The 67,730-nt window shown below is 54.1% G+C and overlaps 16 protein-coding genes across 16 annotated transcripts; 9 read left to right on the plus strand and 7 right to left on the minus strand.

Annotated features, from left to right (window-relative positions):
• Positions 1-588: 588 nt before the first annotated feature.
• On the minus strand, positions 589-1,005 carry BU26DRAFT_582791 (uncharacterized protein; the record flags this gene model as incomplete). The annotated part of the gene is made up of 1 exon (XM_033834542.1): positions 589-1,005. The coding sequence occupies one exon, from the start codon at positions 1,003-1,005 to the stop codon at positions 688-690; it is 318 nt and encodes a 105-aa protein (XP_033689313.1). The 3' UTR covers positions 589-687.
• A 3,515-nt stretch (positions 1,006-4,520) lies between these two features.
• Positions 4,521-8,671, minus strand: BU26DRAFT_559006 (uncharacterized protein; the record flags this gene model as incomplete). Its single annotated transcript, XM_033832647.1, has 3 exons — positions 4,521-4,667; positions 7,347-8,026; positions 8,086-8,671. The coding sequence occupies 3 exons, from the start codon at positions 8,669-8,671 to the stop codon at positions 4,521-4,523; spliced, it is 1,413 nt and encodes a 470-aa protein (XP_033689314.1).
• Positions 8,672-14,771: 6,100 nt separating this feature from the next.
• Positions 14,772-15,722, plus strand: BU26DRAFT_559007 (uncharacterized protein; the record flags this gene model as incomplete). Its single annotated transcript, XM_033832648.1, has 1 exon — positions 14,772-15,722. One exon carries the CDS (start codon positions 14,772-14,774, stop codon positions 15,720-15,722), a length of 951 nt encoding a protein of 316 aa, XP_033689315.1.
• Positions 15,723-16,866: 1,144 nt separating this feature from the next.
• On the minus strand, positions 16,867-18,677 carry BU26DRAFT_500089 (uncharacterized protein; the record flags this gene model as incomplete). Its single annotated transcript, XM_033826473.1, has 4 exons — positions 16,867-17,135; positions 17,330-17,809; positions 18,065-18,332; positions 18,516-18,677. The coding sequence occupies 4 exons, from the start codon at positions 18,675-18,677 to the stop codon at positions 16,867-16,869; spliced, it is 1,179 nt and encodes a 392-aa protein (XP_033689316.1).
• Positions 18,678-22,376: 3,699 nt separating this feature from the next.
• Positions 22,377-22,798, minus strand: BU26DRAFT_559009 (uncharacterized protein; the record flags this gene model as incomplete). Its single annotated transcript, XM_033832649.1, has 2 exons — positions 22,377-22,475; positions 22,523-22,798. The coding sequence occupies 2 exons, from the start codon at positions 22,796-22,798 to the stop codon at positions 22,377-22,379; spliced, it is 375 nt and encodes a 124-aa protein (XP_033689317.1).
• A 2,665-nt stretch (positions 22,799-25,463) lies between these two features.
• On the plus strand, positions 25,464-26,416 carry BU26DRAFT_500091 (uncharacterized protein; the record flags this gene model as incomplete). Its single annotated transcript, XM_033826474.1, has 2 exons — positions 25,464-25,816; positions 25,939-26,416. The coding sequence occupies 2 exons, from the start codon at positions 25,464-25,466 to the stop codon at positions 26,414-26,416; spliced, it is 831 nt and encodes a 276-aa protein (XP_033689318.1).
• Positions 26,417-28,162: 1,746 nt separating this feature from the next.
• Positions 28,163-29,654, plus strand: BU26DRAFT_546594 (uncharacterized protein; the record flags this gene model as incomplete). Its single annotated transcript, XM_033831849.1, has 4 exons — positions 28,163-28,203; positions 28,445-28,513; positions 28,635-29,306; positions 29,453-29,654. The coding sequence occupies 4 exons, from the start codon at positions 28,163-28,165 to the stop codon at positions 29,652-29,654; spliced, it is 984 nt and encodes a 327-aa protein (XP_033689319.1).
• A 3,810-nt stretch (positions 29,655-33,464) lies between these two features.
• Positions 33,465-34,312, plus strand: BU26DRAFT_136201 (uncharacterized protein). Its single transcript, XM_033819750.1, has one exon. The coding sequence runs from the start codon at positions 33,608-33,610 to the stop codon at positions 34,055-34,057; it is 450 nt and encodes a 149-aa protein (XP_033689320.1). The 5' UTR covers positions 33,465-33,607; the 3' UTR covers positions 34,058-34,312.
• Positions 34,313-36,006: 1,694 nt separating this feature from the next.
• Positions 36,007-37,012, plus strand: BU26DRAFT_136259 (uncharacterized protein). The gene is made up of 2 exons (XM_033819751.1): positions 36,007-36,848; positions 36,900-37,012. The coding sequence occupies exon 1, from the start codon at positions 36,098-36,100 to the stop codon at positions 36,623-36,625; it is 528 nt and encodes a 175-aa protein (XP_033689321.1). The 5' UTR covers positions 36,007-36,097; the 3' UTR covers positions 36,626-36,848; positions 36,900-37,012.
• Positions 37,013-38,586: 1,574 nt separating this feature from the next.
• Positions 38,587-39,172, plus strand: BU26DRAFT_559015 (uncharacterized protein; the record flags this gene model as incomplete). Its single annotated transcript, XM_033832650.1, has 3 exons — positions 38,587-38,656; positions 38,779-38,993; positions 39,047-39,172. 3 exons carry the CDS (start codon positions 38,587-38,589, stop codon positions 39,170-39,172), a joined length of 411 nt encoding a protein of 136 aa, XP_033689322.1.
• Positions 39,173-40,831: 1,659 nt separating this feature from the next.
• On the plus strand, positions 40,832-41,664 carry BU26DRAFT_559016 (uncharacterized protein; the record flags this gene model as incomplete). The annotated part of the gene is made up of 2 exons (XM_033832651.1): positions 40,832-41,008; positions 41,182-41,664. 2 exons carry the CDS (start codon positions 40,832-40,834, stop codon positions 41,662-41,664), a joined length of 660 nt encoding a protein of 219 aa, XP_033689323.1.
• Positions 41,665-52,074: 10,410 nt separating this feature from the next.
• Positions 52,075-53,233, minus strand: BU26DRAFT_600057 (uncharacterized protein). The gene is made up of 2 exons (XM_033835145.1): positions 52,423-53,233; positions 52,075-52,378 (listed from the first exon to the last, which is right to left on the minus strand). Exons 1-2 carry the CDS (start codon positions 53,211-53,213, stop codon positions 52,366-52,368), a joined length of 804 nt encoding a protein of 267 aa, XP_033689324.1. The 5' UTR covers positions 53,214-53,233; the 3' UTR covers positions 52,075-52,365.
• Positions 53,234-53,936: 703 nt separating this feature from the next.
• BU26DRAFT_546600 (uncharacterized protein) lies at positions 53,937-54,801 on the minus strand (the record flags this gene model as incomplete). Its single annotated transcript, XM_033831850.1, has 3 exons — positions 54,603-54,801; positions 54,131-54,553; positions 53,937-54,078 (listed from the first exon to the last, which is right to left on the minus strand). Exons 2-3 carry the CDS (start codon positions 54,421-54,423, stop codon positions 53,937-53,939), a joined length of 435 nt encoding a protein of 144 aa, XP_033689325.1. The 5' UTR covers positions 54,424-54,553; positions 54,603-54,801.
• A 1,106-nt stretch (positions 54,802-55,907) lies between these two features.
• Positions 55,908-56,347, plus strand: BU26DRAFT_500099 (uncharacterized protein; the record flags this gene model as incomplete). The annotated part of the gene is made up of 2 exons (XM_033826475.1): positions 55,908-56,139; positions 56,190-56,347. 2 exons carry the CDS (start codon positions 55,908-55,910, stop codon positions 56,345-56,347), a joined length of 390 nt encoding a protein of 129 aa, XP_033689326.1.
• Positions 56,348-56,406: 59 nt separating this feature from the next.
• Positions 56,407-58,687, minus strand: BU26DRAFT_136518 (alkaline phosphatase-like protein). Its single transcript, XM_033819754.1, has 3 exons — positions 58,637-58,687; positions 58,297-58,579; positions 56,407-58,245 (listed from the first exon to the last, which is right to left on the minus strand). The coding sequence occupies exons 2-3, from the start codon at positions 58,508-58,510 to the stop codon at positions 56,600-56,602; spliced, it is 1,860 nt and encodes a 619-aa protein (XP_033689327.1). The 5' UTR covers positions 58,511-58,579; positions 58,637-58,687; the 3' UTR covers positions 56,407-56,599.
• Positions 58,688-61,427: 2,740 nt separating this feature from the next.
• BU26DRAFT_527489 (glycoside hydrolase family 35 protein) lies at positions 61,428-65,254 on the plus strand (the record flags this gene model as incomplete). The annotated part of the gene is made up of 2 exons (XM_033830780.1): positions 61,428-61,497; positions 63,345-65,254. The coding sequence occupies 2 exons, from the start codon at positions 61,428-61,430 to the stop codon at positions 65,252-65,254; spliced, it is 1,980 nt and encodes a 659-aa protein (XP_033689328.1).
• Positions 65,255-67,730: the final 2,476 nt, after the last annotated feature.

A 67,730-nucleotide genomic window follows, 5' to 3' on the forward strand; every position in this document is an offset into this window, starting at 1 on the left:
GTACAGTAAGGCGCTTGAGGACGAGCGCATCCGCGCACAGACGTTCGGCGACGTAGGCGATGGCACGGTCGCTCACCTCGAGACGGCGACAGTCACGTACTGCGTCTTGCCTCACGACATTCTTCGCATCGTAGCCTTTGGGCAACTGCGGGCCTGGATCTGGCAGTCTCCCCAGATGATTACACGGCCTCAGCGATCACTGCAGAAACCAGTACACGTCCGTCAACCTGGCTCTCACCACAAGCCGCAACAACCGTCCCGTACCCGAAACGGAGACGCTACCGAGAGGACAGAACAGGTTCGCGCAGTCGAACAGCTCGCGTTACCAGGAAGGCGGCGCATCACAAAAGCGCATTCTCCTATAGAGACTAGAGACCCGGCTGAACAGGTAGTGGTGGCAGCTTTTTGAACGGGCTCCACCATCCTCAAAGGTAACATCCCCGCATCACGCAGACAGCGGCAAAAGCCGCGGCGAGCGTCCAACGCCCAGTGCAGCAGGATCAGGAGTCAAGTAGTGCTCGGCGCTGGACCACTAGGACCTCGGTGACCAGTCTTCACGACTTCTTCCTAGCCTGTAATATTTTCATCTCTTCACAAGTTCGTTGGCAAAAGTTTCGATGCCGACCTTATATTTCAGCTTATGGGCGACTTCACACGACGTTACTACTCGGCTTCTTCTACTGCTGTCTACATCCCCTTCTTACCGTCTTCTTGGCATCCGTATCTTTGAACTGTCTCCTTGGTAGAAGGTTTGGTACGAATCTCCCTCACGTCGAACTCTTTTGGCGGTCTCGCGCCCGTCTTGCGTTCGCTTCTCGCCCCGCTGTCTCGCTTCGAAAATTTGTGTCGTTCCTCATTCGTATTTTCCTCTGAGTTCGCCTTTTCGTGAATTGTCTGGCTCCCCTTTCTCGTGCCCTCCGTCGGCTTTGTCCGCTTGCGGCTCTCCTGCGTTCCGACTGCTGGCCCTGCCTTGCTCCTTTTCCTGGTAGCATCCCACGAGCGCATCGCTGCATCGCTCCTCCGCCATCTGGGCTCGAATGAGGCGGGATGTGGACGAGGACGGAGATGCGCCTTGTCGTAAACGAATCAAGCGTGGGTGACGCTGCAGAGAGCGGTTGTGGTGCAGCAGGGGTGCGGGTCCTGAAGTCCTGTCAGGCGCAGAGACTGTTTTGTGAAGGGCGTCGCGGGCTCGATCGTCCGTGTTTCCGTAACATCGTCGCTCCCTCCCGGCTCCCGTTCTCCATGTTTTCGACGTAATCGTTTCGGGCCTCGGGAGCGCGACGCGAGCGTGCTCCTCGACCGAATCAATCAATGCAAAGTAGGTGGGTATTGATCCTTCGGCGGAATGACCTTCTATCACGACATGTCTTTTCTACGGTTGACTCCCTTCCACGTTTCTTGATGACGGCACGTTGTCTAGGCTTCCCCTTCCTCCCCTGCTCGATAATGGCTTCGCACTCCTGACTCATCCTTGAAGACGTGCTCCCGGGCCAGGAGCTAGGTTGAAACGCGGAAGAGAATGAAGACTGCGAACTGAGCGACTCTATGATCCACCATCAGTAATATACTTGCAGATGTCAGCGTTCTCTATGTAAAGACGATTACCGGCGGCCGATCGTCTCGTTCGGATCGCCTAGGTTCCTCCTGAAATCCTAACAGGATATAAACAACTCCTCGTCCCCCGTAAAATTTAGACATCGAGCTGCAATAGTTCGTGTTGAATAAGCTGAGCGACTGGCTGGTTACAGACATTTCAGTCACGTCCAGCCGCCGAACCAGACCCAACGCCGAGACAGTAGCCAGTCCGGCGATGACGTTGAGCAGCTCAGGAACTAGATCCGTCAGCGCACCTTTGGCTGGGGAGGTATTGTGATAAACGGATGACGAAGCATTTCCCGAGTCCCCAACGCAGCGCACTGATCCCCTGGGTAGTAAAGGTACTACGGAGGTTCATGGTATAACAGTTTGACAAGACAGTCGCGGGCCCTAGCCTGCAGCGGCTCTCAGGAAGGCGCTACGACGAATAGGGACGGTTGATACTCGGAGCCAACCTTGGAGTCTCCCTAATTCCGAAGGCAGATCACGGTCGCCAACGACCTCACCCTTCTCCACAGACATCACCCACCCTTCCTCCCTTCCTCCACTCGGTTTCCTCCCCATTAAATACCGGCCCGTTGCCCTTCTTCGCCACCCCTCCACCTCACCCGTAGAACCGAACCAGGGAGCCCGATAACGACCATGCGTCCTCAAGACGCTATCGCTCCGCCTATTCGGCCACACCGCAGAACGGCGCGGAATTCACCGACATGGTCAGATACTTTCTCTGGCGCATATAAAGGAAGTCATGATGGCATTTCCATGCCGGCATCGAGACGGACGCGTGCCACGTCGTTGCGAAGAAGGATGACCACTTCACTGGCCATCTTGGGCGTTATCTACTGTCTTTGAACGAGCTCGGCGACAGAGACAATGCGGTGCTGCTCTGCCCTAGTTAATACTGAGCCTTCGACGACACCTGGAAGTCCCAGCTCATCATCGTCACTGCGCACCTGACTGCTTCTTCGAGCACGAGGCTTATCAACACACCACCTGTCTTTTCCGGAGCCGGGCTCCTGCGCATTGCCACTCTTCGCTCATCACCGGACGAAAAGACACCCGCATATTCTGTCGTGAGAAGGCGGGGAAGGATGATACCAAATCCTCGTCTGTCTACAAGTGACGACTCCTTCGAGCGCAACCATCGGCGGCAACTGTCGTGGCCCAGATCGAACCGGAATGAGTGCGATTATCCTACATGGGGTTCGAGAGCTTCGGAGAACAGTATTCACGTACAAGGAGACCCCGTATCTTGTTCTGTCCCCTCTCCGAAGATCCAAGGACTCCCAGTAGCCGAAGTTCAGGAACGCCATGCAACACCCGTTGCGTTCAACCACGTGCTCGCCGGGTCTTGGTCAGATGATTCAGGATACATCAACCAGGAGCCAAAAGACAAGGCCCTGAGGTGACAGCTTCCTCTCAGCAATAGATCTATATTTGGTTGTCTAATATATCCTCACCAGAAGATGAGGCCTGGCCAAAACGCCAGGATGACGACACCTGAGCCAGACTTCCTTTATGACATCTTCGGTCCGTCCCGGTGAACTAGCGGCAGAACGAGGATGGAGTTGGCATCGTATGGACCTACTCCAAGACTTCGATTGCACTTGCAATGGCTAGGGAAGGCATGAGGAGAGGTTTGCATATAGGCAGAAGGGCAGAGTACGTTCCTCCACACCACAAGATTCTCCTACACTAGAAGAAGCATGGGCGTACATATCAACGGAAGAGGCACTGATAGAGATGGTGCAACCCGACCGACTATAATTCTCCCCTTATCCTCCAATCCCTTCCACCGATCCCATGAATCACCGTACATAGATCCAAGGACCTCATGCAGCAGCCACGGGCAAATTTCAAGCTTGAAACTTCTCTATAGCAAACGGTATGGAGGACGTGTTAGCTTAACGGTTGAAGAGATGGATGTCTTTGGAGGAGAAGAAGCGGCATGGAGCAGAGCATGCACGACGTCTGGATACCCAAAGAATAAGAGGGACGTGGAGCGCATGGAAGACCAAGTTGTGGATTATGGCAGGAAGCGCGAAACGAGTGTGTCGAAGCTTATAATGGATGCGAGTATTACGCAGAAGACGTCAGGGATTTGGAAGAGAAGGAAAGGAAGAAACAGGGGGGCGCTGTGCGATCTGTGGATTGGAGCAAGCTTACTAAGCGAGAGGAGAGTGGAGTTGCGGCGTAAGAAAATAATGGTATAGAGAGGGAAAGAATTGCGCGGAGTAGGTGGGGTTGTTGGCACGAGCTTTTTCTTCGGCAAGCAACATCTCCAACCTGTCCACTTGTCCTCGACGTCGCATGCAGCGTGCGCTCAGCTACGACGGTAGGCGAGGGATATAGTAGGGACGACTCGTTTGCTGCCATTGATGCGTAATGTGAGCGACTGCTTCTCTTGTGCGGGCTGCTGAACACTACCTTGAAGGCGGCTGTGGGTCAAAAGCTGGTGAGGTGTGCCGAAGCCAACCAAAGAGGACGCATGCTCATCCGTTTGCGCACTAGAGCTCTTGAACCAAAGGCACCACTGGTTGCCTCCAGCTGGGCCACGTAGTAGGCATTCGGTGAGGTTAGAGAGAAAATAGAGAAAGATCAACGGTGGTCGATGGGTGGCGGGGGCGCGGAAGGGTGATAATTACGGAGGGCTGGTTACCAAATTGCGACTCCGCGGATGAACCCGCTGGCCCAGACTCAACTTGGATTCGAACCAGGAGTCACTCTCAGCGCTCTTGGGCATCCTCCTCTAGATTGACCCGCGCAACCGACGAGCTAAAATCCGGGCTCTACTAGTGACAACGGTAGCTACTCTGAACTGTGAAGAACACGGCAGGAATTCAGTAATTGTCTGCGGAGGGCGGACAGCGCGCGAGCACAGACCGGGGATACCGCTGGGCGGCGGGAAAGTTCGGATTTCTCCTTCAACGGCCTGCGGCAATGAGGAAGTCGACTGCGGACTGTATTGCTGTCCGCGCCACAGCCATAAGCAGTCCAAACGTGCCGCCTCCATCTCCCTCGCCGAATGAATCCACCAAGACGCCCTTCTCAATCACGTATGACACAATCTCCTACCTGGAAAACGGCAGCAGCATTTAGGTCAGCTTCAATAGAGTCCCCTCTCAGCAGCCCTCTTCTTCACCTACCTCAATCACTGAGCCTCCCTCCCTCCCTACTCTACAAGCACACCCTCTTGGCTGACCTCTCCCTGCTGTTTCCCGTAAACCCCTCTGGCAAACCCTCCGCTTCTTTGTGCGCCGATTTGTGCAGACCGCATAGGGTTTACAGGGACGGCTGATAGTAGAGTACTAGTTAGAATTCCTACATCGAGGAGGCCTTTGTGAAGTGCATTGAGGACTGCGGGTTCGGTCTCGGACCCCTAACGTAAAACACCACACAGACCGACCATAGACGAAACTTATTCGGATCAAGCGGCCCCAACATTTCCGCGATCCCAACGATCCAAAACGAGCAGTACCGGGAACGCCGCCCTTATCGACGCCATTTGAAGGTCTTCGTTTGTCGTGCGGTGGAGTGACGAAGAACGCCACCGCAATCCGCACAAGATAGGCAAGAGCAGTGAAAGGACAGGTCACGTGCGTAGTTTTCATCTATTCTCCAGCTCCAGGCCTTTAAGACCCCCACGCTTCAAACTTCAAGATGGTCACTCCCTTAAAAGCTTTGCAGTTTTTCGATTTCTCAAGCCTACTTATTGATCTTCTAAGCACGTATATGCTGCTACCGGATCTGGTTACAGCCCACGTGACTTTATGAGATAGGTAGAGTTTTCCTATCCGTAGCTTCCTACAACTAGCTCTATGCTCATCTCTCCAGCTTATCCCTATGTGCGCGCAATAAACTCAATCGCAGCATACTCTATCTCCCCCAACCTCGTCGCACTGAGAACCTTCCTCCGCGAAACGAACGAGCTCCACTTTCACATCTTTTCTCGTCACCTCGCCAGCAAAGCCTTAAGCTTGCTCACCATCCTCATCCTCAGCGTCTCCGTCCCAGGTAAATAGCCTGCAAACACCTCTATCATCTTCAGCAAATAGACCGGTGATATGACATTCGGAGCTCGTACCACTTCCTTCACTTCCTCTTCTCCTCTCGAGATTGGGGACATGGTACAACACTCCGTCAAATAAAAGAGAACGGAAAGCTCCTGCATTTTATTCGACCGTATGGTATCTGATTAAGTAAGGCGAAAAGAGAATCCTATTGGCCTATCACCACGATCTCGTGGACGAACAGAGAGGAGGGGATGGGTATGCTCCAATTACTGGAAGATGTGAAGCAAGGCACTCCCATAAACCGATCGTTCGATCTTGTGGGTGAACCGACGGAAGGACGGATCTGCATGCGATGCGATAGACTTTCGTGTGAACCCCTTTGCCTTCGCCGGCTCTCTCTTGTATACTCTTCCGTTCCGCCTCTTCTGTACCGGCCCCCTTACCTGCCCGCCGGCCTTCTCGCCCGATTTCCCCCGTTCGTCTTAGAACCGAAACCACGCTCGCTCTGTTCGCGCCTCACGGCTTTGCTCTCTATCCTCTGGGTGCTTCCTTGATATCACCATCGGCGACCGACAGCCGTTGTTTAGAGGCGTGTATCGCTTAAAGACAGCGCGATCCGTGGTCAGTCGCCTTTCTGGAGCAGTAGCTTTTCTATCGTTTTATGCGTGCGACCTTCCCTCTTTCCCTTCATCTATGTTACTTGCTTTCTTCTTCTTCCTGTGTCCCTTTCTCTCCGCATTCAACTATTTCCGTTGCTCGACCACGACACGGGGGCCTATTCGTAGCAATGCCTTCCGCGGGCGGAGGCGCCGTGGATACTAGCATCTTGCTACGCCGCATTTGTAAGTCCGTTTTACATGGTGCTAAGGAGGAGATCAAGCTATACCTTCATCCACAGGCGAGGCGAGGCGCTCTCCCTCCGCCATGACGCATTTAAGTTCATTCCATTTCGGTCGCTGCAAACCAACCCCGTGTCTCCGTGGGGCCAAGGCATGCAATGCAATAAGTTGGGCATCCTGTCGGCCTCCGGAGGCGCCTCCGAAGGCGCCTAAGGTGGAGTCCATGGAATCTTGGTTGACCTTGAGTAGTGACCAGATAACGGAACCGCAGTGCCCGGCATAAGTTCCCGCCACCTAGATTATGCCTCGCAATATCTCCGGAGAGGGCGCTAGTGATCAGCTGACGCCAGGTGGACGGAGAGCTGATATGGTGGCACGATATCGAGCAGTCCTTCGCAAACGAGGAGCTCTAAGCAATACGCGATGTTGTTTGGACGGGGTTAGTTCCAGAGCAACCAACTGCAGAAGCGTCTATATTACTTCGCAGACACGAGACGAGAAATTGATCCGAGGATTTTATAAACCACGTTACTGCCTGTGCCGCTCCTGTTGTAATGGCGGAAATACCTCCATCGCTGCACGTAAACGAACAGGTCTGTAGGGGTAGGTATAAGTAACTAGTAAGAGGGAGAGCGAGGTACGTACATGAGATAGGCAAATCGGCATAGTCATTATCAGGATTGCGTATAAGGCCATTTTTTCGGCAAGGTTGATGGCTAGCTATTCATGGTAATGATATTTCTCCATTGCCCTCCTACCAGAGCGTGAAAGTAGGTCGACGAGATCGGCTATGACCCTCCAGTACAACCTGCGTCAGTTTCCCCCAACAGAAGCCCGACATGTACTGGAGAAACCAACCAAACAGCCCTTACCCACCTCTACAAAGTTTACTAGATACCCACCGGCGAGCCCAGTACCAAATGTCCAAGATCCTCTCCGAAAGGGTTCCAGCGTTTGCCTCCTGAAACTTCTTCCACATCTCTCCACTGAGGAACATACCAGTGGTAGCAAGCGCTGCCTCAGCACAGGAATAGGCTCTCCTCTTCGCTCCCCAACACGGCAGCCATTCCGAATTACTGTCGCGCTCATGGTCCTCAGCAAACTCGTATAGGTTAGAGCAGAACTGGCACGGCAGTTTGTGCTCAAAGTTGCCCGTCCATGCTATACCAATCCCGTCAATCCCGCCAAAGATAGGCACCGCTCGGTATCCAGGTACTTGTTGAAGTGCGTCTGAAGGAATAGCCTTGGGTTGTTCCTGCCTGATGCGCTTCGCATCATTGAGAAACGACTGGGAGCTCTCAATGAATGGGCCAGATTTAATGAAGGAATCCCGTCGCTCCATGAGGTGTTTAGCTTGACGGCTGGATATTTTGTGCAAGTTCGTTTTATCCTCCGTCGAGTAGTTCGAGGTAATCTTTTCGAAATCGACGGGCAGCCAGTATAGAGATGTTGCGCGAACAAACCACATGGCTTTGCAGTAAGAGGTAGGCTTCGGTTTGTACGCAAAGAATACGGTGTGTTCTAGGCGAAGTTCCCGAGATAGGCCGTTGAATATATCCAGGTTTTGTAGTTCTTCAACTGCGGCAGGAGAATTAGAAAGTGAACCAAAGAAGTCAAATTAACGAGGGTGTACTGACGCATTGCCTTCATTTGCTGCGCATTCTCGGGCGCTTTTGCGCAAATTTTGTTGCTTTCCAGGAGGTACTGCATTATGAGCTCAAGCGGCATTAACACTGAGACTTCTTCTGTACGAGTGAACTCCCAACCCGGAGGGAGCTTCTTTGCAAGCGTGTTGTGTTCCTGCTTGAACTCGTTCGTCTTATCAATCTGCTCATTGTGGGCGAATGGTGGATTGAGAAGGCATTCCCTCAACTGGTCCGTCACCTCCAACACGTCGAGCAAGTAGGGGCCGGCGCCGGTCAAGAGCTCTCCTTCGTCATTGAGGAAGACCCGTTTTGCCAGTTCCAACACGGCCATCAACGCGCGGATCTGAGCGAGTAGAAGATCGACTTTCGGCCGGGTCTCATCGCCCCAATTCTTCTCCTGAGAGATGATTGCGGAAAACTTAAGAGGCCGAAAGTCCGCTGGTCGATGGAATCGCCTGCCACACTTGCGACACTGCGAGCGCGTATTGATTTGATGCAAGTGCTCTCGATGGAGCTCCCCGCATCGGCCGCAGAATGGGCGCCCGGTCGGATGCAAGTAGCTCAATGTCGCTCCCATTTTTCCTGGTGCGGGTTGGGTAGAGGGAGGTTGAGTCTTCGTTGTGCGTCAAAGACTGGAGGGGCGATGTGTGACCGGTCAAGAACTGCGCACGTACGCTAAGGGTTATAACTCTGCGCAGGTGAGGAGTGACTGGAAGCGGAGGTGAAAGATATTCTTGATTTCCCTAATCCCATGCCATGTCAGATGGAAACCTCAGATGGAAACTCAATCAAACTTGCCCTTCCATACGGTACATCTGTTGGAGTCCGGGTAAAACTGGTCGGCATTGTACACATCGTGAGAGCAAACATAATATACCAGGTCCGTATGCTGCGCTGTTTGAAGGCAAATAGAGCAGTCTACGTACCTTTGAAGTTGTCTTAGACAAGCTCCGCAAAGTCAGCAATGCGGTCAAAGCCCAGGTCCCTAGAGGTGTTTTCTTCTTCATTTTTTATTTATCCACATACTATACACTTCCCTAACTCTTTTTTGGCAAATCACGGTAACGCGTACTAGCAAACCAAACGTGCAACAACAAAGGCCTAGAAGAAGCTACAGCGGCGTTTAACTCAGCGCGGAGAAAGGACGTAGTGAAGAACATGGGTCTGAGTGTTAAGGCGACGGATGTGGAGGAGCGTGCAAGGAGTAGAGCACGCATTGGCAAGGAGGAAATGGTGAAGATGATAGAAAAGGGGATAAGTGTGGAGAGAGGCACGATAGTGGGGAGAGGAAGAGAAACAAGCGAGAGTTGAGCAACAATCTCTGGTAACGATGTGATGGCAAGGGCTGGGGGATATGCAGGGAATACACACGGTGTTGGAAACCATGAGCGCCAATTGTCACGGGCCTGGGAACGAGGAATAGCACTATGGAAGATCGCGTTTTGGCATGCGCCTCTGACCAGAACTCCATCCTAAGAGCGAAAAAGATGAATCGCCACAGGTATATCGGAAGCACAAGTTACCTCGTCCACATTGTATGGGAAAGGATAGTATATCCAATTGCGTTAAGCCTCAACACATGCGCCGTAACAGATGTGCCTGACAAGCCTATCGACGACGTCTGGTGATACACATCATGTCGGCATCAAGTATATCCGCGACTTCACCACGCTTCCAACTAACAACTCCTTTGGTCTGCGGAATAGAATGCTGTTCCTTCTCCTACACATCAGGGATTCCATGATCAGTCAACCAAGCGAGAACCTGGGTGATCTCGCCTTTGGCAGCGGCGGTGGTAGCGAGATTGCCTTGGTAGCCATTGCCGCGAAGGCGACGTAGCTCGCTTCAACAAGTTCTACTCTTGTGGTGTTGAATTCCGTAGCGTTGACGTCGCTCCATCGCTCTACTTTGATGCCGCCTGTGTCGTTGCAGGGCTCGTACGTGACGTTGTAGTAGTTTGCTGTGTGCTGTTCTGTATTCGGCTAAAGAGTGTGAGCTGCAATGCGGGTGGTAGAGGTAGCTAGACGGCAGGTATTGTGTCGCGGCGAGTAGGCAGATGCAAAGGTGAAGGCCCGTGATCACGTCGATATCTGGGGCTTTGCGGGAGCCATTTTTTGGCGGGTGTTGCCGGCAATCAGCTGATGCCCTTATTCTTGTGCAAATCACCAACTGCACAGACGGAATTCGTGATTGGCCCCGTATCGCCATTTTCTACTGCTAAGGTTTGATGAACTTGGCTGCTCTGTAACCTTGCAAAGGCAGGCAGGCCGAATGGGGCTAGGGCCTCGCTTATTCCCCCAATCGGGCGGCGCAGGCATCTTCTCGGCTCCTCACCTCCAAATCAGAGACGTGCGCCTTTCACCCCCGCTCACCACATCTCCGCCTTGACCAAATAGGCACACACCATGCCTCGGTCGGCTTGTAGCTGACATATCAACGCAGGTACACAATCCCATCCTCTAACAAAGCAGCAGTTTCGGTAGCTCGAGCGATCCTCCTTCTGACAACCCTTCCGTCCTCATTGATGGGATACCCGCGTCTATTCGCCTTGATTCGCCTTGTACGTCTGGTGACTCTAGGAGCTCTGCGCGAGTTTCTTATTCCGACCTCAGGGCCCATGACTGCCTCTTCTCTCTGACTTCCGCGGATCGCGGGCTCGACAGATCAGATATGTATGGATGGAGACGGCCCGGCTTCAATACACTCCGAGATCGAATCAATCTACCCCAAACACTTCTTGCATATTCCAGACCGCCCATCCCAGTACAAGCCTATGCAAATTCCCGCGTTTCCCTTCAGCCAAAAGCAGGTCGCGCTGACTTCCATTCGACCTTCTTTAGGCATACACACTTGCGTAAAATTCCGGAACAAAGACATGGAAGAGAACGATGCCTTACTGAGCCGCCTGTCCGAAGGCCGAGCGAGATTTGGGTTTACTTGAAGGAGGTCGCGTCGGTGTTGAAAGACCTAGCGGCGCAGCGTTGGATACCGGCCAGGCTGTTGGCATGTCCGTTCGGACACGATTGCTGACGTCGGCATCGATACGCGATCTGCTCTTTTGCGCACCGAGCGCGGGCGGCGTCGACGGCCTAGCCGAGGAGCGAGACGGCGACGTCGATAGCGGCGTGAGCGGCATGAATGATGTGGAAAACTTTGACGTTACTCCCTCCGGTCCTATCTCTTCTGCAGCGGGCAGTCGGACGGGCCCGCTCTTCGAGACCACGATTACGCCGAGTTGAGGTGAAGAACGCAAGACTTTTCCCGGTCGAACTCGAGCGGAGCGGCTACCTTGGCCTTTTCGGCGACAGCGATGCGAATCGGCCGAGCCTGAGTGCGCGGAGCTAGAAAGCCGCGTCGTGACAGCCGCATTACGAAGCTTGAAACCCGAGCGCGCGAACCGGTCCCTGGATCGCGATAGCCTGGAACCGCTGCGACGAGGCGCCGCGCTTGTCGAAGCGTAAAAGTGGTTAACCTTGCCTGCTGGAAAACCGGAGCGGTTGGCACCAAGGAAAGAATGTAGCCATTGGATCCGGCGTCCGAATCGATGCGCTCGCCGTACCGCGAGGTCGAGCTTGCCAGCGCTACCGATGGCCACGGCGATGCGAAAAAGGGATTCGGTGAACTTTGTTCTGTCATCCTTGCGGATGCCCGCTGGCCCGAGCTTGTGGGTGTTCACAGCATCGTCGAGGAGATACGGTCATCCGGTTCGGAGTAATATTGCGCGAAGCTTCCGGCATGAAAACGCCTGCGCCCCTGTTCCTCTTGTGCTCAGTCGAAATATCGCGTTTCTAACCTTTCAAGGTGTACTTGTCGCCTTTCGAGATATCTTTTGAGGCGTGCTCATCGTCCTTCCGGGTATATTATCAAACAGGCCCTCAACCCCGAACTTCTTGTGGCTTTCATCGTCCTCGCACGAGCCGGCGCGGCTGGAACCGGTGCCGGATCCGACTGTGCGCGACGAAACTGTGGCCTGAACCGTGACCCTTCTCCGTGGAGTCTCCGCCGGCTGTACCGGCGGCGAAACGCCTGCAAGGCGTGTCGTCCGTCTATCCGTTTAGCGGTTTGTGACTTATGAAAGCGGATTACGGCGCGCGAGCACCGAGAGAGCTGGGTCGATGACAATTCGCTGTGCTCAGAGGCGTGCTCGGCGGACACTTGCGAGCCCATGGTCCAGCTACAGATCCCGATACGTAACGAGGTTCACTGGAGACCTGCTGACAGCTTTCGCGAAGAAGCCTCCGACTCGCCGGAGATGAGGAGGGCGTCTGTCTGAGCTGGGAGCATATCAGCCGGCTTCACGCCGTTGATATGCTAGGTACTCCTAACCGCCAACCCGCGGATATGCGAAAGAGTGCTAATGCTAGGTTTGTCGCGCCTTTTGGTTGTTGCTAGGGCCGGACTTTCGCGGTGCGCTGAAGGGTTGAGGGCTATCGTTGATCCGTGGATCGGGTTGAGGGCCGACTTGGTCGTCCTCGTCCATGTCGCGTACCCTGAGCGGGAAAGGAAGGTCTTCGGCTACTACTTAAGCATCTCCCCTCTCACGACTTTTCACGATTACTTCAATACACCCTAGCTTGAGTGTAAAATGCTTTGCAAGGTTTGTTTTCGAATGCTGCGATGGCAGGAGGGACGAGTCAGCCTACCGCACACGGCGTTGTATCGACGACTATGGGCGGGCGAAGAAGTCCAACTACACTGAGTGGACTTCGCCGAAAGCCAAGTGGGTCCACCACCTGAACCTCGACTCAGTGGCCTTACGATGCCGTCTCGCCTCTCCGGGGTGTTTAGTCAACACTTACCAAGGTCCAGACACGATGCTGTCGCTGCGGACCTAGTCGCGTAAAGCGCCTGTGGTCCATCTGACGTCCGCTACGCTACGGCTGTCTAACCCGCTCGTGCCTGCTTTCCGCGGCCCGACACGACTTGAGAGAATTGGAGGATGATCGGTGACTCACGAGCGGTCGTCCGAAATTACTCAGGAGCTAGGAAGAGAGCCTGATGGGATTTGAGGTGTTGGTTGCCTCTTCGATGGCGCCGTCGTTTCTGCTCTACAGCCTTGTCTTCTACTACAGCGCCGGGTCCTTCGAAATTGTCGCGGCCGAAACTGTAACTCGAACTTTAACTTAGGTGGTAGACGAGGCCTGCAGGTCTTTGTGGATCCGTTCCAAAGGTGTCTCTCTTTAAGAGCCTTCGGCACGGCTGCCGGACGATCGGCTGGGAGGTCGTGCGAGTAGTAGGATCGATATATTTACCTTGGATCCGCGGCGTGTCTCGTGAGATGTTGACTGTCAGCTCCAGCGCCATCTGACTCCACCTCGTGTGGTGGGCTGGAGGCTAAAGATACCCGTGGCGAGGACATGCCGCACATCGCACACTCACACTTGATAGTAGCCACCCCTTCTGCCCTCGTCACCCCCCCCCCTCTCGGCCCCCGTAATACAGAACCAGATCCCCTCTGCGCTGGGTCACCTACAGCGACTCCGACTCTAGATTCCATGACTCTCTCGCAAGCCTGAACATAAGTGCACAGCCAGCAGTCCCACCCTAGATCGTGTTGTCGCTTACAGTGCGTTGGACAAAGGCTAGAATGGGAGTCTAATCCGTAGGATTACGAGCATGAATAAAATTCCTGCGCGCAATAGCCGTAGCCGAGGCAAGGAGCCCGCTCGCTGCTCATGCATAACTTGTCACCACTATTCCGGTGACGGCATGCGGTATGGAACAGGGCACTCGAAAGTGAAAGGGAGAACGACTTTCTATTTATCAAACAAAAATTCAAATGGACCAATGGCACGGATTGCCTTTACATGCCGCTAATCTCTTGTTAATGCCATGATCGTACCGCCCTGTCTTTAGAAGACTAGAGTCTGATCTAGCACTATCGTTTCGCAGCTGTACAGCACCTAAGGACCCGAGAATAAGCATTTCCACCTTAGCAGATCGGACAAAGGATTACGATTTGTCTACGTACAGTTGTTAGTCCTGAATGCATCTGCCATGCATCTCCAAGGGAAAATGTCGCTTTTCGTAGGGGCGGCCGGTTCTTTGAGAGAATAAGTCGGGACACCCATTGGGGCTCGAGTGTGGTGCGGATTGTGAGGGTGCGACTATATGGCGATGCCCCGGATTAAGAGTGCCATGTACTTGAGGACCTCAGGTAGCTTCCAGTCTCCCGTCTATCGGACATGGAGAGTCTAGTTACTATTACCTGGGAGTTCTCAAAAGCAACACACTAGGGAGCAACCACCGTTCCCTCGGTTCCGCCTAACCCACCAACACCGCGATAACATAGGCTTCCAGCATATATTAATAAGCTAATAATCTTAATAAGAACAAACTTTAATAAGTTTAATACCTAGTGTAGTTATGTTACCCTGCTGCTTATAGGTATAGTTTTTTCCGCGACCTACTCTGGCCTTTCTCCGCTTATCTACTTACGCTTCGGATTGACGCCCAGCATGGTGGCAACGCAACGACCTACCCCTCAGCAAAATGCTCATCTCTGAGAGGTAGGTGAAAGCCACAAAGGACGGTGCGCTTCGGCCCGAGTACGAGGCGCAGCAAGAGTTGCCGAGGGAGGAGGCGATCTAATAATAAACGCCTCAATTGTTCCTTTACAAGGCAGGTCGCACACGACTATTTAAAAAACCCTTGATATTACACTAAACCTACCACTAATGTCGACCCAATACGACTTCGAAGCCTTCGAGCGCCAACGCGCAACAAAGGAACCCTACAGCACGAGCACGGCCACTAGGCAGCAACTGAACGAATACTTTAAGCCACAGTCGGACGAGGCCTCCGAAGACGTCTCTCACGGCTACTACAAATGGCTGGACTGGTTCTGTGAAAGTGTCGATATCGGTGAGCTTGTTGCCCAAGAAGACTGGACGCCTGAGACGGAGCGGAAGATGCCATATGCGCTCCGCGCCTTTTCGAACCGTACACGTACATGGGAGCTGGGGAGCTCGGGTGGGACTAAGACAAGACTCAGTGTCTGCCCGGTTTTCTGCACAGTGTATTATCCACCAGAAAATGGAGACAGTGGACTCGAGGCGAGATTCGATCCAGAGGATGCATATGGGCCGGTTTTGTACACTAACTATCATGTGCGCGTGCCGGAAGACACAAAAGCAGGGGCAGTATTAAAGAGCGCTGCCACCAACCTAGTCGAGGATCCCAATATCTTCTCCAAAGCCACTGTACAGGACTCGAACTCAGTTACAAAGGATTCAGAAACCGCGGCGAAGGACTCGAACTGTGCGACCACACACAGCCCCACCGCCTTGTCCACATTCACAACCAAGCTGATCCACCTTGGCAATATTAGGGCCGCCGTCACCCACAGCTACCTCCCTAAAGGCACCCTCGACACATCGGCCCCATATGGCGCCGTTGCCCTGATATCCGGTGGTCACGTTAAGGGCATCTTCGCGATTCCGGTAGACGGCCCAAGGGGAGGTACGATAATATACGAGGACTTGTGTCTTGCAGCTTGGGAGCCAGAGAAGCGGGGTGTGTATTATCTAGGGAGAGACTTGGCGGATTGTGGAAGGAGGGAGTGGGTGTTGTGTGGCGAGGTGGAGGCGGTAGAGGTGATTAGCTTTAAGGATGCTAGCGAGCAGTAAAGATGACTGAGCTGGATCCTTTCTGTCTTGCCGGGTAAGGTGTAACGGCGATGTATGGCTGGATGGTGGGAAGTGGAGCGGGACGGGCTTAGAGTACAACCGTACCTAGGTAGCTCTCAAAATGCCGTTTCTCTAGCCACGCGGCGGGTACCTGCTATTATTAGATCGTGGCACCAGCACGCAGGATTCTTTGTGCGTGATAAAGGTAGCAAGACAACATGCAAGGAGAAAAGCAATAAAGAACCTCTCTAATTCGGACCTTGGGACCAACTTCTGGGCAGCGCTGGGTTTAAACGGGGCCCTTGTGTTGATGCTATATTCGTAACGGGGCCAACCTTAATTCCTGCGCCTGCTGACTTCGGCTATTCAGCAGTGCCTGACAGGAAGGCGGCCATCACTGCAACATTAACTCTCAACCAATGCATCTACAGATTAGAACACCTTCCTTTATCCACCAAATCCGCGCTACGGATGCTGCATTTTCCTTTGTTGCCTTGGGAATTCATGGCTTTGCTGCAGGTGTTGGTATCTCGGCTCCAGGTCCAAGACCACGCCTTCGAAGATCCGCCGTATGCCAACCGGAAGCGACTCGCGTGTAAACAAGTGTTGATGCACATCTATTGCACATACAATTCAATGACATAATACCTTTACGGGACACTATTCTCCAGCAGAGTGGCTTCGTGTGGCTGCGATAGGCTGGCACTACTAGCTTGGGAGCTACCACTTTCAAAGAATAATATATCGTACCGGCGGTGTGCGACTCGCGTGTGAACAATGTTTGATTTTTATTTATGGATCCAATGCTATTAAACGGGCATCTTGGTGTTGTGAGGCGAGGTACTGATGGCCTATGTCATCAGCTGGGACCTTTGTGAGGAGATGCGATCGCCTGCTTCCCAAAGCATGCTGCTGGCCAGCTTAGGGACTGTTTACTGAATTATAGCTGAGCACCTGTGAACTCATTGAATGGCAATCTACTTAATCACGGGATCTAGGCCACCTTTGGTTTGGAGCGTGGCTTAACTCGATCAGCCACATGGCGCACCTCGCTGACTAAGGAAGTTTGTTTCCATGATCCAACTCTTCGAAAACTCCCACACCACCACACGAACATTTCGCAGCCGCGCCCTCTCTCCAGGAATTATCTGCGAATGCATTCATTCGGGCGCTCCTCACAGCCCCAAGCTCCCACACGGCCCGCCGCGCGTTTTGTCAGCTGCAACTCGCTGATGTCTGAGACGAGATCGATAATATTCGATTGGAGGCGGAGGATATTGGAGCAGGACAGCCGGAGCGCGAAGGTGGGGTTTTCGCACACCTGAGACTCAGCCGTCGATTGCGCGGCGAGCTCGGCACTAGTCGCTGAGAGCGCGGATATAGATACAGGCTGTAGAGGGTTAGGTGGTAGTTCTGTCCAGAATCATGCACCGATACTTATCCGTCTTGTTTCTGACTCTTGTACTAGCAACTGGACGGCAAAATGCTGCCCTCCGACGCGACTGCAGGCATCACCTCCGCCGATCCCCTCGCAATGCTCGACCATCTCGAGCTCCGCGACATGCGCCGCTCCAGCAAGCTGAAGGTCCCGCTGTGGCTTGACCTACGAGCTGAAGCTCCGCTGATACCTCCATAGCGCTGGCTTGCTTGCCCGCGCCAACACAAGGCTCTGCTCCAAGCATCGAATTCGTCTCGCGACTGTGGCGCCACGTGGACTCGCAAGAGCTGCGCGCGTGGACCGCTCTGTATCGAAAATTTTAGGAAGCCCTGCCCAGCCTCGTCACCCATCACAATGCCCACCACTACAACCCGCCCGCCGACCAGCAACTGTACGGTCGCGATACACCCAGAACTCGCCCTCCAGCAGCAGCGACAGCCCCACGAGCTCGCAGCCCCGCTCGATGACTCCTCTTCCTCAACGCGCCCCTCTCCGCCAAAGCGCCCTTGATCGATCCTACAATACACGGCGTGCTCCAACGGGTTGACGCAATTCGGCACGGCAGGCTGGACAGTGCTGCGTTTTCCGAGTTGTTGTCTGCGTCGCAGCACTGCGCCGTGGAGCATGTGCTTGCTGCCAACAAAGAGCTCTATGGGCGGATCAAAACGAGCTCTGGTGTGAGTGGGCTGAGCACGGCTACGGCAATGTCTACGGCAACGACGGCGACGTATTCACGGTCTGAATGCCAACTCGCATGCATGATGCCCTTGCGGGTGACTTGCGCAGCGCCACCGAGGACAAACTTTGTCGCATATGCAAGCAGAATACCAAGAGGTCAGCCCTCGTGAAGAAGATCAGGAGCTACGCAACGCCAAGATTGAAGCTGGACGCGATAGGGAGCTACCAGGAACCGGACGCCCGGCTTCTTGTTCTTGTGACATCCCCATGAACTGGAGCGCATTACGGTTGTCGACCGTCAGCCCTTTCTCGACAGCTCGGGCCCAGATGCCGCTCTCGAGCTCCTCCTCTGGGACTTCTGTCACACCGACCAGGTCCCACCTGGCTCCAACGCCAACATTGCCGTCCGTATCTCGCATACTACGCTTGCCGAAGCTTTGAAGGAGCGAAGGATGTACAGTTGTGCAATGACGATCACTAGCCTGGACTGCGATCTGATAAGGAGTACAAGGAGAATACCCTAGTTAAGCGCTATGCTGAGGAGTCTTTCTTGTCCCGCGAGGAGAAGCGAGCCTCTCAAATGATACATCTTGAGGATGATCCGGACTGAGCCCCGAGCAGGATGCACAAGAAGGCAAACAAGAGAAGAATTAGCTGGAAGAGAAGATGTCACATACGCGAGACTGGAAAAGGTGCGATGCAGTCCTGGAAGAAGCAACGGCGACATTAGCTAGAAAGGGAGAATGTGCGAAAGGGGCACTACACTCGTGCTGAAGGCTTGCTGTTGGGTAAGGCCCTTTCCTCCGAAGATTCGTTTCGGAATTGAACAGTTCGCTCATTTCACCAAGCGCATGCAGTTTACCTTTGCTCGGTCTCTGATACACCCTCAGTTATACAAATTTATAGCTTCAAGCAAAAAGTCGTATCCAAAGCGCCTCCAATGTGCTGCTGGGTGTTTACCCGCTCCTTCACTTCTACTTGCCAGCTCAATCGATCCTCTCTTTACGGCCTCTCCAGACAAAGGTACCAGGAGAGAAAGATGTTTCCCTTATCTTAGTAAGTGCTTCCAACCCCGAACGAGAATATGAACCCAGAGCTAATACGAGACCAGATCAAAGAGCCGTGGCAACCCGCATAGCCAGCCGCCTATAGGCTCCGTATCGTCAGCAGCTCACCGACGCATCCCCGCGCCGCCCGCTCCGGACCCCTATCGACTCGTATATCTTCAGCTCCTAACGGCTACCCGCGCCTATCGGAGTCCCGCGCTCAAAGCGCCACCCTCGCGCGAACCCACAACCTGTACCAAGATACACTACAAACTCCCGAGCGATAGACCTCGGACAGCGCGATATCAACCATAAACCGTCATGAGCAAACAACTTCGGACACAGCTACGGTCACAACCACCAGCGTCCTCATTCTACCATCTCCGGTAATGGTCTATTGGTTCCGCGTTTCTGCTCCAGGGTTTCTGCTCTGCGGTGGTTATCACATACCAGTTGACGATAACAAAATCGTTTGGATTTTAGACCCTCTCTGAACTGTGGCAGCCAAAAGAAGGTCCAACCAGTAGCTAGGGCCCCTAGGATACTTTCCGAGAACGATCTCGTTATCGCAACGAGCGCCAGCTGTCAACGAAGATTAACTTGCTTAGGTTGTACACCTCCTTTGGGGCTAACGGGGTATCCAGGGTCGGGAGCTGCTGCTGTCCAGCAACCTCGCACACCGGCAGATTATGCTCTTTTACCATCTCGTCACGGACCTGACGGGAACCCGCTTCACGACTCCTACTCTTCTTCAAATTAGCAAGATTGTGCCAGCTATTCCGGCCCTGACAGGGATCCCATGAACCTTCAATTTACGCACCGAGACCCGCTTCGACAAACCTCCTCTCTACATTACGCTCACCCACGGTTCCGCGGCTCGATGAGATAGCTCGCGTTTCGAAGTTTGACTGGCTCTTTCCAGCCGAGTTCTCAGGTCATTCGTCTGAGAACGGGAGAAGTTCTAACGACAAACTATACGACGACCTTCCCAAATCTCCAGCGGCAGAGCATGTATGCTCCCTCTAGACTTGGGTTGGTAACTTCGAAGAGGCGGCGCAACTTTAGCCCTCCTGGAGCTCTCCGGTTGTCCCCGGGCCCAAGGCCGCCTCGACCGGAGAAGCCACTTTCCCTGTAAGCCCGGCTCACGCAACAACAACATCGGCATCCCTAGCCGCCACCACGTAGAGCCAAGAGTTCCCGATGCTCACGTACGTACCAGGCAGCGGCAGCGGAAATGCTGCAGGACGGCGCGCCCCCACCCGCTATGGCGACACATGCATTCCCAGCGCCCGTTCCCTCTACGGCGCTACGCCAATCGCTCAGAGACAGCCAGACGCGCCGAAGCCCGTCACCGCACTTTCACCGACGATCCCCCACGTACAACGCTTTGGGCTAAACCCAATGCTGAATTCCAGACCCCCCCCCCCGCGCACAGCGCGAGAATCCGGGCTCAGACGAACACTACAAAGCCCACCACTGACGGGTCCACATAGCATACTACTACGCAGAGGCTCTCCTCCAAAGAGGCACGCAATATCCAAGCGCTGAAACCAACGGTCACCGGTGACGCTCATCGCGCCGCAGCAGAAACAGCTCGATGACGCTGCGGCCCCAAGTCGACCGCAGTATATAGTAGGTGCGTGTGGCTGTCCAGGGCTGGTTCGCTGGTGTTGACCGAAGCAGTTGCAAACGGTTCGGGAAAGCGGGTCAGTATCGACCACGCAGTGCGCGAGCGATCCTGAGCCACGCAAGATGGCGTTTCTGCTCTTGGCCGGAACCTTCGTGATGTAGTCTGGGTCATCCGTCGCAGCATCCCAACGCTTGAAGAGGACGTTTCTAGCCGAGCTGCTAAAGGTGTTGGCTGGGCTGTCGAGCGTGTCCGCGCCCGGTCCCGAACGAGACAGGATATGGTCGCCGTTCTTCCTCGAGATCTATGGTTCAGTTCCGAGTCTGGATGGAGTAGTATCTCGACTCTTAACGGCGTTGATTGTGAGACCATGCGCTACTTCTAGAGTAGCTTTAACGTGTTATCGACCGTCGTGGTAAGCAAAGCTTCGACCATGATATTCGGGCACGGACAGACGTTCTACATACTGCTATTTCTTGCTCAGGACATATCCATTTGCATGCCCATTAAGCCCCTGACCTCCTTGAATACATTTTACACATTGGTGCAAATCGAATAGATGCTGCATAAGACATAGTGGAATGATTAACCCGACTACAGACACGCGACGGTGTCGATGTCGAGACAGAATGCCCCCACACCACAGGGAGGATCGTGAGGTTGCTTTCTCCACTACTCTTACTTGTCTGTCTTCTGGAGAGAGTAGGGGATAATACATCTAGTAGTTGGCAACACCCTTGATGGTATACAACACTATACCTACCGCGGATTATTTTTACATATTCCTCGCTTCGCGGATTGCCACTATGCGGGACAGCTCGGCGTTGTAAATTAATTTTATGATTGTGACGTTGTTACGTTCCTAGGCACTGGGAGTTGGCTTCAGTGCTGCAGGGCACGCACTGCCCGCCTGCTCGACAACAACCACCACTTATATAATGATATGGGATACACTAGAGCTGCGCATGTGCACAACCGGCCAATTTGAGTTAGAGTAGATAAATAGAATTCCGGCATGGATGACATCTCCATCGCCTGGAAAAGTCACGTGCTCGGTGAGTCGCAAGCAACTGGATCTCATTTTCCCGAAGTTCAGTAGATATTTAAACGGCAGTGCGTAGATTGAGGAAAAATAGAAATGAGGGAAGCTTCCTCGAGATGCGAATATGTGAAAAGAAAAAAGAGAAGAGTGGACAACTGACCTCAGTCTAGCTCGTCCCAAGACTGGCTGACTAAGAGCCCCTGAGAGGAAAGGAACACGAATCACCAACACCAACAATGGTCTAGCCCACAAACTCGAAGTTAGGTGGTTAGGCTGTTGCGAGCCTAGCATCACTTTGTAATTGTATAAGGCTGACAATGTCTGACAGGTATTCCAGGGCAGGCATGAGCAGCTGAACATTTTCCCGCACTGTGAACGCTCTATGCACTATATGTTGGCGACTACGGAGGACTTTTATGTTCATCCAGGACGTCGCTTGGGATATTAACCCACACGCTATAATCGAAAACCGAGCTGTCCTCGCTGACGTATTGAAGGCATTCAATCATCGGGGCGGCGCAGGAGCTTTGGTGTAGAATGAGTAGACGTCCAAGCAGGAAGGAATGGTCGAGTCTCGATAATTCTCACATTTTGGAAGTCTAGATAGGCTTCCAAAAGTTTATGAATCGGCTAGCTGAGCAGCCTGTAGCACCATCTTGCTTTCACGCCTGGAATTGAAGTCAATATCCTTTGATAGTCCGTCAACCTTCTCCGCTACCAAAAATGCCTCCATAGTTTCTTTCTTCACACCCTTCTGAAGTTTCTAAAATCCTCCGCCTGTATCCTTGAGGAGTACGAGGCACAGATAGGACTTCGTATTAGTCTAGTTGCTATTGCTCCCACGAGGACGTGACATGACGTTTCTAAGAACTAGGAAAGTGTGTGGAATAGTCAAGGGGGATTTGTTGCTATCCCTGAGAATCTAGGCTTAGTTAGTACTAATATGCAGAGGTAGATGGTACTACCTACCTCCTCACCCCACTGCAGCAGGTCCCTTAGCCACTTGATGTAATCTTGAGTCAGCGGCGCATAATCCACGTCCTTGTCGTGACTAATGTCCATGCAGCACCATCGCCTATACGTGCCTCGCAGAGTCGAGATTGTGCCGATAGAGTGTTGCAACTTTTCCGGTTTCGCGTCGGTAAGTTTCTTGAGTAGCTCGCGGAGTTTTGGTTCGCTCCACTTTTCTAGTTGTTGGGCATGGAACTGCTTTTCCCGTTTGCGCAATACGAAGCTGCGCACCATGGTTGAGGAAATGAGGAAGTTGGGCGTTGTGTTCTGGCGTCAAGGTCTCTGGAGTCAAGGCCTGGCTTGAGACATAAATACCCAGAGCCGGGCGAATGGGCGTCGGCGCACGGACTGCGCCGAATCCATTCAGGCAGTGAAGGCGGAGTCTTCTCCCGGACCCGCAGCGTCCCAAGGCCACGTGCACTCTCTCCGACACCTACGAACTGTTTCTTTCGGACGCTGAACAACTTTGCGGAAACTTTCACCGATAAGCCTATTCTCTCGTCTTTAAGGCATGAAAGCTAATAGTTGTTAACTGTAAAATACACAGTGAAACAAAGGAGCGTTCACAAAGAACATATCACTCGTCGAAGTCGACCATCCTGGCGTGGCACAGACATATCTAATATTCTGGTGTGAAGGAAAGGGAGGAGCGGCCTCCGGCGTTCCTGAATTCGAAACAACATACATTGAACAAAAATACGAGGAGCTCCAAGATGCGGCCATGAAGCCGCCCTTAGAGGTCCAGAAGCGGACAAAGCAAATTGAAAGAAGTTAACGAGCGTTGCGGAGATGCTCCGAATGATCGGCACTCCAAACCCAAGGCTCGAGCTGCCTGATGCAGTACGAACCGCTGACGAATCCTCAACGAGAGGAAGATGTGCGAGCCAGACAGCTTTCTAATGCACCGGGACAAGCAAATCTTTTGCTTTTGATGCGATTCAAAAGCGGACGCAGAGCTACTTCTAGTGTAAGGTTCTTCATGCGTTCGCGGAGAAAGAGGAATGGGTAGGCTATGATATGGCAAACTTTGACTGGAAGAAGAGGTAGAAAGATTGCGGTTACGCTGAGGCGCTTGCGACGTCGATAATTCTATGATGGAAGAATGTGCCCTGTCCGAAAGATGGCAGTGAAACTGGGGATGATGTAGCTATGGATGGCACGGTTAACTTACGAGCGGGGGAAGAGTTGACAGCGAAGAAAGGAAATGGTAAATTGAAAGAGGTTCTTGGGCGAAACTTGGGATCGGCAATCGCGGGAGATGAAGGCGGTGGCGGGACGAAAGAACAAGGCGGGGTATGATCTGAAGCTGGGGTGGTGCGCGGCGTGTGGCATCAGCAGGGTCGCATGGCGGACGTTGCGGGTGAAGAGGGTGTTCGCGCTGTTGAACACCATCAGGATGCAGCGCTTCCACTTGCTCGGCACCTAGGTAAGGCCGCAAATTCCTTCGGTGACAGGGTCAAGCAAATTGAGAAGCGCTTATAAGTCTGGGCGCCCCTCTTGAGTTACTAAATGCTTGTTAACGAATGGCGCAAGTGCAGTTCGAAACTCTGACATTTGAAACGGCTCTGGATGTCGCTCCACTTCTGTAAACGGATCCAGTGTAGGCTGGGAGTCTCTCTTGGTGGTTGAAGGCGCCATCGATGCGGCCAGAGGGCGGACATCTGCCTCAGCAGCCTTGTCCTCATCATCCGCGAAAGAAGCGATCTCATAGCCGCCGAGCTAAGAAGTTCTTCTTGGGCCATTGCTCAACTTCCGCGGCAAGTTCCTCTTGTGTCTTCGTCTTCGTCCTATTAGCAATTAATTTCTTATGGTTAAGCATTCTGGAGGTATATTAAAGGGCTCCGCGGAGTTCAGTGTCCCAGTTATGGTTCATGGATGAGCCCTGAAGAGTGCGCCTGCATGTGATTTCCTCTCCATCTAGCCTAGCGCGACAGCCGTGTCTTGGCGGCCCGCACCGCGGCTGTGGGAGTTTGGGGTTTGACTCAATTCATTCTACTTTCAACACTTCTCCCAACCTCGCCGCGCCTTGCGCATGACCCTTCTTCAACCCACATTATCTCGCTCATGGAACGTCGCTCTCGCAATTGGTCCCTGTCCCTTCTTTCTTATCGAACTTGTGGTAGCCCGTGACATCACAGCTGTGGTTCACTCTGCTTGAAAAGTAGGCTTAGTAGCACCACCGAAGCTCAGACGCAGCCCGCAGAGTCGCCTTCGCCTCGTCGGCTCTCTACACCTTGACTGGAGGAGGAGCATATTGAGATTGGGAGCGATGACATGGATGAAGCTATGAGCGGGCTAACGAGGAGGTTACTGAGGCTACGCACTGACAAAGTTGACGCAGAATGAGAGAACGAGTAGCAAGGAGGAGAGCATGCTCAATGACATTGATGGGAGGAGGCGCCGCGGAGGGGTATGGGCAAAGATGTTTGCCGACTCGCCCGATCGGTAAGCACTCCTTTCTCTCATTGCCATCTTCCTTAGGAACACCTCGATTATTGCTAACTACACTTGTGGCCAATCTGCCAGGTCAAGAATCTGCCGTCGACGAAGCCGAACCTCCCAAAGCTACTGTGACGCGATTCGCAAAAGTCGCTTGCTCTAAAACATCGCGCACCGCTTAGCAGCATTCGTCAGCTTTAGGGGCCCAACGTTCTTCCAGAAGCTCTGAGCACAAGACGTGATCCTGGAGCCATTTGCAGACGCCCGCGACACCCCGGGGCAGAGCCCCCCAGAACTCTACATCGCGAGCCGAGCGATACCGAAATAATTCGCGGAAGAGATCTGACTGCTACTAAAGCGATTACGTCCGGGCGGAACGTCACTTCACCTCCATTTTAACCATAGCGCAAATCGTCTCATGCCGCTTCCGGACCTCAATGAGATGCAGGCGCGCCTCGAGATGAATGAAGGCATCTCCAGCAGAAATCCAGCCGAAGAATCCTCGCCTCGGGAAACGGAGCACTGCAGAACGCCACGACGCGACATCCTAGAGCGAGACGAAGCGGACAAGCAAACGCGCCTCGACGACAGCGCCTTGGACGGAGAGTCACCGGGCTCATTCGTAGGCGGTTCGCACGGCAGCGAGAAACGACGCGGATGGGCCGCTGAAGGCACACGAGGAGAAGAGGGAGGGGGCTGCCTGAGCGCGGACGAAGAGCGATTCCGAGCTAGCGCAAGCAACCCTACATCTACTTGCATCGTCGTCTTAGAGAAGCAAGGCGATAACTCTCTTGACGTAACTTTTCTCCGTCGGTGTGATAAGGATCTTGGTGGATGGGGGCAACCTTGCCCAACCGTGGCCAGCGCCATTCAGAGCATAATCACCCTTCTCAAGCTGTGCTGGACCAACCTCCGAGCATTACCACCACGACAAGGTTTAGACGCTCTCTGCGCTACGACACCTTTCCGCGCCATGGGCGAATCGCGCCCTTTTACAACGCGCCTTGGGCCGCACATCACGGCGCACGAGTACGCCAGCGGTTATATATTTCTTCTATACCGGCGAAGGCGCACCGATTATCCCCCGGTTGCTCGAAACCAGCAGACGATGCATTCCTTGGCCATGAGGACCTGTCACTCCCATGCGAACTCGGCATCTCCGATAAGTTTTCCTTCCTTCCTGTAGTATTATTCGTCGCAGTCCCATCTGTCATCGCCGTCCTCGTCATATTCCTCCGATTTTCTCTTTCGCCACTTCCTGGCGCCATTACTAGCAGCATGACCCTCTTTCCTGCCAGCATTGTCCACGTTGCACCGTGTTCCAAGAGATCGAGTTATGTCGTCAGCGGACCCAGTGCCGGCAGCCTCGTCGACGCAGCGCCTGGGGTCGACACTCATTCGCTTCAGCGTTAGTCTTCAGAATCTTCCTCCCCTTCTTATTCCCGTCACTGTCATCGCGCCAACTCCTCCTTTTCCTTCCGCCGTCTTCGGCATTCGCAAGAAAGCCTTTCACCCGCCCCTCTCCCTTCTCCGTTTCTCCTTCCATCTCGGCCTTCTTGTCCTCTCCCCCTTTGGTCCTGTGCCTCCTTGCCCAGAATTCTCCGCTCTCTGTCTGAGTCGGGGCCGAAGAGAAGCGCCGTATAGCATTGCATGCAAACTGGAATTCTCGGATTCGGTGCATGCGCTACGAATAACAGTTTGTATGCATTTGACCGTGCAAAGCAATAACACGAGTCTCATTATAGAGCTTTCAAGCGGGAGGAATATGAGAATCCAGCATCTACAGCCCTTTCACTGACATGGTGTGCCTGTGCGGAGGAGTACTCATCAGACAGCAGTTCTGGCAGTGGCGGTTATTAGTTTGTTCTCGCTCACCTCGAAACTGAATACACACGGTATTTGTTTCCACTCAGTTAGGTTCATCGAGTTGTGGGTTTCTCTCCTATACGACGGCTTTGAGTAATGGCTTGCTTGGTTCTTTGACATGGAAACTGAGGAGAGAGAAACGCCGGAATGGCGCGTGAGGCAGGCGGTAGTAGGGTGAGCGGCTTCTCGATGGACATCGTGGTGTGTTCTTCGGCGAGGATATTGACCGTGGCAACCATCTCAGGAACCGCGCCACCGCCTAGGGACATGTACACCTCTTGGTCAAGCGCTCGGAAGCACGGCCATGAATCCGCGATATGTTTCCTGGCGGTCGGACGAGACAAATACGCTGCGCCCGGAGGACTCTTAGCCTACCAGTCTACCAGCGGCTAAGAAGCTCCAGCTACTTCTCGCTCCTGGACGAGAAGATAAGGAGGACGATACGGGGCCCGCCGCGTCCGACGACGCCGCGCTGATGCTCAAGTCCGCACACGGCGGCCAAGCATCCGCTTCTCGGCGACAGCGGTACCTAATCGCAAATGCGAACTCTTTCCTCGCTTGTAATACTGATGCCGCATTACATACAGCAGCTTGACTAGCCTCACTGAAGCTCGTGACAGTACCACACGGATTCCGTCCCTAAGGCGAAGACATCGATATTCGCAATAAACTCGCCTAATCAAACGGCCGAGATGGGACGATACGTTTCGTTGATGGGGGATTGGGGTGTTTCGCCGGAAAATGAGTAGCAGGTGAGCGAGTTAGGAGATGCACCCTGGCAGGGGCGACCCGGAGGCGAGAGGACCAGAAGGCAATGCGCGCTCCACTAATTCGCAGCAAGCCAACCACCGTGAATGGACTTACGCCAGATATAGAAAGCGGTGGCGCTCAGTAACAGATGGCAAGAAGGCATCACAGCCCCACCAGCAGAAGAGCTCACGGGTTTCGACACTCTTGGTAATAGCGCACCGCCGCTGCAAAGGGTGGTTCTACAACAGAAGTCTGGCAGGCTTCAACCGAATCAACGGCGTCCAGTTTCCCGACGTCGAAAGGATAGGGGGTCGAATCGACGGAGCCTAGGAGGCTTTCCTCAGGACACGGAGGGAGTCTACCAGGGAAGAAGCCGCGACCAACCACTCAAACCAGAGAGTCCGTTATCATAGGCAACCAGTCGTCGAGTTCGGCACAGAGACTCATCGTCTCGCTTGGGACGAGCCAAGACAGTAACGGATGACGAATCCCGCTACATCCCATCTGGAAGATGGGGTGAGAGGGTGCTCGTAGATGTGCGGGATGACCGCTAATGTGTGTCGTTCGAGACATCTGTTGTTGGCGTGAGTGCGATCAACCGTCCCGATGGTCGGTCTTGCATCTGCAGCCGCGTCTTGTCCTTGGGTTACTTTGAGGACTGGCAGGAAGACCCAACCCCGCTGGCGTGGAATATTGCGCTACGCTTTCAGGAACAGCTGGAGCCCTGGAGGAAAGGCGTGACTGTATGGCCGACGATTATGAAATGCACTTCGTTCACAGACGTTCTGGTTCTAAACCGGGTTAGATGGTGCTCTAATGCTCTAGGGATAGTTGGGGTGGATGCATCGTCATTGACCTTATCGCCGCTATCTCCTTTGACACTAGCCGGATCGGGTAAGCCTCCTCACCCAGGCCGAATTCGAATGACAGCATCCCCCATTCATCGCCTTGCTATCATGTTGAGTGCGCTGGTAAACTATACTTTGTCTAGGTTGAGATAGTTACTGTGTGGCAGGCTCTCCCAACTGTGGGCGAGGGGTTTGTGGAAGAACCTTGGAATGGATTGGGCTAACGACAAGGATGGGAATCTCGGGCGACCCAGAGACCCGGTTACCGGGAACGGAGCCAGATCGCTTATGTCCCCACAGTTAGCGCCGCCGTCCACTGGGCAAATCTCATCCGCAGTCCATGACGATCCCCAAGGAGAAGCTGTTGACGCAAACGTAGCCGTAACGTCGCGCGAAGCTACAATAACCCCCTTGACCACAAACCCAATCGTACCTCATATCTTCCACAGCGAGACCTTCACCGCCCTCCTCGAACGCTATCACGCAACCCTCCACAAGCACAAGCACCCAGCGCACGCGCCGAACCTTTCGACCTCGAACGCGACCCGCCGACCCCGCTCGCGGCTGCGCACCCAATCCAATTATGACGCGAGCAAGGGAAGCAAATGCGGGCGTACAGAGAACTGGATAGCCGGGAAACAGTTGGGAGTATTGACGTGCACGGCGTATATAAAAAGTCGCGATGGTCTTGTGCCTAGCTTGGGTTGGCAGTCGCAGCCGCAAGCGTGGGCCTGCCGAGGCACGGCGAAACAGCAGCTCCAGCCTCCGGCAACTCTGCATCCTCAGCGACGGACATTTCAGCGACAACGCACGATAGGCCAGGAACCGCTCGGGATTCTGTAAGCCTGCGGCTGCTTCTTTACCCTTCGTCGCTAACAGCCCTCTCTTCATTCATCTCGCGAAGCCTCTCAGCGGGACAGGATTTTACACAACCTAACGCGCAAAAATCTTCTACCTTGGGCCGATGGTCTGATTCGGTTCTAAGAATCAAAGAGACCGCGAGCAAGGCGATAACGCAAGAGCGTGGAAAAGCGGAATCCAACACTGCGATACGTGGACGCACCATGCTGTCGTCGCTGGGTGTGAGAGAAAACAGTGACCCTAAGCGGCCGCCAAGGCGCTACTTCCACGCCCTGCCCCGAGAGCGCTTCACACCCATGGCACGGTGCGCTCACGCCCGCGCATGACCGTCTCCAAGAACTTACCGGCAAGCTATACTACACCGCGGTCCCAGAGCCTACCTGCAGCTATACTATGGCACTCGGCGTGGGTGAGCAACTCGTGATGAGGTTGCTTGTTGGGCAGGCTCCAAGCCAAAGCGGCAGCCTCACGCTCGACCTATAATTCAACAGATCCCGCTCGACATAGGTGAGACACGTCTTGGCCCGCCCACTCTACTTATCGCATCCTGGCCTTTCCTTGCGCGATAGATACCATGGCCTCTCCTCCTCCCACTGCTCACAGCATTGCGGCTCTGCATCTCCGGTCTCCTCGACGTATCCGTCCTGCACGAAAGCGTCTACCACATGATCCTCCATCCCCCGTCACCAGCTACAACCCCGTTTCTGGGAGACACGCACACCCTCTGGCGGTCCTTTTCTGCTCGACCTCGTACAGCGCCTAGGACAACATGGCTCCCTCAAGACTTCGTCGATAAATGCATACAGATCTGCCACGACCCGTCGAAATGAGGGACACGCCTACCAATACAAAACCCTCGGAGCCTCCCTATGATCAATGACTGTGCGGAGATGCTGTCGGCAGCACACCCCTCGGCACCGCCCAGCTCCCTCAAGACCTCGTCGACGGATTCTGGATACTCGAGACCATGTTCTCGGCCGTTAGGAAGGATGCTCCTATATGGACAGACAGGGACACTGAGAGGAATCACGCCACAGGCCACAGACACGACGCCATCTTCGGAATATACCGATACTCGTGGAGCGCAGCGCCAGCAGGAAGACCTGGTGCGCGCTGCCGCGGTCGCCCGCCCGGTCACGCATCGTCGCCCAGACGAAGACACTCGCGGCACGCCGGCGCAACAAGACGCGCTTGACCGCCGAAGACAGGAACCAGTTTTACGACACATCCTTCCTCTAGAACCCAGCTAAGCTCGTCTACGAGAAGCTCATCGGTGAAGACCGCCATACTCAAATGGTACCATCGCCACTGCCCTCTGCAATCTGTGTGCCGCATATTTTCCCCGCAGAAGAGGCGCGGCACGGGTGCGCTGTTCTACATGGCGCATTTGTTCATCGAGAGGCAGCTTGTTAATAGGCCGAGCGGACTACGGCCACGGTTCGGAAGGGCATCGAGCATCGGCAGAGTATCGGGTCAAAGTAAGAAATAAAGCCTATATTTCGATTCTTCGTCCAACGCGAACACTGACAAGCAGAAAGCGTCAATGTCAGTGCCTCCACCACCAACGACGGCAATTCCAAGTCATCATCCGCGCCCAGCAGCCGCAGTTCACGGACAGGCCGCTCAAGCCTTCCGCGCCCATGATCTGGGGCCAGCCCTACAAACAACAGTTCCAGCCACGGGCTCGACCCCTTGCTCGTCCGGCCCCCTTTCGGGGGAGCGGGACGCTGTCGACGTACCTCATAGATATTAATAATACTCCTTGGTCCTCTCTTCGATAGCCTCGCCGATAAATCCCATCTATTCTACCCTAATCCGAGTTCGTACAGCACAACCCCACTCCATCGCTCGAAGGCTTCTTTGATAGTGAGCCGACTGTTCATCACTTTGCCATATTCCTCTTCGTCACCAACCTCAGCGACACGCTCACTACTAAGCCCGGCCCCAAAAACAGGCCGACACGCGCAAGTGAGTGAGCGCCCACTGCGGGAATCGAGACGCGCCCTCGCCCCCGCGCAGCTCAATGGCGACAACGGCAGACGATCGCCAACCCGGCGAAGGACGACCAACTGCAGCTCGGCCTCGACTTGACGGCATCCGATGGCATCATGTTGATCGCGATTCTCGCCGCAAAGAGCAGCCTACGGGGGCTTATCCACCCCCAGTGCCCGCTCAATCCACGCTCCACGACTCCTCTCAAATCAACACAGGCGCCCGCCCGCGTCTGTCGAGCTGCGCATTTGCGCGATCGCGGCTGCTCCTTCTTTACGTTCGAGTTACTTGGAACTGCTGACGCCTCCCTGTCTGCGCACCTGGCTTAGGTTGCGTACGCGAAAGAGCAACTTAGCAAAGGAATAGCGGCGGTACCAGGACACCCCACGAGCGAGCCGGAGGTCGGAAGCAACAGCGGCGCCATGCTGAACAAGCCAGACCTCTCCCCCAATCGAAATACAACAACCTTGGTTGGTTGCTTACCTTTACGCAAATACATATCAAGATGCCCCCAAGTCCGACATAAATGAAGTATCTTCGCCTGCGGCTGTTCTCTGCTGACCTCCACTCTCCGCGCCTCAGCTCATGACCGCTCCTCGCGCTCGCCCTTACCGAGCAAAATTGTGACATCTAGTCGCGAAATGGCGAGCCCGCGGGAGCCGGGCGCTGCGAGAGTCGCCGAAGCCGAATCACTGATCCCGTACGGCGTCTTGAAATCGAGAGCTACCACCGTCACCGCTCGCTATAATGTATCCCACTCCGCCTTCGCAAACCATCCTCCGTTCGCTTCGACGGGATCGCGACCAAGCGTGCGAGCCCCGCGTTCACGTTATCCAACACTCCGCTGCCTCTTCACTGGCGTTCTATGGATCTGCGTCGAATTTTTACTGGCGCCGGGGACTGGGGGACACCACGATCACATCTTTTAAGTACTCGGATCACTTTTGGGGCCTTGGGACGCCCTGCCGATGCTTCTCGATCCCTTGATGACTAGAGTTCCCGCCTATGTATTTGGGGATGGCCAATATCGCGAACGCAACTTCGAGGACCAGCAGGCTATCCTCTACCGCCAGAGTCGTATGCTCTACGAGACGTCCGGCTTTTGCTCCTGGAAGGCTGTTCGACCGGCTTCGCGCCGCGTCGATCTGTACCCGACCCTTACCACCGGGAACCTGGCCCTCCGCGCTGGGATCGTGTAGCCAAAGTCGCTTCGTTATCACACTCTTCGGTCTCTACCCGCTCCGCCGCGGACGCGGTCTTGCGATACACGCCCCCTCTACCCCGAAGTGCCCGTTGAGAGCACGATCCGGCTTCCTTTGAACTCCGGCGCCGTGAAACGCAACCAGGCGACCGTCGAGACTCGTCTTGAGACGCTACGCGGTTCCCAGGCTTTCGTCTTCGTCCTGCTCTTCGTTCCAGTCCTACAGCCGCACCCGTGACTAGAAATCGTATTTCGAGCCATCACCGGCCTGTAATGCTGAAAGGGTCAAGATCTGGGACCAGCAGCAGATCCTGATCGACTCGTACGAAAGCCTGGGTTTGCGCCAGATATCGCCGGCGAAACCACACGACTGGATTCGGTCCGTCAAGCGCGTGCTAATGGCTTCTTCTCGTTTGTAGACTGCCTTTCCTCGACGGACGTAATGTCCTCACGGGCGTCGATGCTAGCGTCGGAGTTTCTAGCGACGTAGCGCTCCTTGCTCTTCTCGGAATTATTCCGTGTAATAGGTGCGGGCTCGGTGACGTGCAGCCCTTGTCTGGGAAGCGGATTGATGGTGATGAGATAGAGGGGTTTTGGGCGGAAGATAGGTGAAGCGTTTTCGTTCGCGTGCGTGATGGAGAATAGACTAGAGGGCGAGCATGCGAGGGACAGAGCATCGAGGTAGTCGGTTTGTAGCTTCGAGGTAATCCTCGTGATACGTCGCGCGGCGGAAGTCCTCCGTGTGCGAGGTGGCGGTGACGTATATGCAAATGGGGGCTGAATGCGCGAGTGGACTTCATCCACAGACCTGCTCAAATGCAAGCTTAGAAACATTTCGAATGCCGAAGTATTGCTTCCACGTGTTCTTGGAACTGTCGATCGGCTCCGAAGAGGAGCATTACTGCTGAGACGCAACCGTGAAAAGCCGTCCAAGCCTATTGGCTGGGCACCTGCGATGGCTTTGAGCTTCAGGGCTAAGAGGACAGACGCGACGTATCCAAATTCCCTCTAATCCGGCTGTGTAAGTCAAAGTTTCAGTGGCATTTGTAGAACGGGTCTGCACCAGGAAAGGGAGAAGGGTATAAAATGTTAGGACATCCCGCTTGGAAACTGCCGGATGCTAGAAGAGCGGCGCATCCTAGTCTTCACCCCCTGATTAGCCTCCTCCCCTTTCCCTCCTGTCCATCAACTCCTCCAACATCTCCACCCTCCTCAGCAGATCTAGCGCCCACGGCGGCGTCTTTCTATCGGCTCTCCCATCCGCCTGCCGTTTTGCTGCCCCCTCTACCGCCTTCAACTTCCCTTGTATCTCCTCTACTGCTGCTAGCTTCTCCTGCCTTTCATCTACCCGCATCCCCAGATCCACCGCCCACTGCGGCACGCTCCTGTCATCACGCTTTCCCACCCCCATCTTCACCGCACCCTCTGAGCCCTTTACTCTTCCCATTGCCCCCTCTACCTCCTCCACCCTCAGCCTCGTCTCCACTGCGCACCGTACCACCTCCACTTGCAACTACGCCAACTCCTCTTTCATAGCCAGCTTCAAGTAGCTCTTCTCTAGCTGCTCAGTCCTCACTTCCCCATTCTTTATCGTTTGCTCCATCCGGTGCCAGTAATTCTTTGACTGCTCCTCCTCCTCTGACATCTTTCTCTGGTGGTGCTCGAGACTACCCTGGACAAACACCTTGACGTGGTTCTCCACCTCGGACTTGATGTAGATGTGGACGTCCTTCTTCAAGTTGGGGAGAAGGTTTGAAGTAATAGCAGAAACAGCTTCATCGCGCAGACCAAGACCGTTTTCCTGCGAGTGAAGGTAGGGCGAGACGTGTGGGCTGGACCCCGAAGTGTTGTACACCTCGTCATTTAGCAATGCCTCTTGATAGGACAAGATTGTCTTTGAAAGATTGCACTTCGTTGAGGCTGTGTCAGCCACGTGGAGGTGACTCGCGATCATCGGAAGTCAAGGGACCGCTACTGGCGCGTACGTAACTGCTACGACCCGGCTTCGCCCTCGGCGGGTTCTGGCTGTGCTCCTGGCGGGTGCCCTACTCACGGGCCAGAGTGATAGACTGGACGCCTTCGACTTGGTGTGTGAAATCGGAGATGGCGCGATGCACTGGCTTGGGTCGCTGATGGAAGATGTGCTTGGGAAAAAGAGAGGTCCCGAAGGCTCTAGAGCGCGTGGCGGTAGGACGTCGTCCGTAATCGTGAGCGGTGTGCACTAACCACATGCCCAGGTGTAGAGTCGACACATGACTTCCGTTTTCACCGACGAATACGTGCGATGGAGCATATGAGGGCGGTGGAGGAAGTACTCCACCAAGCTGAAGACGGCTTTCTAGAGTACAAAGGTAATAGAAAGCGGTGGGGCAGGTCATCCTGCTAGGGCCGCGTTCCGCTAGTAGATGACATGTGGAGGCGAATATCGAACTTCGACTGGGTCCATGAGGTCAAGGCTAATGTGTGAAAGGTCCGAGGAAGGCATTGTGGCTGGGACGAAGGGTCCTGGAGGTAGACGGGAGAGGGTGTGGTGAGGTGAACTCCTGGCCCGAGCTCTGCCCCGCTTGACCTGTTCCGGTAGGCCGACGCGATGACATCAGCGTCACCCATCGACGGCGAACCCGCAACCTATCCTCACAGCACTTCCACCGTCGCCATTCGAGTGCTCTGCGACGTCCTCTTTCTACCACCGCTGAGAAATGAGCCGCTGTTCTTCGGTTGACCTGCAGAAGTACATTGAGCCAACAAAATCATCTCTGCGACCAATTCTCAAACATCGGCCACCAATACGTACAAACGATCGTACGAACGCGCCCGACCCATAGAGCTACAGCGCCGCCGCGGGCATTTCTCCGACTATCAAACAATGGAAGAGCCAGAGGTTCGAAGAGACGTAAGAGACGCGACGGTTTGGCTGATCTAGCCGCCTACTTGATGCGCGCCGCTTCTCTCGTTCTCCACATCGCAACTCGTGATGGCGGACCACTGTCAACTGGTCCGGCTACGAGATCGCAACTCGCCAAGTTGGCGTATTCCGGACTTTGACAGTATGGTCTGGACACCATTCAATTTTCAACAGAAGCACCGAAAGCTGGCCTTCTTCCGACCTCGTCTCTCAACTGCGAACCGTCGGCCTTCCGCTAATACATTAGATGACGCACGTTACAGCTCTCCCGCATATACGCTTGTTCTCTCGCAGTACGGCGAAACAAGTCAGTACGTTACACTCCAGATTTTTAATCCAGGCCGCAATAAGCTTACAGTTTACGCAGTCACGGTTATGCCGGCCCGGCGTACTGGTGAGGAAGTAGTCCGTACTTCGGTGTCTTGAACTCGTAGCGGCTCGCCTATCACACCCATTGATGGCATGGGAGGGGAGACAAATGGATACATGCCGTGTCCATCTTTCGATGGCTGGAGAGCTCGACCTTCCTCCGATCTCCTCTCCAACGTTCGTCTACTTTCACACAATCTCTTCCCCTATCCGCTCAACCTCTATTATCCTTCTACCATACGCGAAGTATGTCTTGACAACAGGTTCGGTCTACCTTATTCACAGCGCTTACGCTCTCTCGAATGGGACCATGTGAGGTATCGTCCACCAGAGTGATGGAACACACGGCGGTCCTTGGCCTACGCGTTTGCAATGCAGGATTCATGCACAAAGCTGAGCGTCTCCCTTGCCCTCTGCCGGGCAATTCACTTGCTACTTGCTACTCAAACTACACCAACAGCACCTCCATCAAATCTGTAACTCGGCGCCAAACCCCGTTATGGCTCAGCATTGCATCTCGGAAAGCAACATCGGCTTCATTGATGTGGCGCAATGCGCAATGCCCCTATCTCGCCAATTCATCAGCTCTTCTCCCTATTCCCTGCTACTGCGGAATAACGCCAGGCTTGTCTAAGCCCCTCGTAACCTTCGTGATCGCTGCGACGGTCCCATCGTCTTCTATGACCGGTTCTGCCGCGGCGAGTAGGAATCTGGAAAGAGGCTTGACGAGCAATTCCAGGGCATTAAGCTATATTGGCATGAGTCCAGCTATATCATGGCTTCTTCGATGTACGCGAGAAAGGATACCATCTTCTCGGGTGGCATATTAGTCAGCTCTGACGTGGCTACGAACCTGGTGGCGTTATCAGTGGCTATCGTCTCAACTCTGAGGGGAATTCTGGGACTGTAAGCGCCCTCGAAGGCGACTACGAAAAACGCCGAGTTCACAGCATGGTCTTCTTGGAGCCTCACGTCTACCTCCTCGGTCCATTCCCTAAGGATATCCTCAAAGCCTTCAAGCGCTGGAAGGGATTGAATAAGCTACCGCATCGTGTAAGTGTACATCTTTTCCCCTTGGTATTTCAGATACTAACCACTGCTCAGCTAAGGCCCCGGAGTCCTGCATCATTACCTATCTTTTAGAGTCCTTGGGTCGGATGCATCCGCCAAAACCGCCGACATCGCAGCCAAAGCCTTTGCTGGTCAACGGAACAACGAGATGTAGGGTAGTGCTCTATACGCCTCGACCCGCCTTAACCTACGGAGAGAGGGTGTGCTACGTTGAACACCATGGCTCCATAGGCGACGCACACACCGCTCTCTGCGTCAGACTCGACGCTCCACTGCACAATGTGAGGCGCAATTCAACAACCACACTCGCAGCGACATGGCTTACCTTATAAGCATAGGCAAGCAGGTTCAACTTCATCGCTGCTAGCTTCTCCTGTCCTGCCCGGGTCTTCAGGGAGCACGCTCTTGTCAGTTCTGACGGCGATCTCCATAACGGTGAGCCCACAGATTATACAATTGGCTCAGTCGACATCTTCGGCTAGCACTATCATGAAGCTGGCGAGTATGGCGCCCACCTCGACTAGACAGCCTTGATGGGTTGGCTTGATGGCGCCGAAGTGGGGCGTTTGGTTCCTGATCTAACCCACAGCGACGTCTCGGCTAGAAGGAGAGAAGAAGCGGATAAGGTAGAGTGCCGGCAGGCCTTCACTGCTAGGAGAGGACTCCCTATCGACACGCTCTTCCAGGACGTGTTCATCATCAAGAGCCCGGCCAGTCTACAGCTGCAGCAGAGGAGCTCATCATTCAGTCCATCGTTGCATTCGCTGGATTCTTCAACTCGACAACGCTCCCCACTATGGCCACGCTTGAGGGCGGCATACTCATCATTCACCTGCTCATTCGTTACATCCAACAACCCCTCCGGACTCTATCTCCGGCGATTCTCATTAGTGCCAGCAACAGCCCTGCATCGTCTCCGTTATATACTCTCACACCTCCTGCCACCGTGACCGAACATTTCGAATATCCGCAATCCTCGATCGAACGAACGCAATCACTTTCGCAGGATACGTACCATCTGTTCCTTTCGAACCGAGCTCATATGGCCTTTCCCTAGTAGGGATAGCGTAGAAGAAGACTATTTGTGAGGTGAAGGAGAAGAAGTATGCCGCCGTCTCTTGTCTACATCACCTCTCTGACAGGGATCGGGCTTCTCACCACGTAATTGGAAGTGCTTGTGCAATATAGCTAAAACGAGAAGGTTGCCCAGCACTCACCATCAAGATCGAGCGACCGAGGTCACGGGACGAAACAAACCGGAAGAAGGCGATCCTTGGGAGTGTACGAGCCTGGCCTGAGAAGCGGGAAGATAAAGGAAACGGAAGATGCCAAGCACCATGCGTACGGTCAAACGGAAGAAACGTGGCGAGAGCGGCGTTGGAAGGTCTGATTCGGGCGGGACAGGGTATTAAGAAGCGGCAGTGGTGGAGAGCCTTCCCATCAGCTCCGGTTGCGGCCCTAGCAATCGGATCCTATCCCCGTTTGTAGGTTCGGCAAGCTGGCATCACCCAGTAGCAGTCAGCAAAAACGTCCCGCTCGTGCCTTCCTCAACATCGCGCCCCTTCCCTGCAGGTTAGCCGGTGATGAAAATTTTCTCTGATATCAAGCTACCTTCGTTCGTAGTCGATCATCATTCCTCTCTTCTCTTTCGACGTTTGCGTATCGTCCTCACTTAATCGCATCGCATCGTCCCGTGTCTAAAGTCTCATCTACCGTCATTATGAAGTCCTTCAATACGTATGCACTGAAGCCTAGTTCCGTTCTCAGTGAAGACTACTTCACCGCATATGGTAGGCTTATCCATTTCATGCCTGCGCCTGTCTTTTCATTCGATTGTACGACTGCTTTGCGCCGCATGTATCGATCGTCATATGCAAGATATCAGCATGATCTAACAAGCCCAATCATGCAGCACAGCGCGCTAGGATCACCCGCCCACAAGACTTCACGAGCATCGAACTAGCGTCCCGAGAAACGACGCCCTCACCACCGCCCGAGTACGCTATGCCGTCTCTAGTGGTACGAACGATCGCCGACGGCATAGATATCGAGCTCGGAGCCCAGGAGCTCATGTCAGGGTCAGTCCGCGTCTCTAGCTTGGCTAAGCGGGCTGCAGATATGGCCCTTGTAAGAGTAAAGTAACGATGCGATGCTAGAGAACATTTTGTAACCTTTCCTAGCTTGATTTCGAGAGCCCGGCGATGATGCGCATGGTTGATTGGTGGCTCCGCGGATGCGCAGGCGTCATTGTGGTTGCGGGGATGTTGGCTCTTGCCGTGGGGATGCTTGAAGGCTTCCGGGGGTAGGATGGGGATGATATAGGGAGTGCGGGGTGGGGAGAGGGATCGGGGCGTACTTGTAGGGGTGTTTCTTCGGAGTGGGTGTTATTGTGCCATGAGTGATATCGACTAGGGAGATCTCATCAAAGACTCAGCCCCCATTCCCACTTCTTTCTTAATTGAAGTCCGCTGACTTGCAAACAGGTGGGAGGATAACAAATTTCTCAGGAGTCCAGGAGAGTAAGATAAGTGTATCCGAAATACCGATGCTGTGTCCTACTCAAACATCAACAAAAATCACCAGAAATAAGTTGACGGAGAGACCGCACCGTTCCTCCCATCCCATCGTAACGGTTTGCAATACCAACAAAAAACGCGAGCTAATTTCCTAGGAAAGAAGATCGTGCCGCCTACGAAGACCAACCGTACGAAACCACCGCGTTTGAGGCTTCAAAGAACCGCTTCCGTACGGCATCCGCTTGCTCGAGACCCATGTTTACTGCATACGAGGTCCGCAGGGATTACATCTGCCACTTCAGGAGCGCTTCTCCAACCGCCTTCCGCTTTTACTTAAAGACCACATTCGAGCTATATCTAGGGTTTCAAAGGCCTACCCTTTGTTCTTCACCTGCCCCAGAGCCATCTTGTTCGGGGTATTTGCTCATTCTGCACCTTGTCCCCCTCTGTTGCAATACCAGCGGGACAAGATTCTGGGGCAGCGGGTGATACGGGCGGATCTTTTGGATGGCGAAGGGGATGTCATGGGATATTGCACGAATGGCTGGGTTACCACGTCGCCCTTTCGCGGCTATTGGGGCTGATATTTCCCAGTATCATCTACATCAGCAACTGCGCCGTTTACGTCGCCCGTTGCCTGTGCACGAAACCTCCACGCAATCCACCGAGAACTACAAGACTCCTTCCCCTACCGTCATGGTAGGAATCTTCCTACACTAAAAGGCCCTATCGGATCGGACTGCCGGGGAAAGCGTCGGATTTCTCGGCGTCATGGATCAGCCGCAATTCTGGTGAAATTGCAGCGCGAGGAAAAGTCCAGACTCCTCGGATTGCATCAAACCAGCGCTGAATCTGAAATCACTGAGAGAAGAGAAAGGAGATACTGATAGCTGTATATGCGGGCTTATCGACGTTGTGTAGATGGAGAGGGGTGTTGTTTGATATACGCGCAGTGCTTGACAAGTTGCAGTCTGCAGTTGGCCGACGTTCGACGAAGTACTACAAGAGGTGGGGCTAACGCAAAGCTGAGGTTATTTACGCTCTAAACTCTGTTCCAACCTTTCTCGCTAAATTCGCTGAACAAGTCTTCAAGCTTTATGCAGGCAGATGTCGCCGATCAAATGACTGATTCACGCGCTTCTCGAGCCCGCTCGGCACCCGAATCGGAGACGTAATTGACGATGACCAACATCTGGTACAGCCCTCAGCCCCAGACGCTGCGCCGCGAGTATACGCAGAATGTTTCCCACGCCATGGCGCGGCAGCGGTACATTCCGGACGAGCTCGCGGCGCGCTAGTGCCGTGTGCGAGTTCCGCAAGACCAGCGTCAAACACAATGCTCCTGGCAGCCTACCATGACTTGACTAAACAGGATGACAATGCCCAAGATTGTTGATCATGAAGAGGTCCATGCTCCTCTAGTCCACGGGCGCAACAACTAGACTGGCAATGAAAATCACCCAGCTGAACCTCGTCGGCTTCGGCCTGCGCATCACCGACTTCAAGGCTCAGACCCCGCGCCCCGAGAAAACGTTCCGGGTGTGGTCCATTTGCCCCGATGGCTGGCAACCACTCGTTCCCGGAGCGTATGCGCGACCCACGCGCTCCCGACCTCAACAGATGACGGTGTTGCTGAAGCGGTTACCGTGGCTGTTCAGGCAGTGATTCAGGTGCATTGGGGCATTGGCGATAAGCTGGTGAAAGTTGCCGCTAGTCTTGACGAGGGCTTTCACCTGCTCGATGACTTTCTCAATCCGGATCCGGGCGGCCACCTGACCATGGCGTGAGGCTAATTCCAGGGACTCCTGGTACCCGGTGACCGAATCCGGGACTCCGGCCAAGATTTTGTCGACGGATCCTTAGTCCTCGGTGGTCTCGGTGGGCATGAGGTCGAAGGCATCGTGTCCCTCCCCGTCTCCTCGCGCGACGAAGCACGGCTCTTGAGCAGTTCCGATCAGCAACCACGCTTGTCTCTGCAGATCAGTGCGTACTTGGCCCACCACGAGGCGTTTCTGTATGGCGACTACTGGAGCACCATTCGAACTCAAGCAGACATTATGGAAGAGCGAGCATCAGCGGAAGAGCAGGGAATTGTTCACTCGGAGCTCGGAGCTCTACGACCATGCCTACGTCGACAGATTAGCTCCCTACCGAACTCGGATCTATACGAATGGGCTGACCGTCAACAAATCGACCCTCCCCAGAGAATGGAAGTCCACTGGCTGACCGTCCCCCGCCCGCCGCGATCCGCATCTGCACCTGCACAAGGTCGATGTCGGTAATCCCTCCGGAGCTTGATGTGAGACCAGCAGGTCGAGCAGAGACAAAATCTGGGACTGGTGATCCGGCGGCTCATTTATCCAGCTTCCGCAAGCTCTCGCGAGCCCCGAGGCGGCGATTTCGTGCATGCCACCGAATGCAGAGCTAGCGAGGTCGAGACAACTCTTCCCTATGCGGTGTTCGTGGGAGGTCTCATGCGTAAATGGGCGTCAGGCAGGTTGCAAGCCGAACTCGACGCGGCCGTTCTTCTCGTTGTATGACGTGGTTCATCTTAGCATCGATAGGGTGGCGAGCATGGCGTTGCCCTTTGGGAAACCAGATAGAGGCAGGGCCAAAGCTGGAACCGTTTTCCCCGAACCTTATGCCTGCACCGGCCGCTGGATCTCGTAGTAGTCAACACCGACATTGTCAGCGAGATCGATCTCGATGCCTGCGTGCATGGATAGCACCACCCTGATCTTCGCCTCGACGAGGCCATCTGGGAATCTCAACATGGTCCATTCCTAACTTTAGGTGGCACCGGCCACGGAAAATTGGTGGTGGTTCGCTATCCTTGGGGGCGAGCTGCAGGCCGTGAAGCAAGAGCTGGATCGCGGACTAGAGAGCATGCAGAACGAGAACGAGCGGGGTTGAGTGTGAAATTACAAAAAGGCATATAAAAATAAGCTCACGTAAGTGTGGATCGGCAAGGTCCTCTAGGCGTCGCTCTGATGTCAACATCACGCCAAGCATCGCCGCCGATTTTTCGATAAACCTGATAACTCCGGCCTCTTAAAAGATATGAGCTCCTTCGTATGACCAGCCAATGCTGTGCCCACCAAGTCTTGTCCTCAGATGTCACTGCTGCCTCAATTCCCCCCCGGCCCTATCTCCGGCTCCCATTCTTGCCCAAGCTCAGTGGCAGAATCTTTCACGCAGGAAACGGCGGGAAATTCAATATTGCATCGATAGCTGCGGTTACAGCAGGAACAAAGCTCGGAGGCTACTGTAATGGCGGTCTCTCTTAATCTTTCTTCCAGTAGTGTTGCAGGTAGCCGCCGCATTGTGAAGGACTTTGTCGAGCTATGGAGATTCTACACACGCTAGCCCCGATATAGACTAGCGTGCTAGATTTCAATTACATCACCGCCGTCCTCTGCTCAGGCCTCAAATCCTCCACCTCCATATCCAACGCCCTCTTTCTCTCCCCCACTAGAGCCCGAACCGCGATCGCACCCGTCTCTCTCCTCTCGGTCGTACAAAGAGGGAATGTAGAAGTACGGCTCCGACAAGCCAGAGCAAAAGGATATCGCTGATGCACCCCAAAGAGTCCACCATTACGGAAATGGCTTGGACGTGGCTCGGTGGGTCTGCAACTACCCGCTTTCGCCGCCCATCTGAATCGAATTACGAGCCTTACTCGCTGCACGCTTCAGCGCAGGGCAAGGTTACCTCGGGCCGGGCGAGCACCTTCAAGCTCCCGAGGTGCCACCACATTATGCTCATTCCGGTGGACCCGGAATCCCCAGATCGAGCAGACCGCGGAGGATGGACGCGGAGGCGCCAGCCACCTCGGGCCCAGAGGCGGTTCCAGCATGGACGTCAATGTCGATGGCGAGCAGGACAATACCACCACTATTAACGGAGGCGCGTACGGCAACGCCGTCGATTGCGTCCGCTCGATGCGAATCAGAACTTCGTCGTACTTGATCGCGACGCCGTAATCGTACTTGTTTTTCAGCAACTCGGTCTTCTCGCCACTATTGGCCAATCCGATCACCTTCGACGCACCGAGCGGGCAGAGAAGTAGATCCTGGGATCTGATCTCTTCAGACGTTCAAGTTCCTACCGGATGACGCACTGAACTTCGAAATCAGCCCATAAGCGGCTTGAGAGCCAGTGGATCGGGTCCCTTCGACCGATTCCATGAGGAACGGCCCAGGCTAGCAGCGAGAAGGACGACCAGCTCGATTCCGTTTCCGCGATTTCACGAGCGGAGACATGGTCACCGCTGGAGACGACGACGTCCGACTCGGCGACATTGATGCAGTTGTCCCGCATATTGCGGGTGTTCGGGAACGTCCACCTCCACGTTTGCTGACCTCGACGATACCGGGTGAATCGAATTGTATGTTCTCCTTCAATTTTTTCACGTCGATCCTCGCCGAGCGCGCAGTCGCCATCTTCCAAAACCCGGATTCTGCAGTTGTTTGCGAGACTGCTGTGCGAAGTAGAACTGCGGATGATAGTTTAAGGAAACGAGTTGCGACTCGCGGGTGTGCCCTTCACCAAGACACCCAAGGAAAAGTGTCCACAGTGAAATATGGCACATAGGCATGCCGCAGTGCGCCGGGTCTCGACTCTCCCGCGGAGCGCGATGACGCGCTTGGTCAACCGGCTCTGTCGAAGTCAGCCAGCTGACAACGATCTTTCCCGCGAGCGAGGTTACGGTCGATCCTGGACGACCCCGGATACCGGCCAACAGAACTCTCTGTAAAATTAAACCTAGTCTCGTCCACATCTTGTAGTATCCCGCTGTTACAAACCCTTCCTACATGCCCGGCCCGCACACGGATTCAGAGCACTAATTAGATTGAGGAGCGACGTGGTGTTGGTCAGGTTATGTACGTGGCAAGCAGTTCAATATGCCAATGTCCTCCGCGGAACTCTTGCGGTCTTCAAGCATAGTCAGTTTGGTGGAGGATCACGTGGTGTCCCTAGAGCGCTTGGAATCCCGAAAGCACCGAAATATCTGTTTCTACGTTTTCGTTAATTGGTTTGAGCCCCTGCGCCTCGGCGGCTGCGCGAGTGGCGATCGACGACGCCAGCTAGCGCATCGATTACCACATGCATCGATCCGGCGGTCTTCGAGGAACTCCAGATGCGCAGCATGACCGACACCCACTGCGAGGATTGCTAAGGAAAATCAAGTCCTCGACCTTCCCCCTGTCTGCGCGTATGCGCGCGTAAGCCACACATCCTACTGCTTAACGGCGAGATAATTACTACTTCAGTTGCAGCAGCCCACATACACGCCGACATTACCTCCAGTCACGAGCGCCATGCGCTACCTAGTGTCGCCTACAGACATCATCAAAGCCGCTCACAGCCTGTCGATAAACGTATTGCACCCACTGCAGGTAGCCCACCCGTATGTCACGGCGCAGCTGACATCGACCTCGAGAAGGCAGAGGGGAACACTCTTTAGTCTGACATACGAAGAATAGCAAACCCGGATCCGTGAGAGAGCACCAGGGTAAATCTACTGCCTAGATCAGGAGAACTTCTCGCCTAAGCCCACGGCTGGCCCTTGACGCATAACCTTCCTGCCTGACTCGTCGAAGTTCGCACCCAGCTATCGCCGACGCCACCTCACTGAATACCTGCACGCTCGCGTCCAGAGGTTTCCGTCTTCATCCCCACCAGAGATCTTCGTGCTGCCGGTTGTGGAGGGGACGTACGGTCTGCTTTGTTCAGGCCCAAACGGAAAATGAGGACTGGTCGCCGGCAGGTGTGGGCTCGGCCTGTGGAGAATGCTCAAACTCAATGATGTGGCGTGGACGTTATGGCGGCTGGGTCAAAAATGCGTTGAGAAATCGGCAATTGGAAAGAGCGCCCCATGCGGCCGCATCCGGGGTTCAAAGGAGACGTTATTGTGTTGCTGGAGGGCCGAATCAGCCGAAAATAGTGGAGGATTGATGCTGGAGGATGTATGGTCCTGCGTCTGGTAAGGAAGGGGCGCCGAAGCCTCGAACGCTTTTTATGGGTTGCTTTGCTATGGGGGAGTGTTCATGCCGACTGACACGGGGTCTGGAAAGAAGGAGCCGCCAAAGCACGCGACACCGCAGATGACGGATCGGGATATTTTTCGTGATACCAGAGAGTTGATTCCAGGGAATGGTTTGGGGTCGGAGCCGCTCGTGGCTCCGAGAGTGCCGTCCGGGAATCCCAAGTGTCTCGACCTGCTCCAAGGATTTCCGTATACACCAAGTTGAGAGAATCCCATATACGACCGAAGAGAATGCGATGCGTCCCAAAGCGCAACACCAATTTTTGACTCGCACGAAGCTGCAATATCTTCTTAGCCCCACACATCCAGTCTACTGCCTCTGCATATAGTCTTTCGGTTGGACTTTCTATTCTTCACACGCTTGTCGAAGAAGGCAGTATTCAAATAAAGAGCTGATCCCTATAGAAACGGGACGAGAACACCGCCATTATCGTCTTCAACTCCGTCTTCATCTCTGACATTGCCACGAAGGTTGGCGGGTGGACCATGCCTAAAGAGTCTATATAGTGGTTGGCTATCCCAGAGCTGTGACGACTACTACGAGCTAGGAGGGTAGACGAGATAAAACCGTCGACCGCTCTCTGTCCGGATGGCGGGCCACGTGGAGCCACAAAGCAGAGGAATGATGTGTGTTTCCGGTGACGAGAGGATTGGAATTGTAGGAGTAGTGGGCCTGACGAAAGAGAAGTTGAACGATCTCGATATCGGGGATGCTGGGCTGGCTCTACGCTGGTTGCTAAGCTGTGAATGAAACATCACGTGCGTGAAATCCTTTGTATGTCTGGACACTACAGATTGGAAGAGGATTTTCCAAACCGTTGCTCTCAGCATAAACAGATACTGTGAGCTGAGGACGAAGGACGCTGTCGCCTTTCATTGCTCTGAAGCGAAGTCTAACCTGTGTCAGGCTCGGCAATTAGAGTCTAACCGTGTTGGGACTCGGCAATCAGAGCCTATCCGTGTTGGGACTTGTAGCGAGGTTGGCGGCGATGACCGTGCAACTACGTATACATCTCCACGCAATGCTTCGGCATATTGGCAGTGTTATCGACGCCGAGCTGTGCTTGGGTCCGGCTGGCTTTACCTATTGACGGAAAACAGAAGCAATAGATCAGAACCGCGTCTGTCACCCGAAGAGATATCAGCATACACGACTCTCCGTGAGATAGAGGTAATCCTTGTTCGAGATATACTCGCAGAGCTTCGCGCACGGCAATATTCGGCCTAATTCAGCCGCATTGAACGTCGAGACCTCTGGAGCGGTACCGGTCAAAATTTGACGCTTTTGCTGTATGCACGCAGCACAGTTAACTAGATCGGTGGCACCATCGTCGACAGCGTCACGCTCAGGCGGCCCCGTTGTCTATTCCATCCACGGGGTCGAGACTAGCTCTCATTAATAAGTACTCAGATATTGCATCCGGAAACCATCGTGATACATCCGGGTGCCCGGAGGACCGAGCGCCGGAGCAGGAGTATGCGATGATGCGCATGAAGGAGACGGTTAGTCCACATGGCACATGACCAGTTTGGCGACCTTCCGGACCTTTTGCTTCCGATAGATGGAGGCCGTCTTGCTCGGAAACTTCGTTTTTGGGCGCTCCGGTGTCTCGAGGAGTTGTAGGCCTGCGAAGTCCCCTACGGCGCCATAGAGGCGGCATATCCCCGCTATCGCTCTTACTGTCGGAATCCGGCGGCCTGGGGCGGCAGACATGGTCGGGAGTGGGCCGGACCAGAAGCAGCGAAAGGGGTAAGGGACACAGAGGCTCGACGAGGTGATGCATAGCCCCCAGGGAATGCATGCAGCACTCCGCAATTGGAAACGAGCGGATCGAGCACCATACACTCCAAAAATGCTCCAAGAATTTCGGTGTAGCCCGGCTTTGGATACTTGATGTGGTCTTATCCTGCTCTTCGTAAGGACATCAGTTTCGTCGATAATCTCTGGGCAGAGGGCTCGTTCTCTTTCCCCTACTATCCCGGTCGGGCAGATCATATCGTGGAGCGCAAAATCAGATAAGAGAAGCCCAGTTGTTAAGCGAACCTGCATGTGGTCTTGCTAGGAGCGCGAAGAGACAACGATCGCGGAACTGCTGGTAGGCTTTCATCCTCCGAGGTCTGGATTGCCGCGGAGGAGTGTGGCTGTGGTCTCGGAATACAGGTTTTGATCGACAAGGCTTGAAACGAGACGCTTGGATTGGCAGCGGGGCTTGACCGCTTTTGTGCGGCTGTGTCGAAAAGCGTGCAGGAAAGGTTGGCCGACAATTGGAAAGTGGACGTTTCCAGCGAGGCAATTGCGGCGGGTGGGAGTAGCGATTCCGCCGGCATGGACCGACCACGAAAGGGCTTCCGAATGCCATACCTCTACCAATCATGAAGGCTGTACATGTAGCGACGAACTGACTCTACACCACCCTTCAGTCCAAGTCCTTGCAATTGCATGCATCGGTGAGGTCGGCGGTTTATCGCCATTGGTAATCAAACAATTCTTTCTACCAACGTAGATTAGTTAGCAGATACTAGGAATGAGCATGGTAGGCGGAACTGGACGATTAAAAAGAAGTAATGAGGCGTTGAGGGCTTTGAAGGGCCTTATAAGTAATTAACGCTCCGCTTAAGCACCGCATACGGGCCACCAGACGTTCCGTCGCGAATCCGTGACATGTGGAAATAGGGCATCACCAAATCTTCGAGGCCGACCAAGGGTGTGAGTATGCAGTTCTCTTGTTACCGCAATCCAAGACCGCGTTCAGGATTCAGGTCATTCCAAATAGAATCTTCGCCTCGCAGCTATATCATCTCTCTTCTCCACTCTATCATCCACGGCTTCACGCTTCGCGCTCCTCCTCCTGATCCTCGTCAACTCGTAGCTCCTTCGCCAACGCCTCAACTTCAGCATCCAAATTCTCCTTCTTAAGCCTCGCAATCTCACAGCCTCGGGGGCGATAGTCGCAGTCGCGGGCTGGACTCTCACCGCGCATTCCCGAGGATCCTTCATGGTGCAATGTCAAAACGTCGTACTGTCGAAAAGAATCCTCTTCATGTATGTGTGAAGATCACCGGGTTTATCTGTTTACATCCGTCTCTCTGAAGTGAGCAGCGACGTTCACGATCTGCAACACCGCTGCGAAAGATTGCTATGGTCCTTGCGGTGATTCTGTAGATAGTCTAGGATGTACTGGCCAATCTGCTCGGTCATTGTTCTGAGGTTGGGAATCTCTCCGAGGTGCTTGATGGCGCTGGCCTTGACTGGCTGTTTGTGGCTCGGCAGTAGTCGGACGTGTGAAGGAGAGGAAGGTGGGGATTACCGTCCATGGCCACCGCCGGCAGTCCTCTTCCGCTGCAGCCGCGGCTGTGTCTCACGAGGGTGTCGGTTTGCGCATGCAGCTGCTCGTTATGTAGCTCAAGCAAGCGCTAGTTCAACGTTAGCGGGATCCATTACTACTATAGAGCCCGCTGACGACTTCGAGGGGGCTTGTTTCCGCGCCTGAATCGTCAGCGACCATTAGACTCTTTGGTTCCAATGTCGGGAATGCTATCGGAAGCCATGTTGAGTTCGGTAGTATGTGGCGGAGGGCTGTCTGGCGCGGAAGTGAAGAAATAGAGGCCGCGGTAGACCTTCAGAGGCGTTAGCGATGTACTCGAAGGGAAGCTATGATGATGGATGGCACTCGCACAGACGAGTCCCCACATGCGCCACTACCCGGTTGCGGGCGGCTGAGAGGACTGAGCGCGCCGCCTTCTCCCCACCGGTTGATCCGAGTGTTTCCCGGACGCTGCTACTGATTTTGCTGACGACGTAACTACTACTCGGAACTAGGGTCCTGAGCGGGCGATACCGCCCTTGAGGAAAACCGTAAAGCATTGCCGGAGACTCGCAACCTCTTTCGCCTTCTTGACAAAGCAACTAGGAAGATCGCCCGAACTTGCCGCCTCGACATGCGCCGCGCTCGCAATGACGCACCAGGAACTGGAACCCCGTTTCGAACGAATACAATCTCTGGCCGAATAAGCTGAACCCGTCGATGTTAGTATTGATGTACAAGTGCCGAAATTGATGGAGGTCTTGAGGTACGTGTAAAAACGCCGTGACTGATGAAAGGTGAATGGAGGGCGGTGTCGAAGCCAGTGGAGGTCTTGGGAAATTTGTAGGAAGGGCGTAACCAGGTGAAGGTGTGGCCCCGCTTTTCGCACGGAAATCCGTAGTGCGACGACTAGAATAGAAGAAGAAGAAGAAGGAAGAGTAAAGTTGGATGAATAGGGTAATCCAAACGTGAAGAGAAGAAACTATAAAAACGATGATCCTCATGTTCCCCTCGCTGTACCGAGCCAGCTGCGAGTGCCCCGCTGCGGTGTATGCGTACGAATTATATCGGTGTGTTTTGGGAGCGCGAGGGGGATAAGCCGGCCATGAGTTTAGGGTTCGTTGTATGGTTATCAAAGCGGGTACCCGTCTCGGCAGCCGTCTGGACCGTTCGAGTCATGGGATTACGAAGCGGAGCAGGGGCGAAGCGGAGCTCGTGTGCATCCCGCGGCGAGCCGCCTCCCCCCACCCCCCCGGGCCGGCGTTTCTGGAGGCATCGCTCTTTCCGTCTTCGTGTACCGTTCGCCGGAGGGCTTTTGCCGTGGAGTGTTTGTCACAGGCCTCTTTCTCTGTACTCTTCGCCCTAGACCCTCGAAGCCGAGATTGGAAGCGCGGAAAGCTAATGGTCTAGGCGGTGATGGATGGGAATGGAGGAGATGGGAGCCGTAGAAGGTAGGAAGCCAATACATTAGGAAGCTGGAAGTGTGAAGCGTAAAGACAGGCTGTGTAGAAAGCGGGAACCGTGATAAGCCGGCGGCGAGGGAGACTATCGGCAAGGGATTCTGGAAGCGAAGAGGGTCGGCGGTATTCTGGCGATACGTAAGCCGTAATCTATATACTCGTGGAAAGTCCGTTTGAGCAAGACCCCGGGCGAGGTTACGCTTTCCCTAGATCTATGATGATGCTTTCCGCTTAGCCTCGGAATGCGGCTGCATGTTGGCTTTGACGCTGGAGCATATGTTTAGGAGCACAAACTTGCAAACTTTCAATTGGAAATTCAGTGCTTGACGAGTTCGGTGAGATGGCCCTTTCGGCATGCGTTCGTCGCGGCGGATCGTTCGAGCGTAGCGTGGCCGGTGCAATTAACAATCGGAGAAAGACAGCAGGCCAGATAGTCAAGGACGAGAAGCGCTAGCAAAGATCGATGATGATGACGTCTGATGGCTCGAGATCATGGTGGTGTGCGGGTATCGGGAGGCCAGCCTTGGTGAGAGCCTTGCCGAACTTATGGAAGAGGTCCTCCTCAGGCTTTTCTTGCCCGCGACCTGGGGCCCATTCGCTGTAGCCTCCAACGACGTCAGGACCGTTTGCGTGGTGCATGAACCGGGGAAGAGGCTGGAATAAAGAGTTCTAACAACACAGAAGCCCCAACTCCGCTTGCCAACTTGGAGATTGGAGTCCACAAGTCATCGTTCATGATGTCGACGCAGCCCGAAGATTGCGCGCTGTGGCTGGATTGTAGTTATGCGCAGGTGCCGTAGCGGACTGTTCCAAAGGGAAAGCGGCTATGCAAGAATGCCACGCCGTGGGCCAGCCAGTTGCAGAGCGCTGACAAGCGCCGGACGTGCAGGCGGATGAGACCACGGAGCCGAGTCAGCATACATAGTAGGAGGGCTTGAAGGGTCGGGATCACTTGAAGGAAGTGGTCATCTTGGCGCGACGGGATTCCGAAAATGAGGCGTTCCTTCTCCTGTCCTGTATTTTGCGGTGGACGTGGCTATGGCCTGGGTCTTCGAGGAGTTCTCCCATCTGCCGAAGACGGCATAATCCATGGTATCTCAGGCCCCACTCTCGTATTGGAATATTAGAGCGTACACTGAGCCCACGAAAGCAAAATAAACGAAGCTGGGATCAAGTGGGCGTAATAGGACTTTTCGGCCTTCGATGCAACAGTTTTCTCGTAGTCCAAGCTGGTCAGCTGCTGCTATTCACAATTAATAGCGTCGCGTTAGTTAAATCGGTGAGACGTAAGCAATACTGCCCAATCCGAACAGTACGGCGTCTGAGCAGTGACTCAAGGCCATCGCATCAGGCTTCCACAACTCTGGCCGTACCAGACAGAGGCTTGCATACCCGCAACCACATCCTACGCAAACTGCCTGAGACGCGTGCTAATATGTTAACAACAGCTGTTGCAGCCTGCAAGCCACCCGGTGAAGCAGCCGTCGCAGCACTTAGTGTAGCCTCGTATACAGCGAGCATGGGCAGGCAGCCGACGAGCAAGGCGGCGAGACCACGGCTTCGACAGACAGGATGCCGACGAGCAGCGCGACGAGCAGCACAGTGGACTGCACCGTCAGCCTAGGCATGGGGCGGACCTGCTATCATGGGCGATAAGGGGGAGAAAGTGGGCTCCGCTTCCATCTCATCTCACTCCCCGCCGTTTACTCTCATTAAAAGATAAGCAGGGTACGGAGCGGAAGGAGATATATAAACGCTTCCTAGGTCGGTCATCTGGCGCAGTAGAGGTGCGCTACTACACGTTGCGCAAGAAAGACTTTTAGTTAAGGCCCGTCCGTCGTCAATCTCAAACCATTCTCCTCTACGATAGAGGCCGATCCGAATTCTTCGCGACGTCGATCGTCTTGGTCCACCACCAGCCAGCTGTTGCCCCCCGGCTCGCCGATCTCGATATCTCCTACGACGGGCCTCCGCGCTCTGGCCTCCGCCGCCGACGCTTACCATCGGCTCAAAGCGGATGGACGTGAGCTTTGCATATAGCTCGCCTTGCGCCGAACGTAGCAGCGCCGATGCCTATTTGGTCGGCTAGCAGCCATGCAAAGACGACGTGTAGTGCCCAATGCGGCCCATGGCCCTGACAGCGCGGCGGCTGCCGAAGTGCCAGCTAAGTTATGTCCCGAAGCTGCATCTATTAGCATTAGATATCTCGAAACTTGGGATGCATACAAATAGCGCTCGTTCACCGCCGCGGGGACGGCTAGCAGTGCTAAAGCTTGCTCCTCATCCGGTGTAGGATGGTGTATATGGTTCAGTAGGAATTCCGACCAGATAGGGTCCTCAGGAAGAAGGTCTCGAAGATATCGTATCTCAAATAGCTCTGGGTAGAATCCAGCAAAGGCCCAGTCCAGAAAACATACCGACATGTCCGCCTTGAGGATGATATTTCGACGGACCAGATCCATGCGGCGCATGGCAAGAGGGCAAGACAAGTTAAGTCGTTCTTCGCAGACCACAGCTAATCGGCTATTCAACCATGCTTCCATGTCTTCGAAGGCGGTAAAGATTACACCTTCTGGCGGCCATAAATAGCCCCGAGCCACACCTTGCCCAATAGGACCAGGGCCCTGACTTTCTGGAACTGGTATGGTAGAGAGATGATTAATGGCTTTCGCAACAGTCGTCATAGTAGGGACATTTATTTCCATGGAATTGAGAGGTGTACCGTGAACGTACTCCATGATTAAATACCCAACTCTTGAACCTTGTGAGCTATCCTCAAAATAGCGCAGAACTCTTGGAACGTGCAGTATTGATCTATCGACGTGGGCGTGAGCATACTCCTGATTTCTTGCCTCCTCAATCCAAACGCCCATGCCATACTTTGCAACAAGAGTATCAGAAAGCCGGACGGTTCGATTACCGAAAGATGAACCAGCGATCAGGGGTGCACGCTCGCACATTTGAATCAGTAGAGTTTCGCTGGGCTCAGGGATGGTGGTTTCCGTGTCGGTCGGCATGTTGGGGGATTGGTGTGAAAAGTGCTCAGGCCGCAGCAGAAGCTTCGCCGCGCCAGACCTTTAAACTAGGTAAGGCCGCTTACATAATAGCGGTAGACCAGATCGAGCGCGGCTTGCGTTCGCTCCACAAATCGTTTAACAGCCCGAAAAAGATTAACAAACATGTCACGATCACAGGATCGACCAGACGAAGGACCGCTCCAAAGGCAGATCAGAGAGAAGGACTACGGAGCGGGAACGGTCACGTGAGAGGTCACGTGGGACTACGCACTGTGATCCCGCCAAGGGAAGTGATCCCGGTCACGAGGATGGGATCAGGACGGGAGCACGCTAAGGGGTGATCCCGTGGATCCCGGTGATCCCGGACGGGAGCGGTGGGATCAGGTGGGATCGCGCCAAGGGGCGCCTGTATATAACGAAGAGGAGCTCGCTCCTTATGGCTCCTCGTAGTTATTGATAAATTGCTACTGCGACCTGCGATTTACAGTCTCATTGCCTCTACCCCTTTGTCACTGAATAATCCGTGTCCGAAGCACACCCCTTGCCTCCCCTTACGGAAGTAAGCCTCGGTCTCAGTCAAGAGGACAGCTCGTAACAAAACAGCGGGTTTTTTAGCATACTATTGCGCTAATAGAGTTGTTGGCTACGGCGGGACGGATTGGTGAAATCTGCAAGCAAGCAACATTTTATGGTGGCTGTAACTCAACAAATTCAAATTCATATCTAATAGAAGCTACCCTGCTTCATCGCTAAAGCAATAGGTGCTACACCTCTGGAGTAATTATACGACAAATTGGGTAGAAACTGCTCTACACTGCTTCCCTCCGAAAACCCGCTCTCAGCAATGTCTCTCATGACAGTAAGCCTACCGTCGTCAGCCGATCCAGATAACTTGATATAAATGGGAGACAACTTACACCCACCAACGGCACCCTACTCCACCTTCGGCCATGTTGTATTTGTGCCGTCTTTTAGTCAGGATAAAGTCATAAACCTTACCAGCGAGAACATTTGCGCATGCAGGAATATCCCAGAACTGTACTGCCGTATTCGACTGGATATAGGCATGCTCCTTAACCACAAGCTTACCACGGTCGGAGACAGTGTCGGCGTGCTGCATGTTAAGCTGGACAGACCCCGTCGTGCTCGTAAGCATGTATATAGTCCAGTGGTTCTGACTTAATTGTCCACCCTGCATTACCGGTCCCATTGTATGCGCCACGACTCTGAAATGCGAGACAGGCTTGGATGTCCAGCTAGGACTACTTTGACTCGCAGTAGTAGTAGTCAGTCCAGGGGCAGTTACCGCTGCAGTCGTAGTCTGTCTACGCCCTGCATCCCTATACACAAAGATTTAGTTACAGCTAAACATGAGGCGACTATACTAGCCTTTCTGAGCCATAGAAACCTGCGGGGAAGTCATCTTTGATTTGGTTGAGCCGATAGTATGGCCCATATGATGTCTGCTAGACGGTGTAGTAATAGGCCAAGTTGGCATCATCAATGTTAACTGGCCTGAGGGGGGGCATTCTAACGAAAAAATACTAGAGAGGTAACTTTGGGGGAAGGAATAGAGCAACACTTTAGGATATATAGATTTAATGTGAAGAGGTTCGCGTGACGGAATACGACCTTATACTTTGTGGATAGAATGGCGGCTAAAGAGCGGGGTTGCTCCAGGCATCAACGGTGCAGGCGGTTACGCGCAGTGCACCAATTACCGTCTGCGGTCTGCTGCATTTGCCCATCGCGGCGGCGGTGAGGAGGTTGTATGGGGCAGACTTGCGTCAGGCAGACTTCGCCTAGACATCAGGCGACGCTAATCGCAAAGAGGTGGGTGACGAGGATGGTAGCCTAAACGGCTTGCGCCTGGCGGACGGCAGCGGCACTGAATGTCGGAGGAGCTGTGATAGTTCCTCTTCCTTAGGTGCTGGCTCCCAGTACTCATTCTGAATCTCTCTTCGTGGTATTGCTGCGAGTTGGGTGGGGCTACCGAGACCTACAAGTAGGTTCCGACCAGCACTCGCCTACACAGATCCCGATGCGCGTCGGCTGCAGGTCAGTTACACCCGATCTCCTCGACGACGTCTCCAATAGAAACTTCCGAGCTTGACAGATATGTCGATGTTGGTGTTCAAGTCAAGAGTAGAAATCCGAGACTTTGAGGCGAGGGCGCGTGATGGTGGAAGGTGGGGCAGAGCCCGACAACAACCCGGACGACTGTTGGGCACAAATGCCTCTACGACATTCAAACGACGTGGCAGACTATGACTGAGCCCATCCTGTGCGATCGTGATACTTACCGCATATATTCCCCAAAGCCTACGAGGGGTAAGATAGCCAGATTGGAAGCTGTGCAGGTAAGCTTGTAAAGGTAAGCTTGCGCAGGTAAGTTCGCCTTCAGAGCTTGCACGTGTTTACTCCGGGGGTACCGATGAATAGATACTTGCCAATATGCACCCCTCAAACATACAGCCACTTTCTGCGGGGTATGAACTGCTCCAGCTGCGACTATCCGGCCATGCATGGATGCAATGTTCATTTGATATCACATTGGTTAGCTCGGAACGGTCCGCTGGCTGCGCTCCAAGGGTATAAGAGCTGCCGTTTCGCCCGTCGAGAAAGGTATCTTCAAGCGTATCAATTCACTCCTACGCCCTTCTGCCAACTCACTCGCTCAAAGCACTCTCCAATATGGGTTCACTTGGAAACGCGAGCCCTACCCACAATCAATCTTTCCTATTCGATCAGATGCCCCTTCTGGACCTCTTCTTCCCCGGCCTTGGCCCTGCAACCACCCCTGCCTGGTCCCTTCTTACTGGCGGCCCAAGCATCTATAGTCGGGCGCTTTGCATCGGCGGTTTGCTTCTGTTGTTCGGGAAGAATGCTTTGGAATATTTGGGGACGTTGCTGGAAACCTACTTCTGTCAGTGCGTCCATCCTTAGCGACAATATTGACACTTAACACGCCTATAGTGTCAAAGATTGAGGTACCCTACACAGATGAGGCGTATGATATGCTCATTTCCTGGATCTGCTCCCAGCCTTTTGCGCGATGTCCATCGAAGGATGCCCCGCGAGCAGCCGACTATATCGCCGGACACCAATTAGACCGGATTGCTGAGGAATTGTGAGACTTCCACAAGTATGTGCAGATAATGGTGCAAGGAGAGCCTATTCTTTTCTCTGAGAAGGGCTGGATTGGCCCTGGGACCTAGGCGTGTCCGAGAATATAGTCGGGTCATACTGTCCATTTTCTTCAACCACGCGCTCTTCTCTCCACTTGTGAGATGCAGTACCACTAACCATTCATATCCGGATAACTATCTACGTGTATATACATTCTCACCTCATCATGTATCATCGCTCATCAAGTCAACCCTCCACTACGAAGGCGTCCCCCTCGCCAGCCCAAAGCACTCCGCCATGCTGAAGAAGATATCAATGCTGTTGAACACGCCCATAAACTTCTCCTGACACGGCCCCATGGCGAAGACAGGCACGTCGGTGAGCGAATGCACGCCCTGGTCGTTCTCGACGGGAAGCGTGCCATTCAGCAGAATGCCGCCCTCGCCATCTTCAGGGTTGGCGTAGAAGTCCTCGGAATCCTCCTCGAGCTCGACAGCGGGCTCGCGAGGTCCGTCTTTGCGAACAGACCACGTCTCGCGGCGGTCGGGGTCGGCCATTAGACCCTGGAAGAGCGTGTAGCGGGGATCCCAGTTAGAGGGGAAGTTGCTGTCGGTATATGTAAGGTTACCGGTGTTGATGTATTGTGAGAGACCTGAGTTCTGATACGTGCCAACTGCGTCGCGCTTCTTGCGGTCCGTGTTCTGCGCCATGAGATACGTCGTATCCACGGAGCCCATGACATCGAAGCCGTGCCCGTGGTCAGCCGTGACCAGGATGAGGGTCTCTTTGAGGCAGCCGGTTTCGTTAAGCTTCTGTACGGTAGCCTTGATGGTGTCGTCAAGCTCCAGAAGCTCGCCAAGTGCGCGGTCGTAGTCAAGGACGTGCATCATCTTATCGATAGAGGCGGCTTCGCTCATGAGGAAGAAACCCTTGTCTCCCGAGCGTGCCTGTAGAATATCGATAGCCTTAAGGGTCATTTCCTTGAGGCCTGGCTGATCGAGCGCGGGGGACTCGTCGCCGGAGGGGTGGAGCGATTGGTTGAGGTTGCTGCGGTAGACGTTGCGGTCGAGCCACTTAGCCATGTTCGAAACGGTGAAGATCCCGAGTGCCCTCTCGTCTGAGGGGGCAGCCAGAAGGGCAGTCCGGTTCCAGAGGACGTTGTAGTCCTTCTTAGCAAACTCGGCGTAGTAGTCCTTCTCCTGGTACGTCTCGCCGCCTAGCTCGGGAGAGTAGAATTGCTCGGCGCCTCCGCCAAAGAGAACATCCGGGCCGTCCCACTTGGTCCAAGTATAGTTGGTAATGCCGTTGAGGAAGGAGTCAACGACGGCGCCGTATTCGCTTCGTGCACGGGTGTGGGCTGTAAGAGCAGCAGGCGTGGCGTCGGCGATGTAGGCGGTCGAGACGATGCCGACGTGTCCACCGGTGAGTCGGTGGAAAATCTCGGCAATGGTTTCAACCTTGGGATCGTCGAAGGGGTCCTTGCTAGAGTCGGCGTATACACCCAAGCAGTTCACACTGCTCTTGTGGCCGGTATACAGTGCGGAAGCAGAATTTGCAGAGTCGGTAATAAACGAGTCGATCGAATGCGTCATCTGATGTCCAAGAACCGGGAATTTGTCCATCTGCATTAGACTCTGATACTTTCCGTTGATGGTCTTGTGAGCGATCAAGCGGGCTGCCGTGATCATGTTGGTGGTCATGCCGTCTCCAATGAAGAGGATGATGTTCTTCGCCTTGCGCTCTTCGGCTAGGTCGCGGACGAACCAGTTTGCGGTGGTAGCGCTACCATTGTTGTAGTGCAGCGTTGCGGTGTACTCGCCCGGCTCGTAGAGAGCAAGTCTTCGGTAGGCCTTAGCAGCCACGTCCACGACCGAAGGCTTCTTCGCATCGCGGGCAAAGAGGTCTGCATCGTAATCAGTCTCCAGGCTAAGTTTTTTGATTCTAGTCGACCCACCCTCGTACCAAGTGAAGTTCCACTTTTCAAGCTCCGCCTCCTCGATGCCGAAGAACTCGGTCACAGGCTTAGCCTCGCCATCTCCCTTGGCGATGGTAAATGTGAAGGCCTCGTCTAACGGTAAACCGATCGCTTCAGAGCCGTTCTGTGGGGCGTGGACCTCTAGACGGATGTCGAAGTACTGGCCGGCGAGGAAGTCGGCTCTATCATGCATCGATCAGTGGGTGCTCCTGTTGAGCTTCGGCAGATACAATTGCTTACTGGTCCGGCGGGAAGACGCATCCTGAAGCTTCTGTTAGCTGGAGCCCTGGAGCTTTCAACTCAGAGTTCAGCTACTTACCAAGCGTAGGGCAGGTTCCCAGGCGCTGGAAGGATTGTGCAGACACAGCACTCACAAGCAGAGCTGCCGCAGCAGCAATTGACCTCATAGACGCCATAATTTGAGCTTGGAAACCTTGGGAGTCGAAGAGTGAGAGCCCGCGACGCGTCCAAAAACTTCGGAGAAACTGCATATGCAGCCCTTTATAAGTTCGTTCCAGGGCCCTTGCACCTGCATACGGTTACCGGCTCCATCCCAAATCCCAAATCCCAGCCGACTGCCCCTCATTAACCAGGCTCGCACAATCGCCGCCACCGCATACACGGTCCCTGGGACAACCGTGGACGCGAGTAGCTGTCCTCGTGGCATTTTCCTGCGCTGTCACTGCTGGATTACCACTGCTCTCCAGCAGCCGGGTCGAGCAGTACCTCCCGCTACTGTGGTTCCGGCGTGCCTGTCATGCGCGAAGATGGAGGAGCTGCCTCTTTGGGGCTGGAACGAAGGTTGGTGTAAGGTGGGATGCGAGCGGGTAAAGCTTGGCGGAAGTGCTTGGCGTGAACGTGTAAGTTTGCGGGCCTGTGATTCGTGAGGAGCGCCGTGGCGGACGGCCCCGCGCGTTTTCTTGGTGTTGGCGAATTTACCAGAAGGCGGCCTGGCGCGGCGTGTTGTAGTCGGTGAAAGCGCATTGGTTCGCTGTCTCCGAGGAACGCCAGGCAGACACGAGAGAACTGTCTTCTAGATTACTCTCGTGGCTCTGGAGACCCGTGTTGATGCCGACGGAACGCGCTTGATGGGGACAATCACCGATTCGCAATCTACTGTGTATTTCGTCATGGTGGTCTGTGCGTTGATAGAGCCGCGGTCACATGGTCTGTCCCTTGTCTCTTCCATCTTCATCCCAATAATGAGGCATACCTTCGGGGTTCTGGAGTCTAGAAGCTACACGCTATCAGCAGTTACAACTTCGCTCAAAAGAACACTCATATAGACCGGAAGTTCTCCATGGCAGGGGGAGCCCACCGCAGATCCCGAAGACTTGGTACTCGTGCAAGGGAGTCGTGCATTACTGCGTCAAGAGGTTCTGGAACAATGTCAAACAACCGGATCGCCGTCATCCAGGAACCAGATCTGGGACCATGGAGCTGGATGATCCGATCTATATACCTTGCGATTGTGTCCATCAAGGTACAACCCGGATCAAGGTTAGCGTCGCTAGGGACTAAGACGTCACCACTCTGGTCCCCAAAGCGGGGATGGAGCGAGCAATAGTAACCGTACACAGTCCACGGCGGCGCGGAGAGATTATGTAGATCATCCTCGTACCGATATTGCAAGATCATCGCGTGTTTCTCAAGGGCAATTCCGGTGGTACGGCTGAAAATGCATACATGCCAACACTCTCACCCGACCATTGGACCAGCCCTGCTTCATCCGCGCGCTCTGTTTGAAACCCCATTGTAGGATCCATAGTAAGACCCTGAACCGCAAAGCCCGGGTCGTAAGCGCTGTAGTTTTGAGGGTGGGACTCCATGTACGGTACATATCGTCCAGAGGGATGCGCGATAGGGGCCGGCACGGGGTATTCTTATCTAGGAATCTGCCGGTGGAATTGGCTTGGGGAGGGCTCGTATAGGCCGGGCGTTGCGCCATGTCATTGGGCCCTAAAAATGGAAATATTGCCGCCGCATGCAACGCATCTCCTCTCCGTGTCAATTGGACGATTGAACGAGTGAACGAGTGAATCAGTGGCTTCGCCGTATTTCTTTGTCGATCTTGTGTTGATATTGTGCTAAAGAGCTATCCCATCATTCTCTCGTCCCAGTTGATTGATATCCAGCCCGTCTCTTTTATTTGCCTCCCTGGTGCGCATGAAATTTTCGTATTCCTGGCGCTGATTCATTTTACATCTGCTGAACTCTTCCAGATCATCCGGTGATTGGAGATTTTGGAAAGGTTTTGTATCCAAGCAATGTTTCATAACTTCCGCTAATGGAAAGCTTTCCCGGATCGCCAGATTGTACCAGAAAGTTCCGTCCTGCCTGAATTCTCGCATCAGACTAGAGAGGGTGTGCCCGAGCTCATAGCGACCTTCCTCCTCCTCCAGTAGCTCAAGGAACACTGTTAATTTTGCGTCATAATTTTCCAGATCACGGTCACTCCATTCGAACGGTTCGGTTCCCGTAAGCCACCACGGCGGAGAGCAGAGGAAAGTGGCCGGGGCAGCGTAGCAGAATTCCCAGTCAATGATTGCGACAATCGTATACGATTTGTCCACAAGGATATTTCCAAATCGCAGATCATCGCAGAATAGCCGGAACAGAGTGTCGTGTTTGGCAGCAAAGTGCTTAGCCATCAGCTTGAGTGTATAGATAGACTTGTAGTCATCACGTGCTTCTTCTTCGTCTTGGCTGGCTAACGGATTGTTGCGGAGATGAACCAAGCTCTGTTCCGCCAGAGCATTGAAATAATCGATGGTAGAGTCAAAAGGTCCATCCGAAGCTGCGGAATGTCTGTCAGAGCATGAACCAATCTGCGATAAGAAGACCAACCTCCAACTCTCACTCCTCCCATCCTCTCTATCTCGTTCATTTTGAAAGTCAACGGTCCCGATGTAACAGGCCACACGCGATCCGACTCTGTTTCTTCCATGGACAACGCACCTATCTTTGGAAAGCTGTGGGTAAAGAGCTGAAGATAGATGCGGGCGATTTGCCTGTAAATTTTTTCAATAACCGAGTCGGAGACGTCCCTCAGCCTCCCATCTTTCTCGTCCAGAAGCACATCGTCCAGAGGAATCCCATCGACGAATTCCATGATAATGTATGGCCCAAGACCGACAAAATCGCCCGTAGCCACACCAAAGGCTATCACTTTCGGAACAGGTATTGTCGTCTTCTCTCTAAGAAAGTGCATGACGGCAACTTCATTTTGAGCCTTGGTTAGTGGGTTCATGGTGTTTCCTGGTACTGGAAAGCGGAGAATCCATTCCTCTCCGTCCTCGTCGAAGCGAAGCCTGAAACAGTAATTGAACGCTCCTTGAAGCCGTTGGATTACTCTACAGACCTTTCCCTGCCGATGATGTGATGCAATCTCTTCGACACGGGACCTACGGTCATCTGTATGATCGAATGAGGTGAGGAACATAAGCCAGCGCTTCTCGGCGGTCTGACTTGCGTTAAGAACGTTACGATTAACTCGCATTAGGAAAACTGCGCGCGCGCGCGTCGTGAAGGCAGGAGAAGGATTTGGGAATATTTCTGCTGGGCTTGGTGGGGGGTGTGTGTTGATCTGGACCACCCAGTTTTCGATTTTGGGCCAACCTTGAGGCTAAGACAAATCCGGTCACCGCCGGTAAAATGCTATTGATTCTGCCGAGTAGCGCCTTGGCAGGGTGGTCCAAACCGGGTGGCGACTTGGATCACGTGCCTTGCACAAGGGTTTCTTGCCGGCGGACTTTCCACATCAAATTCGCTGCACGGTGATGACTCAGAATTCATAAGAAAGAGAGGAGAATTGCATTATTTTGCGTGCATAACATAGCTCAGCAAATCCCGTCGACGCTCCGCTCAGTCTCCGCTCAGTCTCCACTGAAGCGGTGAAGGCATAATTGAATGCGTGTGTTCTTCATTTGGACGTTTGTTCTTTGAGGTGCTTGCAGCTTGAAGGTGCGGTTATGAATCCTGGGATCTCTGGGTGGATGGTAGGTGGAGTTATGGGCATGGCATGACATGGCATTTTGATATTCCCTAGATTACGTCTCCACCTCGACCACCAAGGCATTGCACAGCTGGAGGAGGGCATGTGTGCCAGAGATAGCGCGACGAGCCCTCTTCTCAAGGTGCTTGATATGCGTTTTGCACCAGTCCGACCGCGTTTGGTACGGTGACAGTACGGTATCCAGAGGTATCACTTCTTCTCCCGACTGCGTCGGATCATGGTCTCCATCCAACTTCCCCAATTAGGCTGTGACTAGTGCAATGCTCTGGCAGAAGGACTCGTCCAGCTTCCGCTTCTTTTCGAGCTCCTGCTCAACATCGTTTGCCCACCTCTGTGCACTACTGCAAAGCTTGCTGACCAGCTCGACAGCAGACTTCGAGTCGCGCACCCCGGCTTCACCGGCTTTTCGCGCTGATATGCTGGCCGTGACGGCATTCTTGGCCAGTTCGACAGGGGCTCGAGTTTCAGTGGTCGACGAGGGAGCTGCTGGTGATGACTCTGGTGATAACTCTGGTGGCTTTGGTGGCTCCTGCAGCCCAGCCAGGAACCATGCCGCCTCCACAACCCAATCATGGCATCCTGGCGACCCCGGACCTTACGAAGGACCGCTTCCCATGGCATCCAAGGCGAGCGCTGCTGCATGTTGCGACGACGAAGAGACGGCGTCTCAGCCGTTGTGACTTCCGGGGGCTGTTCGGGCGGGAGCGCGGGGCAACAGGTCACGTGGTGCCGACGGCCCCGCATCGTCCCACATAGCTATCCCCCTCTTCTCTCAATGTAACCCTATGTGCCTATTCTGCACGGCAATGTCAATTATTGCGCTATGTAGCATAGCCTCTTGATTGTTCCGCCGCTCATAGAAGCGGCTTCCGCATAGCGCCTGCTCGATAACGGCCGAGGATGCAGTCAAGAGAGCGGCGGATGCGCTGTGTACGCAAACTCTCCTTCTACGCTGCCACGCCGCGGGAGACGGCGAACATGAAGCTTCGCGCGATACTGACTCTTCTTGTAGTTGGCGGCTGGGCCATTCTCTCGCCGTCGCCCGCCTCGCCCGCCGCCGCCCCGTCCTTCACGTACGACCGCACGCACTTTCTCCTCAATGGCGAGCCATACCAGATCATCGGCGGCCAGATGGATCCCCAGCGCATTCCTCGCTCATACTGGCGCGATAGGCTGAGGAAGGCGCGTGCGATGGGCCTGAACACCGTCTTTCCCTACGTGTTCTGGAACATGCTCGAGCCGGTGCAGGGCGCGTGGAATAACACGGGCGAAAACGACATCGCTGCCTTCTTCCGCATCGCGCAGGAGGAGGGCTTGCATGTCGTGCTGCGACCGGGCCCCTACGTCTGCGGCGAGCGGGAGTGGGGCGGCTTTCCGGCGTGGCTCGCGAGCATTCCCGGCATGCTCGCTCGGGCGTACAACGAGCCCTTCCTGGCAGCTGCGAAGTCGTATCTGCAGAGCCTGGCCAAAGACCTGGGCTCTCTCCAAGTAAGCCAGGGCGGTCCGATCCTGATGATCCAGGTCGAAAATGAGTATGGCTCGTTCGGAGCCGACCACAACTACACAGCCGCCATCAGAGACATCCTTCGCGAGACGTTTGACGCCGTGCTCTACACCAACGACGGCACGGTTGACTGGACGATAGAGGGCGGCTCGGTCCCCGGTGTGCTCGCCGAGATCGACGGCGACCCATGGAGCGGCTTTGCGGCACTGCGCAAGTATGTCACAGACCCCTCACGGCAGGGGCCGATGCTTGACGGAGAGTACTATACCTGGGCGCCAGACCAGTGGGGCTCGTCCAACACGCACAACACTACCGAGGGTCGGCCTGAGGTGGTGCAGCAATTCGTAAATGACCTTGACTATGTCATCGGCAATGAGTCCGCCTCCATCAGCCTCTATATGGTTCATGGCGGCACCAATTTTGGGTTCAGCAATGGTGCACTGTGGCAGAACCGGACGACCGCTTTCACCTCGAGCTATGATTACGGGTCTCCCATCGACGAGAGCGGTCGCACAAATGACCTGTACCATGCCCTTCGAGATACGATCCAGCAATACGTCACAGCAGGCAGTATTCCAGATGTGCCAGAAGATCTCCCTCGAATGGAAATTCCGCAGTTCAGTCTTTCTCCAGCTGTGGCGCTCTTTGATATAAAAGGTGATAAGAAAACCGGCAGAAAAACATTGGCCATGGAAACCCTCGGCCAAGCGTACGGCTTCACTCTCTACGAACATACAGCGACAAGCTTCGTGAAGGGCCACGTCCAGCCCGGAGATCGAGCCCGAGACCGCGTTCTCGTCTTCGTGGACGGCATCCGCCAAGGCGTCATCGACAGTCAATACCAGCACCCACTGGACGTTGACGTTGATCTATCCCCTGGCAGCAAGTTGCAGCTTCTCGTGGAAAATCTTGGCAGGGTCGACTACTACTCGCGCGGCAATCCGTATCGTAACTACCTGCAGGACCCATACAAGGGCATAGTGGGTGATGTCAAGCTGAACAGTACCATTTTGGAGGGCTGGGACATGTACACCCTGCCTCTTGATGACGTCTCCCGTGTTCGAAAAGCCTCAGCCAATGTCTCGGCTTCCTCTACTCCGCTTTTCTACCACGGTACATTCCAGATTGATAAGCCGACCACGACAAACCCAGCCGAGCTTGATACGTTCCTGGCGCTTCCCGCCGGCGTGAAGGGCAATGTCTGGGTGAACGCTTTTCACCTCGGTCGCTACTGGCGTGTAGGTCCGCAGCAGTCGCTGTACCTCCCCGGTACGGTGATCAAAGCTGGGAATCAGGTGAATGAGGTTGTTGTGCTAGAGCTCGAGCCTGATCAAGTCAAGGGTGAAATGGTGGCCATTGGGCAGCGGGAACGCGTCTGGGGAAATCACCCCGACGATGATTGCCTTCGTTGTATCTAGTTCGGAATGATGGATCTCTACTGCGACCGTCGTCATGCGCTCTTCACTCCGCTACTCCGCTGCACTGGCCACTAGTCACGATGCTTTGTCACTACGCATACAGCTTTTGCTGTCTGTCGTGTCGCGGTCAACGCCATTCGGCGCTCACACGACGGGGCCCAGCCGTCTCCCGATAAAGCAGCAAACGTCACACAGCTAGTCATCAAGCCCCGCGCTGCAGTCCCGACCATCTCTGAGCCTCGCCGAAAACGCTGGGTACCTTCTGTGCCGCCGAAATTCCCGACCGCGTTCGACCGCTGCAGCCCCTACCCCCCCTCGGTACCTCGCACTAGGCTGTTGGTCCTTCTGCGCGGCCGAAATCCCGACCGCATGCGAGAACGACCTATGGTAGGACAGACCCAGATGTGGCGGCGGAGGTGGTATCAGAACTGGGCGCTCTGACGAAGGTGCGCATCTTGTTCTTGCGCTTAGGTAGGCGGAACACCTCCTCAGACTAATTATAGACTCTGATAGAGAATGTGGCACAACGCGATGTACCATCGCCCCGGAACTGCAATACTCGTGACGCTTTGCGCCTGCTAACCCTTTCTACGCACGTCTTCTTGTTCCTAGCCGTCATGTCATGGCGCTGGACACTACTGCCGTGAAATCTGATCTTGGAGAAGGTGCTGTCGAGCGGGCCATGTTTAAGGAACCCTGTCCCTCGAAAACGGTGAACAAGCTCCTCTCTCCCTCCCTCCCTCCCTCTACGATCCTCCTCTCAACCGTGTCTCCGCGAGTCCTTCATACTCCTTTATGGCGAAGCCATAGTCGCCGTCGCCGTAGGGTCTGGGCTCTGCCCACCTATCACCACCTCAACGCGTCTAGCAGCCACGATAATTCCGCGACGCCGGACGCAAAAATTGGAGCTTTGGAGGCGGCGCCTCCGAGGACCCACATCGGCATCGCGAAATTCAGTCTTCCTCCTGCGCCTGTCCAGGCCTGCGCCGATACTACTAGTATGGATGTTGGGGCTCGCTTGCCGAGCGGCTCTTCCTAGAAGAACGAGGAAGTTAAACTGCCCATTCGCAAGCTCCTCCGTTAAGGCTCTTTACTAACGCGAGATGTGCCGACCAAGGAGTGCTCTAGGAACCCCGTAGTGCACGTTCGCGCAGGGCTGGTATGTATACCCGCCACTATGTGCACAGTAATATTAACGTAGCGGAGAAAGCCATCGTTTCCACCTCAACCACCACCTTTGCCGCTCACACGTTCCGCTGTGTAGACACTACACACCTTAATAATAGCTCCTCTTCTACAGCTAAGGGCACCTTGGATTCAACGCGCAGCTCCAACAACAAAGGTCAGTCGTGTTTATGCGCGAAGCTACCTTCGGATTATCCAAGACCTCCACACCACATCGGTCCTCGCACGGCGAGCGGTGCTCAAATACAACGGTACAAAGTGGGATATGTGCGGACGCAGCCACACCATGCAATTATTCCTATGCCATTAAGCATTTAAGTTCATCGAACCGCACCGCGATAGACTGGACCAGTTCAAGTCCATCGTCTTTAGAGCCGGAGACGTGCGACCAGGAGTTTACGGCCCATACAACTGAAAATATCATTCAACATGATTATCCGAGTATACCAGGAAGCCAACGCATATTAGGGATACCCGTTGTAGAATGCAAGTAAAATCAGAATTCTACTCTCCGTTATTGCAGTCTTGTCGATCATGAAAAGCAAACTCCTAAAGCACTTAGCACTTCGTTAGATCAGGTTGCTTACAGAGAGCAATCAGTTAATAGTAACGCGTAACGGATTGATGCGACGGTCACTCGTCTACTAGCATCTACAACCGATTAGTAGAACAGGTGCAAAATAGTTAGTTAGTAACAAGAGCATTGTTCTAACGAGGGGAACCTTTAATAAGTTACCGTGCGGAACTAGAAGAGTGTCACCAAACTAACAACCCTAAAGAATCCCTCAGTATACGCAGAGCTTGGACCACGACTAGACCGTAGAGGCGCATCTCCCCAGCATTTACTCAACAGGGCCCAACGGATAACAGCAGTAAGCAAAGCATACTAAGCTCCAGTGTCGCATGTTTAGATCGCTATGCGCTAGATGTACCGCTGGATTTATCCTCTTGAGCAGAAGCATGGGGGCAAGACCTTAACATATCGAAGCGGATGCCGACGAACGTATCACACTCCGGCTTCATTATACTTCCTCCCATTGTTGAAGACCCCAACGCCTCTCACTTAGCGTCTAGCGTGAGATTTGTATACGACATGGCGATATACTACTTAGCCAAACGCAAACGAAGATGCTGCTCTAGGCATATAATAGCCTACCTTCTGTGGTTAGAAAGTAAGAATGCTACCTCGTCCGGGATAACTGATCGCGGACTACAGACGGCAGGGCATCTATTGTGCACCACAGACGCGGCATTCGAAGCAGGCGATCCGGATGCCGCTCTGCCGCGAAAC

The sequence above is a fragment of the Trematosphaeria pertusa genome (assembly GCF_010094035.1).
Source record: "Trematosphaeria pertusa strain CBS 122368 unplaced genomic scaffold BU26scaffold_2, whole genome shotgun sequence".
NCBI lineage: Eukaryota > Fungi > Ascomycota > Dothideomycetes > Pleosporales > Trematosphaeriaceae > Trematosphaeria > Trematosphaeria pertusa.

Bases quoted from the DNA above. Each gene is read 5' to 3' on its own strand.
- BU26DRAFT_136201 (XM_033819750.1), top strand. From the start codon at position 33,608: ATGTTAGGACATCCCGCTTGGAAACTGCCGGATGCTAGAAGAGCGGCG.
- BU26DRAFT_136259 (XM_033819751.1), top strand. From the start codon at position 36,098: ATGGGACCATGTGAGGTATCGTCCACCAGAGTGATGGAACACACGGCG.
- BU26DRAFT_600057 (XM_033835145.1), bottom strand. From the start codon at position 53,213: ATGCCGACCGACACGGAAACCACCATCCCTGAGCCCAGCGAAACTCTA.
- BU26DRAFT_136518 (XM_033819754.1), bottom strand. From the start codon at position 58,510: ATGCATGATAGAGCCGACTTCCTCGCCGGCCAGTACTTCGACATCCGT. The intron at 58,246-58,296 runs GTGGGTCGACTA...ATTACGATGCAG, and splicing joins GAACTTCACTTGGTACGAGG to ACCTCTTTGCCCGCGATGCG.